The following is a 72,089-nucleotide window of genomic DNA, read 5'->3' as shown; positions in this document are numbered from 1 at the left end:
AGTTCATACTCTCTCTCACAATGTTATATCGTCTCTCACAATGTTCATATCATCTCTTACAATGTTCGTACCCCATTTCACAAAGTTCGTACTCCCTATCACAATGTTCGTACCCCCTCTCACATTGTTCGTACCCTCACTCACAAAGTTTGTACCTCATCTCACAAAGTTCGTACCCTCTCTTACAAAGTTCGTACCCCATCTCATAAAGTTCGTACTCTCTCTCTCACACAGTTTGTACCCTATCTTACAAAGTTTGTACCTCATCTCATAAAGTTTGTACCCTATATGACAGAGTTTGTTTCCTATCTCACAAAGTTTGTACCATCTCTCACAATGTTTATACCCTCTCTCATAATGTTTGTACTCCTTCTCACATTGTTTGTACCATCTCTCACATTGTTCGTACCCCCTTCATAATATTCGTACCCTCTCTCACAATGTTTGTACCATTTTTTACATTACTCATACCCTCTTTTCACATTGTTTGTCACTCATCTCACATTGTTTATACCCTCTTTAACATGACATTTCCACCTACAAAATTTATATTCAAATAAAAAAAAAAAATCAAATTTTACCTTCAACACTTATAATAAATTAGAATCCTTCATAAAATATCTTCCCAAGAGACAAAAATTATTGTTTTTATTCTTCAAGATATATAAAACTTCATCTTCAAATTTAATCTACAAATACACAAAATAATAATATAAAAATATTGATGAAAATTTCATAACAAATGACTAAAGGGTGTCAATTTGATTAATAATAACTCATAAAAAAATTCGAAAATTTAAATGTTATAAATCATTACACATTTAAATGTCATTTAACATGACATTTCTACCTACAACATTTATATTTAAATGAAAAAATATATATCAAATGTTACCTTTTAACACTTGTAATCACTTGACATCATATAATGTCTTCTTCAAGACATATAAAACTTCATATTCAAATTTAATCTATGAATACACAAAAAAATGATATAAAAATATTAATAACAATTTGATAACAAAAGATTAAATTATCTTAATTTGATTAATAATAAACTCATAAAAATTAAATTTTATAAATCATACATATTCGTTATTTAACATAACATTTCTACCTATAAAATTTATATTTAAAATATTAAGTATTACTTTTGACACTTATAATCACTTGAAATCCTTTATTTTCTTCATAGAATACAAATTTTAAATTTTTTCCCTAAAAAAGTTTCAAACTTGATTTTCAAATTTGATTTATCAAAACACATCCTACATATTTTGTAATATGGTAGTTGAAAGTATTCAATTTTCATATTAAATTAGTATCACTTTTTGTATATATATATATATGAATAATGAGAGAATAAGGGTCGTTGGTAGGATTTTAATGACATGCACTTTACACGTATCATTTTATTATTAGGGTCAAAATATGGATAGGTACCCGAAATAAAGAGTGGGTACCAAAGAACAACCCTAAATTTGAATATATATTAACTTTCATAAGTCTTAAATTATTTTTATAACTATCATATCTTTTTAATTAGAAAAAGGTACAAAAATCACAAATTCTTGCAAGTTCCATAATTGACGTGCACAATTTCAATTTTGTCCTTTACGAATGATCTTTTCTAAACTTGAATATGAAAACCTTTATTTTTTTAAATAAAAGAATCAGTTTTTTATTTTTTATTTTTAAAAAATATATATTATTTAATTTTATTTCAACTTTATAATTTACTAGTATTTATCAAATGTGTTTTCTAAATTAGAACAGAAAACTGAATGGTTACCAAACAGACCCCAGTGTTTTCATAAGGAAGATCGAGAGACCCGGCCGCCTCTGGAATGGTAAATGGTTACAGGCTTACAGCGAGTCCGTCTAGGGTTTACATTGTGGTTAACACTTGCTTCTCAAAATTCCAGAAATCTTTAATTGCAAACAGCAACCTTTAATTCCATTTCATGATTTTTAGATCTTTGATAATTCATTGAATTGGTAAGACTTCACAAACTCCTTGTTCAAATCTGTCCTATAATCAAATAAATTCTAATATTTTTTTCCCTAATATCATGTCTACAGCCATTTCACTTCATATTTATCATCCCTGCCATTGCTGATGCTGTTTTGTATATTGTCCCTGGTGTTGATTATCAGTAAATTCTCACATTATAAGTTGATTTCTGTACTAATTATGCTATATAATCATGGTGGTGTTTTGCAAATTTGGTTGTTTGGGTTTTTTTTTTTCTTTCTAATTTCTATCTTTCCTTCTTTTGCCCCCCTTTTGGTGCCGTATATGCGTGAAAGATATGTTGTGGGATGTGATTTTGGAATCTTGGGATCTGATTAAGCGCTTGCCGGCTGAAGGGATTAGAAAACCCAAAGCTTTTGGATATAGTCTGCAGTCATCGAAATGGTGGAATAGAAAAGCAAGAGAAATTTTGTTGGAATTTTCGATGAGTGTGCAAGAATTTCCCCTAAGAGAAAAATGAACTAATAAATTACCATTGCCTTTTTCTATGCAGAAAGGGATTGGCAACTTTCCTGGTTCTTTGTCATGAAAAAATTCTAGACAACAGTTTTGGTTGTCTTCATTCAGGTTGAGATATAACTCAAGTGGAGTTTCTGTTGGAAACATATTATTGTGATTGAATGATCAACTTAGTCATGGCTTTTTTGCTGGCTTTAGTTAATTTATATCTATACTTGACAGAACGACAAAGACTTTTCTGCCACTTCCAACTTCTGGAGGCTTATTGCTAGGTTTGAATGAGCCTATATATATACATATCTACACACACACACACATTTATTGATTTGATGCAAACTAATTCATTAATAAGAGTTTTTAAGTACAAATGATTCAATGAAGGATGAGAAATCCTTTCAAAATATACAAAGTCTTAATTAAAAAGGAGAAAGAGAGTGGACTCCTGAAAAGGAACAAGAGGACAACTATACATTTCAAGAATATCTACATTCCTCAAAGCTGTAAAAAATGCCCTACAAAAGAAGTCTAGTGCTTGGCATCTTGTTTTGCTAAATGATGGCAATGTGATTAGTTGAATAGGGAGACTAAGAGAAAGATCAACCCAAGTCGCTACCAACATTTAGAATTTGGCAAAGCCACTCGTTATAAATCCAAGGCTTTTTCTCCGAATTGGATACCCAAGATATCACAATAGGGAAATCCCTTCCATCCATATGTTAGAAAAATAAAGAGCTTTAGCCTTTTAGCAAACCCTTTAAGAGAGCTAAAATATTTGCATTGATGGTGAAACCCTTTCTAGTCGGTTTTGAAAAAGCCCTTAGCACTATAATAGTATAGCCTTTGATCATACCTCCAATCCCCATGTAACTTGGGTTATCCAAAGCCCATCCATTGAAATTTAACTTAAATGAATCTACTGCGGCAAAATCCATGTAGGGAGCAAATCCCCATCTAACATTTTAGACCTATATACCAAGTTCCAATCAAGTGGTAAAATAGTGAGAAGAGTACCCCTGAAATATGTCATGGTAGAGGCCTAAAAAGAGGGATGAAAATAAATCAAGTCCTAGGTCATCACTAAGGTTTTCCACTTGTTTTAAAAAGTCCTTGCACTTCTCTCTCACCAAACTGTCGAGATCAATGTGAGATAAGTAACAACCAAAGTACTTTGCCTTTGAGAGGACTCCTAACCTTAAAGAAAATAATTATTATGTCACTCACGCTTTTAAGGGAAACCTCAATCTATCCCTACTAGTTTTAATAACCCATACCACATTTCTAATGCCACCAAATATTGGGAAAAAGGTGATCAATCAGTTCACTACTCCCTAAAGACATAGTGAACAGTCAAGACTAAGGGCTTTATAAGGCCTCCTCGCTTGTAGCTATTCATTGGCATTGACCTTTGCTTCACAATCAACTATGCAAACACCTTTAATTTATATGCCACCTTAGATTTCTAAATGGAATTAAAGGAAAAAGGGGTTGGAGACACAAGTTTAGGTAGATCTGAAAAGAATAATTTTATCATAAATAAATCTGAGGATGTCAACGATCAAACTTTCTCATCTATTAAAGCTAGAAATATGTACACATAAATAAGAGAGGATAGAAGAAATTCAAGGTCCTCAATAGGTTACAAGGACATTGAATTTTTGTGATTTTATCTGAATTCCACTGCTCCTCTCTCTCTAACATACACCTTCACAAACACATGAACACACAAACACATGTTTTTTTTTGGTATTATTCAGATTTTAGGAGTTATTCCTCATCAATATTTTTGGTCATGTGTAGTCTTGTATCAGATGAACCAATGGATGCATCAATTACAAATGTTAGAAATGTGGAAATTGGAAAGCACAAAGGTAATACTGACCAAGTTGAGGCTTTCAAATCTTGTGTTGATGACATATTCACAAAGGTTGATAAGGTAGTATTTTTTTTGTAGAAACTATTTCCGATTCCCATATTTACAATTTTAATTTCAACATTTCATTATGCTGTGTGTTTGTTTTTTATTTATTATTTTGATGATTTTTCATTATCCTAGAACTGTCAATAAATTTTTAAAGGTTGTTATTTGAATACTTATTCATGTTAGATAATCATATTTAAAATTTTGGGAATTGCTACCAAATTTCTACCACATAAAAGATGTGTAAACGAAAGTTTTCAATGACAACTAAAAACACTTGTGTTGATATTCCTATAACCATACATAGCTGAAATGTTGGTCATCACTGCATACATCTTCTTTAAACCTAAAGTATTAAAATCATGAACAAATTGTTTAGATTCTTGGCAGCAGCAGCCTTGTATCCCTTTGATCCAAGTTGGTCTAGTAAGGCTCTTGCACATAACAAGCGATTTGAACAATGAAGATTTTTTTGTAATATTTTTTTTAGCTTTCATAGACTCAAATTTTTTTAAGCAAAAGCAATCAATTTTTTTTTTTCTTTTTCAAGCATCTTGTTGTACCGAGCACTATTATTGGTGTATTCCCATTCAGCATTACAGTATTCCTGCCACAGATCCCCTAACATACTATAATATTTGGTCACACTTTGGCCCCCTTGCTTCATCTTGCAAATTGAAGTTCTAATCTCAATTATCTAAGCTAAGTTTTCCACGTCTAAATAGGTCTCAACAACATCCCACATCTCTTTTTCTTGTTGATAAGAAAAGATATGTTTGGCCGATATCAGGTTTGATTGAGTTGACTAGCCATGCCATAACCATGGAGTTCTCTGCTTTCCATCTGTGAAACGACAAGCTTTGTGGATCCAGTGAGATATCTAAACTTCCCTTTCCCATGAACAAACATCTTTAAGGGTTGGGACCATTGTAAATAATTCTACCCATTTAGCTTCTGAGTTGTGATCTAAGTGATGGGGTTTCATGAACAGCTTGTTGAATCAACCATTGAGGCTATTCAGAATTGTTTCTGGACGTCTCTTCTCCAGCAACTCCTGACATGATTAAAAATAAAATAAAAATGAATGATGCATGCCTAAGATCAGAGGCGGCTTTGATACCATGTAAACTAGTTGGGAAAAAACATAATTTTATTCATAAAAAAAAAGGAATACAAGTGATATAGTATATATATATATATATATAGAGAGAGAGAGAGAGAGAGAGAGAGAGAGAAACTTTAAAGAACTATAGGACTAGGATTTGTTTCAGTAATTATCCTAATGTGAACATGAAACTAATTTAAAATAGGAGATAACTATCCCTGATTTGTCGGCCTACCAACCAGACTTATCACAACTAATTCTCCTAGAAATATAGCTCCAAAAACAGAAACATTTTTACATATCCCAAGTAGCTTCCCATGCATAAAAACAAGCCCTCAAAGGTACACAGGTGCCCTAGCTCTTTTGCGTTGTATAAACCTTCACCTTACACCATCCCTCCTATCCTCTCTCGATTTCAGACTATCCTCCCCGCTCCAAGCTAGACTCACAGAATGAATGCACTCCAAGAACTGCCCACCACCCTCCCACTCCTGAAAAGCAGAATATGGTGATTACTAGCCTGTAAAATTCCCCAAAGCAAAAATGCTTTTATGATGGTATCTTTTTTTATATTATTGTCTATTTTTTATTTTTATCCTGAAATGTCATATCATTTAACTCTTTCAAGTTTGTAGTTGTTCATTTACTTATCAAAAAAAAAAAAAGAGAAGAGTCTATAGTTGTTTATTTATTATTATGGAGGATCCTGTGTAAATATGCTAGAATTTTCTAACTACTGGGAATCTCTTGTTTTCTGGCATTCATAAATTGATGATCAGTATTACGTGTTTTCACTTGCAGCTTGAGCAAAGAGTGAATGAGGTTGAGCTATTCTACTTGACCGCTAGCAAAAGGCAACTGAATGGTTATAAAGGTAGCTCAGTCCTTAAAGATAAGGAGAGGCATGTTGCCAGTGCAAAGAAGCAGCAACAAGATGCATCACGCAGAGAAGCAGCTGCTGCGAAGAGAATGCAAGAGCTTATGCGTCAGTTCGGCACAATATTGCGTCAGGTTACCAATGCTTTGCAAGTGTTTGTTGTCATTGGATATTGTTTTATGCTATAGTTGCTTAAGTGTATTCAGTTGATTTAAATCTTGAAATAGCTGAGTTCTCCCTCAGTTCAGTAGATTTCTATGTCTATTTCATTTAGTCTCAAAATCTCGGGGTGAACTTAGGTTTTGTTATCTTACATTCATTTTCTTTTGAAAAGTATACTCAATTATGATAAGTGGCCTCTAATGTGAGGTTTCATACCTGATTGGAAATTAACTACTAAAACACCATAGAGTTTGGTAAGATGTTATATAATTGGAAGATCAAAGTTTCTTTTGGAAGTCATATTCAAGCCTCAGTTCCTGTTCCCTTATGTAAAACGTTACTTCAATATCTCTGTTTAGATGACCAACTAGTTAATATAAAATTATATTGTCAGTTCAATATCTCTAATGTGAGGTTTCATATCTGATTGGAAATTAACTACTAAAACACCATAGAGGTTGGTAAGATGTTATATAATTGGAAGATCAAAGTTTCTTTTGGAAGTCATATTCAAGCCTCAGTTCCTGTTCCCTTATGTAAAATGTTACTTCAATATCTCTGTTTAGATGACCAACTAGTTAATATAAAATTACATTGTCAGTTCCATTTCTTGAACTTCATATTAAATGGGCAAACAGATACATGGCACATCTGTCTCCTATATAAGTATTTTATAAGGACTATTTTTTTTTTTTTTTGATAAATGAGCGCATATATATATAAAATTAGGCAAAAAGCCCCAAAGCATACAGGGAGTATACATAGAAGCTTACGCCAAAACAAAAGCAAATCTCACCATCCCTTAGGGAGTGGCAAGCCATTCCAAAAAGCCTAAAAGCGAAGAGGACTCCTCTTCCATATACACCCTAGCCCAACTCCACAAATTACAAACAAACGAATTTTTTAATTTCTGAATAGCTAGAGATCCCCCCCTAAATGCTAATCTATTTCTCTCCTTCCAAACCGTCCAAAAAATACACAATGGAATGGAAGTCCAAATCCTTTTCCTCTTTTTCCCCACAAAAGGGCCCCTCCAACTTTCTAACATCTCTTTAACTTTCTTTGGGAACACCCAATTAGCCCCAAACAAGGCCAAGGCAATCTCCCAAAGAGCCTTTACAACTGTACAGTGTAAAAGAATATGATTTACAGATTCCTCTTCACAACCACACAAAAAACACCGGTTTGGAAGCTGCCATCCCCGTCTTTGAAGATTATCCAAAGTTAGGACCTTCTCCCAAGAAGCCTCCCAAGCGAAAAAAGCAACTTTGGTTGGAACCTTGTCCACCTAAATACTCTTTTTCGGGAAGGTAATGTCATTAGGCCCTGTCAACAACTTGTAGGCATCTCTAATCCGAAAGCGACCGTGTCCCTCTCCTTTCCATATCACAGCGTCCTCTTCACTAGTGATCCTCAAGTCCCTCAACAAATGCAACATCTCTCCCAAGGCGTCCAATTCCCAATCATTGGAATTTCTTGAGAGTCTTATGTTCCACCCTCCTTGACCTAGGCTCGAGTCCCACATCTCATTTACCGAAGCATACCTGTGAACCGCCAGAGCAAACAACTGGGGAAAAGCTTGGGACAACGCCTCGTTGCCGCACCACAGATCAGTCCAGAACCTTACCTTAGTCCCCTTGCCCACTTTGAATTCTATATTCTCCCAACACCAAGATGACTCCTTTAGAATATCCCTCCATACCCCCACCCCAAAAGTTCCGCGGGCCTCCTTAGTTCTCCACCCAAAGCCCAACTTGCCATACTTCACCCCAATCACCTTCCTCCAGAAGCTATCTCCCTCAAAGGCAAACCGCCAAATCCATTTCCCCAACAGGGCCTTATTCAAGAGATCAATTTTCCGAATGCCAAGACCCCCACTCTCCTTTTGGGTACACACCACCTCCCAATTGATAAGATGGATTTTTCTTTCCGTACTTCCCCCTCCCCAAAGAAAATCCCTCTGGATTTTTTCAAGTCTCTTTACAATTAGCTTAGGCATGCGAAACAGAGACAATTGATATATGGGCATGCTAGCCAAGGTACTTTTGATAAGGGTAATCCTCCCGCCCTTTGACAGATAATGTCTTTTCCACAAGGCAAGCCTTCTTCTCAATCTAGCTTCAACCCCATCCCACATAGCCCTAGCCTTGTACTTGGCTCCCAAAGGCAGCCCCAAATAGACAGAAGGGAGGGTCCCCACTTTGCACCCTAACTCCACCGCCAACATCTCTATATCTTCCACCTCCCCAACCGGGATTACTTCACTTTTATCAAGGTTTATTTTGAGACCAGAGGCTGCCTCAAACCACATCAAAATCCAGCTTAGGTGGGTCATGTGACTTTGTCTTGCTTCACAAAAAATGATCGTGTCATCAGCAAATAGTAGATGGGATACATTTATTTCCATTCCCCCTCTCTCTTGAATATTGCAACCTGAGATGAAGCCCCCATCAACAGCCCTTCTTAACATAGCACTTAGGACTTCCATTCCCAACACAAAGAGGTAGGGGGAGAGTGGATCTCCTTGGCGTAACCCCCTAGAATTGGGGAAATAACCAGCTGGCACCCCATTCACCAGAATTGAGAAGCTTGCCGATGAAATGCACCACCACATCCATTTCATCCAGCGATCCCCAAATCCCATCTTTCGCATGACCTTCATGAGGAAGCTCCAGTTCATGCTATCATAAACTTTTTCAATGTCCAGCTTACATATCAGCCCTTTCTCCTTACTTTTGAGCCAATGGTCAGTCACCTCATTGGCTATGAGTGATGCATCTAAAATCTGTCTACCCTTCACAAAAGCGTTTTGGTCCGGCGAAACCACCTTGTCTAACACCCCCTTGATTCTATTGGCTAGCACTTTGGCCAAAAGCTTGTACAAACCCCAATTAAACTGATTGGTCTGAAATCCCCCAAGTCCTCCGCCCCCCCTTTCTTAGGAATGAGGACTAGGAAGGTAGAATTAAGGCACTTGGCAAAAGATTTTTCTTCAAAAAATTCCTGGAAGAACTCCACAATTTCCTCTTTCACAAACTCCCAACAGGATTGCCAAAATGCCACTGTGAACCCATCCGGGCCTGGCGCCTTATCACCATTCATCCCCATCAAGGCCGCATGAATCTCTGCCTCAGTAAAAGACTGTTCTAGACCATCAGCTTCAGCATGGCTTAATCTTTGCAGCTGCAGCCCTTCAATGTCAGCTCTCCAAGACTATTCCTCCGTCAACAGCTGCTTGAATGCATGCACAACCCCCTCTCTCACCTCCCTCTCCTCCTCCAGCCACCTCCCATTGATTCTGATCTTTTCCATGGAATTATTTCTTCTATGAGCATTAGCCATTCTGTGAAAGAATCCCGTGTTCTTATCGCCTTCCCTCAACCACAATTCCCTAGATAGTTGCCTCCAGTGCGTTTCTTCCAAGATCACCCATTTTTTGAAAGCATCCTTAGCCTCTGTTTTCATCTCTGTCTCCCTTTCAGTTAGAACCCTATCCCTTTCCACCCTATCCCAAAATTCTACTTGTTGCAAGGCAAGGTTTTTGTTAACTTCAACCCTCCCAAAAACCTCTCTATTCCAGATTTTTATCTTCTCCTTCAGAGACTTCAATTTTGTGGCCAATCTGAAGCTGGCCCTCCCCCTCCCCCGGCCTCCTGCCACCAACCCCGAAGGAGCTCCTTAAACCCATCCACTTTGAGCCACATATTCGCAAACCTGAAGGGGGAAGGGCCCTTCCTGACCCCTCCACCATTCAGAAGAATGGGGAAATGGTCAGATGTGGGTCTGGGCAGCCTACACTGACTAACCCCACTGAAACAGTCAATCCAGTCCTGAGACACAAGAAATCGGTCCAGTCTAGCCCAAGCTTGGTTATTCCTTCCCCCACTCCACGAAGCCACCCCCCCTTGCATGGGAATGTCCAGAAGCTCTAATTCATCCACTACCTGAGCAAACCTTCTCATGGCGCCAGTCAACCTCCCCTGATTGCTCCTTTCCTCAAGGGCTAGAGTGACATTGAAGTCTCCCCCTACGCACCAAGGATCATCCCAGATTCCCCTTATAGCCCCAAGCTCCCCCCAAAGGGTCTCCCTATCATCTTTGGTGAATGGACCATACACCCCTGTAAAAGTCCAAACCTTCCCATCTTCTACATTCCTCAGTCTGCACGAGATTGAGAACTGACCCCTTTCCATCTCAATGATTTCCAGAGTCCTTTTATCCCAGCAAATCAGGATCCCTCCTGCAGCTCCCTGAGCATCCAAAGCACCCCAACCAATGAACCTCCCGGAGCCCAAACTCCTCACCAACCCCTCATTCATGGACTGAATTTTCGTTTCCTGTATGCAGAACAAATCAACTTTCTGTTTTCTAATTATAGCTTTAATCATTTTCCTCTTGGAGCTGTCATTAACCCCGCGCACGTTCCAACTCAAGAGCCTTATTTTCATTGGACTTCCAAGATTTGGCACCCTCTTCCTTGCCCAGTACACTTTTTCTTCCTCCCCCCCTCATAGTTGACTGAGCATTCTAGTCTTCTCAACTCTCTTTCAAATTTCGATTTCTCCAACATGTCTTTGTTATGGATTCTTTCTCTCCTTTTCCTGATTTTGCCCATAAACTCCAAAATGTCTTTCTCCAAGCCTTCCGTCGAGAAGCCCAGGAATTGACTGAACCTGGCCAAGTCACTATCCTCCCATCTCGCTTCCACCCATCCACTCTCTTCTTGACATAATGGCCGGGCTAGGCACAGTGCCTTACTGTTATCCTCCCTACAATCTTCACTGATCTCTACCAACTCCCACCGCTTCCCTTCATCCTGCTCTGAAATCCCAATTCCATTGCACGGAGTATCCCCCTTGGTTGAATCATCAAGAGCCCCAGTGCGGTCGAAAGACTTCTTCACAGAAGTCTGACCAAAAGGAGAAAGGAAGGAGGAAGAAGGTTCAAAGGCCACCATTCCAAGGGAAGGAGGGACAAAATCATACCTTGCGTCTTCCTCCAGCAGTGCGCAGTCGGTCCTGGAGATCCCCCCCCACTGATTCTCGTTTCCATGGATCCCCCACTGACCATCCTTCACCCAGAAGGAGGAGATAGCCGCGTCTGGGCCCCTTGACGGCCTTTGATTGCACTCCGCATCAGAGAGGCCCTTCTCCGCCTGGGCCTTAGATGGAGAAGCTGGGCTTTGAGGAGCCAGCCCAACCCCTTTAAGCAGGCTTGAGGGCGATGCCATTTCCATGGGCTTCCCAGGGCCGGATTTAACTAGCCTAGCCAAGTTTGTTTCAGGGGACGGGTCCTTAGTCCACCCAGTTAGCCTTGCTTGGCCCAATAAGTCCAGCCCACCCAAAGCAAGAGACTTATTTGAAGGCCCATCTTCGCTCCGAGATGGGTTCGAATTTTGGCCCGGTCTGCTGCACTGACCACGCGTCCCATCAACAGACAGCAGAACATCCTCGAGCCTCGGGCCCTCCATCACCCCCTTCACGCGCACCCTCGCGCGTGCGCCCTCATCACCCCCTGCCTCCGTTCCCATCGCGACAGCCTTCCCTTTCATTTCAGTCGCTGGAACCTTCATGACTGGCCTGGTTTCCCACCATAGAGTTATCAAAAAACAGGTCCCTTCGACCCAAACCTCCACCTCATTAGGACGAAACTCACCGTTCCGCTTCACCAGGAGACGTGCCCACTGTAATTCTTCCATTTTTTCTGTTTGATTATCCATCGCAAGAAATCCCCCACACGCATCCCCAATCCTCCTCAGAATACCCTGCTCCCACAAGGAAACGGGTAGGCCTACTACCCTCACCCATGCTTCACTACACCTATCCCCTTCCCTCAGACATCCTGTCTCCGGCCTCCACTTCTCTAATCGGAGGATTAGCCCCCCGACCGACACACTTCCGCTCTTTGCAGCTTGCTCTGCCTCTGCCGGGAGCTCAAACTCCATTAAAACCTTACCCTTCTCCATTTTTGCAAGCCCTAAATTTCCTTTGAGCCTCCAGATTCTCGCTAATTTAGTTCCCCACCCTCTGATCTCATCCCCCTTTCCTGCATTAGGGTTCCAAGACCCGACAATGCAATGTTCAAGTTTGGACAGATTCCGACCCACTTCCTCCTTAGACGCCTCTACCCTTGCTACTGATCGTTCCTTCCCATTCGCCATTTTGATCGCTTCCACATATGTCTTCGCCAAAAAATGCTTCGGCCGTGGCTCGTCTTCCTTCTGACTCTTAATGCCTCCTTCTACACAGCCCAGTCTCTGAAGTAATTCCACCATTGAAGCCCAGCCACCCTTTGTTCCTCTGCCTTTGGGAATAAAGACGCTAAATCTCTTTCTCTCCAGGTCCGCGACCCCCAGCCGGAGAAAGCATCCCCCTCTATTAAAATCGCGCGTCAGAGAATACTCTCTCCCGTTCTCCTTCCACTCTCGGACCCACCTCACCATCCTTGCGTTTTCGATACTCAGAGTCAGGCACTCGAATACTATTCCAAGGCTCACCGGACCTAGTCTAACCCACGACGAGATCCCTCCTTTTCTTTCCACAATCGTGGCTTGCAGTCTGTCTCTCCTCTCCTCCACCTCGACCTCGAACATTTTCGATTCCACGCCGAATCTACCCCTTCTAACCTTCTTCTCAGGCCTCGCATGGCGCTCGCCCCCTGCAAGTTCTGTCGCTCCCCCTTCGTCGCCGCTAACTCTCTCTCTCGCGAACTTTCTCTCTCTAACCCTCTCTCTCTCTCTCTCCTCCATACATAATAAGATAGTATTTTATAAGGACTATGGAATCTATCAATTTCTAATTTGATTGATGTGATATATTGACATACATTCTACTGATGCTGATGACTCTATTAGTAAACTGCAGGCTTTAGTGGTGTAAAAAAAGGTGTTGTTTGTTTGTTTTTTAGGGGAAAAATTAGCTGAATCGATATGGTCGGTTTATAGTTGAACCAAAACTAAACCGGCCTTTTAGTGATGAAAAAACTGAACCAAACCAAGCTTGATTAAGGTTGGTTTGGTTCAGTTTAGATGATTGGTTGGATGCAAGTTAATTTAGGCTTAATTTGTTTTTAAGATTAGTTGAAACCAACTTTGATTTGAAATTCAAAATATATTTAAATTTTTTATCCCAAACTATTTTTTTTTTGATAGATAAAAAGGAAAATTTATTAAGAAAAGGCACCCAAACTATAATTAATGCATTTAAAAATTAATCTATCCATAGTCCAAGAACAATGAATTACTTTAATGGAGTACAATATAAAAACTCATCAAACATTGAACAGTTATATATAAGTCTTAGAATGTCTGTTTGGTTAAGCTTTTATTGGTTAGGAGACAATGAAATCGAAAATCAAATTAACAAAGTTAGTTTTCAAAATTCTCAGACTGAACGGACCTTTATAGTTATTGAAAGCCGAATCAATTTGATCAGTTTTGGTTGGTTTGGATCAGTTTTGTTGGTTTTATGTACACCCCTAGCAGGCTTTATATTATTGAATGAGTAACAATTTGAGATAATCCAGATAAACTACATGTTCTTATTATTGTTGCCAATTTTGTTTGAACTTTGACACATAATGTGAGAATCAAATATGGGAATCTGTAAATCAATGTCCAAACCTTCAGTACTTGCACGTAAATTAAGAAGATGCCAAAATGAAATCATTTGAAATATCCTTTCTAATAAGTAATGAAAAAATTTTGTATTGTGCAAAGAGGTCACATGATGAAGGATGGAAAAGGATTTAATCATCCTGGTACAAGGTTGCTTTAGTGACAGAATTTCTTCAGCAAAAAGGTTTTTATGGACTAGCAACCTGTGAGCTATCATCTTAAGGAATACTTTCAAGGCCAAATATTTTCTTGAGCCAAAAATTATGGAGTATGAGATTTCAATTGATGGTGATTTCTTATGCTAGAATAATTTTGCCTGGTGTTTGCTCTCTTTCTAGATAATACTCATCAATTTAACTATGTTTCCCTTTCATATACCTATTTGTTTGAATGTGTGGACATCATTTTCTGATACTTGACTGCAATGCTAAATTTGAACACATTGAGCAGGCTTTTACATCTATCAGAAGCATTTTGATTTGTCTTTTCTTTTTAATTTTTTTTCCAGTGCTGCTTTTTCTTCCATGTGCTAAACTTGAACATGTATGTGGTTTTGCCTTTAAACTGAATCCTTTTGTTGGAATGAATCACTTGGATGTTTAAGGCTAAAAGGAAGATAACAAATCATGGCTCTTTGGCATATTTCCCTGATGTCTCTGAGGTTTTACTGGCAGATCATGCAACACAAGTGGGCTGGGCCCTTTTTGCATCCTGTAGATGTTGAAGGCCTTGGTTTGCATGACTACTATGAGGTATAGTCTTTTGCTTCTTTCTGAGTTTTCTAATTGTTGATCTATATGGCAATCAATGGAATGAATATGTATACTGTTTGTATTAAAGATATTTGCCTAATTGTTAATTGGCATGATATACATTATTGGCTTACTACCTAGGGGCTTCAACTTTTGGGTTGCTTGATGGTTTTACCTTGCATTTGAGCCTCTTTTTTTGGAAGGTCTTTATGATGGAATCTCATCATTTCTTTATTATCCATTACTTCTATGTGCTCCTTTTTGTTTCTCCAGAGGTCTTAGGTTGGAACCTCACTATTTGTTTTATTTCCCCTTCTCTTGATTTAAAAGATGCGAGAGAGAGAGAGCGTGGGCGATCCTGCGAGCGAAGAGGGAGAAGGGGATAGCAGGGCGGAGAATCGAGGGAAGAGGAAGAGAAAAAGCTTCGTGGTGGAATCAAAGGAGTTTGAAATAGTGTCTGAGGAGAAAAATGGTAAGAGCTTTGCCATTATCTCGGAGAGCTAGGGAGGGGTAGTTTCTTGGGTCCGGCTAGGGCCGGCGAGGGTGGGTCTACTCTTAGAAGGGCTGACACAGTGCTTGAAGGACGGAAAAGATGGCAAATGGGAGAAAGGGTGGAAGGAAAAAGGGAGGGTCTACTCTCTGGTAAGAGAGACTAACAGGGCCGGGAGTTTCATCCGCTTGGGGGTGACGGATCAGGAAAAGAGGAGATTTGGATTTGTATACCAAAAGGGAGAGGGGAAAAGGGAGGATGGGTGTCGTTGATGGAGTCCCTCTTGTGGGCTGGATTTCGGCGCGAAGGAAAAGCAGTGGAACAAGGGCCAGGGGAGTCGGGCAGGTCATATGCAGAGGTGGCCAGGGGCTCGGGTTAAGGGATTCCGCAAGGGTTAGAGTAGAGCTAAAGGAGGAGGATATACGGAGCAACGTGAACAGACTGAAGCATTGTCTGATAGGGAAATGGAAACCTAATTCGGCTTGCGAAGAGGACCTATCGAGGCTGGGGTGGACAGCGGCAAGAGCGTGGAGATTGAAAGGAAAGTTAGGGCTGGCCAGACTGGGAAAGGGCTGCGCTTTGATGGAATTTGAGACGGTGGAAGAAGCTAAGTGGGTCCTTGCCGCGGGGGAAAGATCAGTGGGAGGACTCCATTTGGGCTTGGAGATGTGGAGTCCGAGTTTTGGATGCGTTGCAGAGGATGAAGAGAGGAAAGATGCGTGGGTAAGGATCATGGGGCTCCCAATCTCGTTGTGGGTGCCGTCGGTTCTGAGGAAAGTGGGGGATGAGTGTGGCGGTTTCGTAGGAATTGATCCTCAAACAGGAAGGAAAGAGGATTTGGAATGGGCAAGGATTAAGGTTAGGATGAACGGAGGCTTCTTGCCGAGTTCGCTGGAGATTGGGGCGGAAGGGGAGATGTACGTTGTATCCCTGTGGTGGGAGATCCTGCCGGCATTGAGAAGAAACCAGGGGGATGGGCGTGAGGATGCTGGACGGGGTGATCGCTTTCCACGCGCGGGTTGGTGCGTGGGAGAGAAGCTGGGCGCTGGAACCAAGGAGCAGCGCCGGTCAGAGGAAGTGACGGGAGAGCAGGTGGGAGGGGAAGGGGGAGAAGTGTTTGAAAAGTGGGCCCATGTCGGGCGGGTGGCCCGTTAGAACTCTGGTCCAGCGGGTGATGGGTCAAGCTCCTCTGGATCGGGGCTTGGCCTCGTGGGCTTGAAGCGGGATAGCGGGCCAGTGTTCCAAGGCCTAATGGAAGCAGGTGGGTTAGAGTGTGGGCCGGCTGAGGTTCAAGCCCCTGATGGAATGGCGCTCCTGGCCCATGGGCCTGATGTTTCGGCTGGGGGTCTTCTGGGCCAAAGGCAAGCCAAGTTCATGGGCATAGGCCATGAAGAAAATTTGGGCCTAAAAATGGAAGGGGATTTTATAAAGTGTCGCGAGAAGGAGATCTTTGGAACGCAGATGCCGGCTCCCCTGTGCTCCATGGCAGAGAGAGCGATCGTGGAGGAAGCTCTCAGGTACGGGTCCTCTTTAAATCTTAGGGTTGGGGATTCTTCTCCCTCTTCTTCTTCTCTTTTTGGTCGGACTCCGGCGAGGGAGTATTGCGACCTTTCTGGGGATTTAAGGGTGAGCCGCCAGCAAGAAAACAACATAGAAGATGCAGCTTCAGGGGGGAGCCAGCGCGAAGAGAGGGCTGTTGGGATTTAGTTGCGATTAATGGCGATGCTCTTGAGGACCAAAACCCGGACTGGATGCCAGCCGTGTCTGGATCCCAGGCCCAAAGGAGTGTGAAGGAGACAGATTGGGAAGAAAGCAGCTTGGCTAAGTTCAGCAAGCTGTTGGGTTTTTCAATAGAGGGATTGGAGAGGGAGATCTTGGATTTCCTGTCTAAAATAAGGAAAAGACGGGAAAGGATACATAGCAAGGGATTATTGGAGAGAACTAAATTTGAGAGGGAGCTCAAAAGGCTGGAATGCTCAGTCAAGTACAAGGGGAAGGAAAAGAAGAATAATTCCATGAAAGATGGAGGGGGCCAATTGCTGTTGGGTTAATGAACCTCAAACTAATGAGCTGGAATGTGAGGGGTGCAAATGACGTCAACAAAAGAAGGATTATTAAGTCTGTAATTAGAAAACAGAGGGTGGATTTGGTGTGTATCCAGGAGACAAAAATTCAGTTAATGACTGATGGGGTGGCGAAAAGCTTAGGGTAGGGAGATTCTTAGACTGGAGAGCTATTGCAGCCGCTGGTGCAGCTGGAGGTGTTTTGGTTTGTTGGGATAAAAGGTCCTTGGAATTGTTGGAGTGGGAGGAGGGCATTTTTTCAGTTTCTTGCAAATTTAGAACTGTGGAAAATGGGGCAACATGGGTGTTCACGGGTGTGTATGGCCCTTCAACAAAGAGGATAGGGAGTGTTTCTGGAATGAGCTAGGAGCAGTGAGAGGTCTTTGGGTGACCCATGGTGTGTTGGGGGTGACTTAATGCTATTCTCGCGCAAGGAGAAAGAAGCAGGCAAGGGAGGGTGACCTCAGTTATGAGGAGGTTCGCTCAGGTTATGGATGACCTTGAGCTCATTGATCTTCCCCTCCAAGGGGAATTTTCACGTGGAGGGGGGGCTTCATAACCAAGCCTGGGCAAGGCTTGACAGATTTCTGGTCTCGTCCAGATGGCTTGACCAGTTCAGCAATGTGACTCAGAAGAGGCTATCTAGGCCTACATCAGACCACTTTCCAATTACAATTGAAGCGGGTGGCAAAAGAAGAGGCCCCTCACCTTTCAGGTTCGAGAACATGTGGCTAAAAGTGGAAGGCTTTAAAGAGCTATTGAGGAGTTGGTGGCAGGGGATATCGGTTAGTGGTAGGGCTAGCTATAAATTGGCAACAAAACTGAAAGGAATTAAACAAAACCTTAAAATCTGGAACAAGGAGGTGTTTGGGAATTTGGAGAGTAATAAACTGGCTGCCTTGCAGCAAGTGGACTATTGGGACCAAGTGGAAAGTGAGAGGAGGTTGTCTGAGGAGGAATTCTCTAGAAAGAAAGAAGCAAAGAAGGATATGCTAAGTGGGTCATGCTGGAAGAGACTCACTGGCGGCAGCTATCTAGGGAGCTGTGGCTAAGAGAAGGGACAAAAATACGGGGTATTTTCATAGAATGGCAAATGCGCACCGAAGAAGGAATGCCATGGAAAGAGTTAAAATCAGGGGGGCCTGGCTGTCAGAGGAGAATGCAATTAGGACCGGGATAGTAGACGCCTTTCATCGGCTATTAACGGAAGACTCGGAGTGGAAGGCAGATATAGGGGGTTTAAATCTGAACCAGATTACTCAACAAGAGCGGACTTCTTGGAGCGGCCTTTCATGGAAGAGGAAGTCCACTCGGCTCTAATGGACATGAATGGGGACAAGGCTCCAGGCCCGGATGGCTTTACGGGAGCTTTTTGGCAATTCAGCTGGGAGTTTGTGAAGGAGGAGGTGTTGGAGATGTTCAAGGAATTCCATGAACATAACACCTTTCTTAAGAGTCTCAATGCCACGTTCTTGGTGCTGATACCCAAAAAAGGAGGAGCGGAGGAGCTGGAGGACTTCAGGCCGATCAGTCTTTTGAGCGGATTATACAAACTATTGGCTAAGGTGTTGGCCAATAGGTTAAGAAGGTGATGGATAGAGTGATTTCATATGACCAGAACGCGTTTGTAAGGGGAAGGCAGATTTTGGACGCGTCCCTAATCGCAAATGAGGTGATTGACTCATGGAAAAAAGAAGGAAAGAAGGGCCTAATCTGCAAACTAGATATTGAAAAGGCGTACGATAGCGTCAATTGGCAGTTTTTGATGAGGGTAATGGAGAAAATGGTTTTGGGGCCAAGTGGAGGGAGTGGATATGGAGCTGCATATCGACTGCCAAGTTCTCGGTTTTAGTAAACGGGGAGCCAACTGGTTTCTTCCCTAGCTCTAAGGACTCCGGCAAGGCGACCCCTATCTCCATATTTGTTTATCATGGGGATGGAGGTGCTGAGTGTCCTGATTCGAAGGGTTGTGGAAGGGGGCTGCATCACTGGATGTAGAATCCAGAGGGGTAGGGGGCAGGCTGTTAGCATCTCTCACCTCCTCTTTGCGGATGATGCCATAGTATTTTGCGAGGCTAAGAAAGAAGATATGACCTGTTTGAGTTGGACCTTATGCTGGTTTGAAGCTGCTTCGGGGCTGAGGATTAACTTGGCTAAAAGTGAGATTATTCCGGTGGGGGAGGTGGAGGAGATCCGGGAGATGGCTGTGGAATTGGGATGCAAGGTTGGGCAGCTGCCTTCAACCTATCTGGGCTGCCCCTGGGTGCGCCAAATAAAGCTAGCTACGTGTGGATGGGGTGGAGGAACGGATGAGGTGGAAACTAGCCTTGTGGAAGCGGCAATATCTCTCTAAGGGTGGTAGAATCACCCTTATAAAGAGTACATTGGCTAGCATGCCACTATACCAGCTGTCCCTATTCCGTATGCCTAAGACAGTGGCGAGAAGACTAGAAAATTTGCAAAGAGACTTCTTGTGGGGAGGGGGAAGTTGGAGAGGAAAGCTCACCTTGTCAGTTGGGAGAGGGTGTGTGTGAGCAAGGAGAAGGGGGGCTTGGCTTGAGGAAACTAGTATTCTTGAACAAAGCCCTCCTTGGAAAATGGTTTGGAGGTTTGCTCATGCTAAGGAGGAGATGTGGAAACGTGTTCTTGTGGCTAAGTATGGACAAGAGGAATTTGGGTGGAGAACTAAAAAAGCAAATGGGGCTTTTGGTGTTGGGCTTTGGAAGGATATTATGAAAGAAGCAGATTGGTGTTGGAACAATATGGCTTTTAAGGTTGGAAAAGGCACCAAAATCAGTTTTTGGAAGGACACTTGGTGTGGGGATGTGGGGCTGGCCAGGAGATTCCCTAATCTCTTTAATGTGGCTGCACAAAAAAGTGCCACTGTGGGGGAGTTATGGGACCAGTCTGCTGGCCAAGGAGGCTGGAACCTTAGGTTTATTAGAAGGTTCAATGATTGGGAGCTGACCCGGGTTGACGAATTGCTACAAATCTTAAGGAGTCAAAGAATATCCTTGGAGGAAGACTTGGCTGTATGGAAGGGGGAAAAAATGGGAAGTATGAAGTCAAGGATGCGTATGGGCTGGTGACCAGCCATAGCATCCCTATGTTTCCCAAAAAAGAAGTTTGGGTGGAGAATGTTCCTTCCAAGTTAGCGTTTTTTGCTTGGGAAGCGACTTGGGGAAGGGTTCTTACTATTGATAGGCTTCAAAAGAGAGGATGGCAGATGCCTAACAGGTGTTACCTTTGTGGTAGTGAGGAGGAAAATGTGAATCATCTTCTTATTCAGTGTACAGTGGCTGGAGTGTTGTGGGGATGGTTCTTAGCCTGTTTGGAGCCTAGTGGGTTTTTCCACAAACTGTAAAGGAGGTGATTATCAGCTGGAAGGGCTCTTTTGTGGGCAAAAAGAGGAAGAGAATTTGGAGATCCATACCGTTATTTATTTTTTGGACGGTGTGGAAAGAAAGGAATAGACTAGCATTTAGGGGGGGGGAGCTTGCTATACAGAAAATTAAATATTCTTTTGTTTGTAATTTGTGGGGGTGGGCTAAGTTGTATAATGGTGCGGAGTCCCGCTCCCTTATAGGGTTCCTGGAGTGGCTAGCCTCCAGTTGAGGGCTGGTGGGTTTTTTGTTTGTTTTTTGGTCTTTTGTTGTGAGGCCGTCGTCGCCTCGTATACTCCCTGTATACCTTGCGGCGTTTGCCTTTGCTAATATATTTGTGTTTACGTATCAAAAAAAACTATTTGTTTTATTTCCTATTTAATAATTTAGGATTCATTTGTCTCCCATTCTGCCTCTCCATTTGATGATCTCGAACATCTTTGCAACAAGGAACAACAAAAACCGTGGGGTGTCCAGCATGACAACTCCTAAAAACTTTTAACTGTATGGAGCAGTCTTTGACAGTCAAGATGAAAATAGAAGTCATAATAAAGCAATATCCACATAGTTGGGCTTTAGTGGGTCATATTATTTTTATTTCTCTAGAAGTCCTGGGTTGGAACCTCACTATTTGTTTTATTCCCTATTTACTAATTTAGGCTTCATTTGTCTCCATTTTTGCCTCTCCATGTGTTGATCACAAACATCTTCTCAACAACGAACAACAAAAACTGTGGGGTGTCCAGCATGATAAGTCCTAAAACTTTAACTGTATGGAGCAGTCCTTGGCAGTCAAGATGAAAATAGAAGTCATAATATAAGCAATATCCACATGGTTGGGCTTTAGTGGGTCATATTAATAAATTATTGTTGAAAATTTGACTCTATAGTGGTTCTCTATGGTAAAGTGCATGGTGTACACCTTTTACTTGTCATGTTGCATTTGCAGATTAAGGTGACATATGCAAACACCTGTGCTTATGTCAGTCACATCTAGGCTTACTTGTTTGACTAATTAATACTTAACAGTGAGAATTATGCCAACTAGTATTGGTTTCTGCTGATGATGTCCATTTCGGCTCTTTTAGTGAATTCGGTATTGATTTAGTTGTGATAGCTTTTACTTGATTACTGACCATTCATTGTGTTGGATTACTTGAGGGCACACCTTTAATTAATTTGCTGTAGATGGTATTTTAACAGGTAATTGACAAGCCCATGGACTTCAGTACAATAAAGAATCAAATGGAAGCTAAGGATGGTACTGGATATAAGAATGTCAGGGAGATATGTGCGGATGTGAGGTTGGTTTTTAAGAATGCAATGAAATACAATGATGAGAGACATGATGTTCATGTTATGGCCAAAACTTTATTGGGAAAGTTTGAGGAGAAGTGGCTGCAACTTCTGCCTAAAGTTGCAGAAGAGGTAACTATCATTAATCTTTCTCATTATGATTTAATTACTTTTAGGTCATGAAGTCACCAAGGTTTTGGTATTGTGGTTTAGTTTTCCATGGAACGAGGTTAAATTTCTTGCTTCATGTTTTGGATCATTTCTAGAGAAAATAGAAGCAAAAGATTTTTGTGTTATTTGTTAAATTCCAAAGTGATGTACTTGCAGGAAAAAAGACGAGAAGAGGAAGAAGCAGAGGCGCAGTTAGACATGCAGCTTGCTCAGGAGGCTGCTCATGCCAAAATGGCAAGAGAGATAAGTAATGAGGTATGTTAGAATTCGAGAACCTTTTGAAGAAACCAAATTCATAATTAAAAGAAAGCCTTCCTAAAATAACTATAAAATTTCTGAGTATGTTGAAGTTGTTCTTCTTATTTGCATATTCAGTTCAATAAAAGAAAAAATGTTATCTTATATTCTGGGAGAGTGATGTGGAAATTTTTTGAATGTATTATTCTGAAATCTTTCCAGCTTACGATATTGATTTTCATCTGGAAGAAGTCAGAGAAATGGTTATTCGGAAGTGCAGGTTTGTTCTATAACATTATGTCTAATACAGCAAAAATACAATTTCAAAAGTTGTTTTGGTTCTATTTGGTATTTGCCTATCCAAAAGAAAGGATTTGTATAGATTTTTAATTTGTATCTACTTGTCACTGTTGTTTTTTCCTCTGGTTTGATCTATTGAATACTACTAGAAACCATGTTCTTTTACAATGTTAATGATTAGGAAATGGAATGATTTACCCTGTGTTCCATCTATTGGATGCTTAATTGGTTTAATTTAATATATTTTGAAAAAGATTGCTTCATTTTTCTTATTTATCTGGTAGTATATAATACTAACGTCTATAAATATTATCATACCAAGTGTTGTCAATTAAGTAAAACTTTGTTTTCCTGTTGCACTTTAGTATCTGAAGACAAAACTATGGTTCGTAATATACTCATGCCAACTCAAAAAAGAAACAAAGAAAAAAAAAAAGAAGAATTCCTTAGCTCAACTACTTGGGGTTGGCTATCCAAATCTGTCCTCACATGTCGGCCTACATAGAGTCCTTTTTGTTGCCTTGTTGCAAACTTGTATCTTATTAGATAGGATAAAACTAAGGATTTGTGCCAAGCACATTAATTCTGCTTCTTTCTTTTCCTGTCTTGCCACACCTCCTTCTCTATCCTAACATGGTTATGGCTGCCCCCAAGTTAGGGCATTTACCCTACTACTACTGTGATTTGAGCGGTTCAAATTGGTGCACTCTTATTTCTGAATGTGTTTTTTCCCCTTTACTAGGCAATGGTGCTCAGGATGAAGAATTGCTGGCCTTAGTCATCTAACATTTTGTTTTTTTGTTTTTTTTGTTTTTAATTTTAATTTGTTAGTTAATGACCACACAAAGTTCCAAAAGTGCTTCTTCGCTTGGTCCTTGCAATGATTTTATGTTCAATTCTTTCTTCAGGCTCCTTCCTTTTCAGATGATTATTCAAGAAAACTAGTCACTGGTCTGCTTTTTCCTGGACTAGATGTACACCTAAATTTTCCTGTGTCATGATCTGATTATCTGACACATCATCACCTCCTCCCTCCTCTTTTGATTGTAAACCTTTTCATAATTCTGGCCTGAAATTCACCTCTAATGTTGCATTTTCAACTGCTGATAGAGGCTGATAGCAGAACTTTGATGTAAGTTGTACTTGTGCAAGTTTAATTACGATTTAAAATTACTTGTCTCCAATTTTTCTCATTTGCACCTATCAGAAGATCAGCATCCATGTTGCTTCGGTGAACTTGCATAATGGGAACTGAAATTTTCTGCTTTGCCTCAAATTTCATTCAACAACAAAGTACTTAAAATGCTGCCTATTAAAAAAAAAAACACACAAAAAGGACACATGCACATACACGCAAGTACACAGAACAAAGTAATGGATGTGTCACTGCTGATTTATGTAATGAGAGTTCAATTGAGATGCCTTACTGTGAAATTGGTAAAAATCTCAAGTGTTGTAATTTGCATAACTATTTCCAGACATTTTGACTCTCAACACCTACTCCATGTCGATACAGAGGTTGGTGAGGGGGGACACATCAAAACGAACCTAGTTTTGTTAATTAGCTTGGTGGACAATAATTCTGATGTAACATTGTAAATACCTGATTTTTCAGTAGTTGTGTATGCGAACCAGATCTCAGCTCATTATTTGAATGCATCTTTGTTGCATCAAAATAGTGCAGTGGAAGCTGATTCAGTGAATATTATTTCAGAAAAATGTCAACTGAAGAGAAAAGGAAACTTGGAGCAGCCCTCTCTAGATTGTCCGCTGAAGATCTGAGTAAGGCTCTGGAGATTGTTGCACAGAATAACCCGAGCTTTCAAGCCACAGCTGAAGAGGTGGATCTTGACATTGATGCACAGGTTGTCATATGTTTGCTATGAAAAGTGTGCTGAGATGCTTTTGCTTGCTAATGACACTGGTTATTTGAGTGCGTTGTGTTGTTTATGCAGACGGAGTCGACCTTATGGAGGTTAAAGTTTTTTGTGAAGGATGCATTGGAAGTTCAGGGAAAGAGTTCAGCAAGCAAGGGGGACAACACCAACACCACCACCACTGCCACCAACAACAACAAACGGAAAAAAGAGATTTGTGATGCTATTGCCAAGACTGCAAAGAAGAAGAGTAAAAAGCTCCCTCTCGATTAATCTTGGAGAATTGAGAGCGATGCTTTCTGTTTCCCAGATGGGGCCAAGAGCAGATTTCGAAATCCTTTTCTGTGTAAATCCATTCGCTGCTGGTGCTCTGGACCATGATTGTAAAGTCGGATTTTATGGATCAACAATTTGTTCACTTTTTGTTGTCTTCTGATTATCTTGATCTGTTCTGCTTCAATTTTTTTTCCTCGCTTAACATTCTCTTTCATCTGAATCCTCGGCCTGTGCTTAAAAGCTAGCTTAAATTGATGGCTTTCTTTCAAGTCTATGCTTGAAATTTCTGCCTGGCAAGTTTCTATAGGGTAATGGCTACTTCAAAAGATATCTTATGAAAAATTAGGGGTTTGTTTGAAATCATTTTCTAAAATGGTTATGAGAAAATAGTTTTTGAAAATTGCTTTATGCTGATAAAAATGTGTTTGAAAATTGAATTCTTAAAACAACGATTTTGTTATTAAGAAACAAAGAAAATATGTTTGGTTGAATCAATAAAAATGATTTTATATAACAAATCAAACAAAAAAACTTAAAAAATGAGTATGTATTTTTTTTTATGATTAACATAATGTTGTAAAAATTATATTCTATAGATTTATAAAATTTAAATTTTATAATACAAATATATGTTTAATTAAAATACAAAAGATTTCACCTTTAAATAATTTTCATTTTTCTTAAAACAAATCTTTATTGGCTATTTAATGATATTTTGTGTAGGCATGTCCATTTGTAGTTGATTCCATTATTCTTATTCATAAATTGATCAAAATTTTAGTAGCGATTTGTCCATTCATGATTTGACAAACCTTTTTTTATCTATAAAGTTATTTGTATATAATTTAAACTTAAAATAATTATAAAACTAACTCTGCAAACATTAAAACAATTAATGCTTTTGGGTATTATGACACCAATACTACATTTAATATAGTATGGTAAATAAAAGGCGATAGAGAGATATTTGGTTAAATTACCTGAAATAGTTTTACAATTGAAAAAATAACCGTCCTTCATCTTTTTTTAAAAAACTAATCCATTGTTGACATTTTTGTCCTTCTTTATTTAAAAAAAATGACAACCCCTCGTTCCCCATTCATTTCCCTCCCATTTTGACCTAGCTCTCTCTCTTCTCCTTTCTCTCTCAGTTTGCTCCTTCAAGTGATAAAGATTCGCTAAAAAAATTCTTCTATCAAGGGATAAAATCTGTTGTAAAATTCTTTCATCTTTATTTTTTTTTCTTTTTTCAAGATTTTCATTCTCTATTTTTGCCGTAGCTTTTCGTCTGGGGGTTTTGGGTATTGTTTTTTATTGAGATATTTGCAGTTATTTTTAGTCGAGATTTTTTGCATTTATGGTTTGTAGATGTTTTTGTTAGGGTATTTTATTATTATTTTTTTTTGCATTGTTTGGATTTTATTGTTTTTGGTTTTTTTACATTTGTATTGAAACATTTATGATATTTTTTTTGGTTGGGGTTTTTTATAGTTATTTTTTTCCAAAGATTTTTGTTATTTTGTTAGAGTTTTTTTTTTGCAGTTGTTTTTAACTGGGATTGAGTTTTCATTGGGTTTTTAATTAAGATTTGTAGATAAAATGAAAACTTAACCTCAGTTCTTTTTAAATGAAACTTAACCACAGTACAATTTAGGTCATTATCATTAAGTTTTGTATAGATGAAAGGGAAACTTAACATCAATTAAGTTTTTCCCATACAAAACTTAACTATAATATAGTTCATGTTATCATTATGATAGAAACCTTAACCTTATTTAGTTTTTTTTTTTTTTTTTAAACAAAATTTAACTCCCATGCATATAAAGGTGAACACCCTTCATGATATATATATATATCATGAAATGAAAAAGAAAAAAAGTTTGAAGTCACACTTATAGATGAAGCCATGTAGTAAGAGATCGTGTTGTGATCAACGTCAAAGTGAGAAAGAAAAAAGAATTTGAAAGATAAATGAGAGAAAAAAATGAAATGAACAAAATAAGTAAGAAGACATGCTTTTGGAGGGAAACAAATTAAAAAAGTAAAAAACAACTTAAAAGGGTAAAAGAGTCCAAAATGGGTCATCTTTCAGCAAAATTAAGAAGGGAGGTCATTCTTGCAATTTGATGATTGCTTTAGCCTATTTGCCCAAATAACCCTTAGATAAGGTGTTGATAGGGTTCATGATGACAATTTTTAAGATAGTATATACCTTTACTTAGTAATAAAGAAAATAAGACAAAGAAAGATGATAAATAACAAGGAACAAATGATGATACTACTTACAACAACCAATAAACAAAAGTAACTCTAGGGATTTATTATAAGTATTAGGGGTCGTAAGTTGACAACTAGTACTTGAAGTTGCTATGGATCATACTTGTTACCTTAAATAAAGTAGTGTAGATGTTCTTAAAATATGAAATTTATTAAAAAGAATGAAGTATGTTTTGTATATTTCATCAATATCATTTTTTTTTTGAGTTAAATAGATATACCCAAGGATTGAAATATCGGTTTTTACGGATATATCGGTACTTTGATTTTACGGATATATCGGAAATATCGGAGAAATATCGGTGGATATTTTTTCATAAATATCGATAGAGTGAAAATTATTTAAAATTAATAGGAATGCTTGAAAAAACTTCAAAAAATGATAAAATAAGTAAAAATATACATTTTAAAATTATCTTGTAAGTGTAATTGACATATATATAATTAAGAAGAAAAATATCGTAAACAAAGATATATTGGTAGATTCGATATTTAAATTTTAAAAATAATATATATGAATTTTGAAAGTGTATAAAGTTAGAATTGAGTTAAAAAATATTTGATTTTATTAAATAAAAACAATTTATACATAAATATAATACATATGAGATTGCAATAATCATTATACTAAGGAAGAGATCAATATAATTTCATTATATTGTTAGATGAAGAGAACCAAACTTGTTGAAAACAATATTTATTTAAAAAAATTTAAAATACTTTTATTAAAACATGTTTTATTATATTTTAAATGAAAATTAAATTAATTTATATAAAATATTTTATTTGAGATTTAATTTTTAAAATTTTATTAAAAATATATAGTAACAACTTTTTTTTATTAATATTAATTTATTTAATAATCAAAATAAAATTCGATAATTAATAATTATTTATATAGATAGAGGAAAATTGTTATTTTTTTTTACCTCTACTAAATCTAAAAATTAAAAGGCCACCCACTTCTGAAGTTGCCCTCCAGCCGAGAGAATTCCCCTTTCTGAACTGAAGTTGCCCTCCAGCCGAGAGAAGTCCTAAAAAGACCGATTTTCCTCTGCCACTCTCAATCCTCATAGGTACTAATCTAATCACGTTGATATTATTTTTTTTGCAACCCCTGTTTGATTCCCAAGAAAATCCATCCCCATTCGATTTCCAGGAAAATTCATCCTCGTTTGACTACCGAGAAAATCCATTCAAAACCCCCAAAGAAAACCAAAAAATTGCTTTTCTTTTGCTCCCTGTGTTTTCTGGATCTGTTTTAAGGGTCTATTTGCTGTTGTGCCATTGTATTTAAATTTCAGGAACCCTAAATCCACGATTTTTGAGCCAGATTTTGTATCCTGTGTGCGGGCTGGACTGGTAGGAAATGTCGGGAAATTTTCCGAAAAATCGGTAAAAATACCGAAATATCGGCGATATTTTGAAATTCTCCCCCGGTTGCTCCGCGCGTCAGATCCACTCGCGATTTTTTTCGATTTATCGGTGTTTAACCGATATTTCGCCGATATATCGGCGATTTTGCCGATTTTTGGCCGATTTTTCCGTCGATCGATAATCGGTGCCGATTATCGTTTCGGTGCCTCCCGATATCCGATATTTCTCCGAAATATCGGCGACATTTTCCGATTTTTCAATCCATGGATATACCTACATGATATAATGGACAATAATAGAACCAACACCATAGTTCTCTTTTTTAGAAATGAAAGGGTGCCTGCTCTATGGCTACAATAACATAAGAGTCTTTTCTCCATCCTCCTTTTGTAGTGATCAATGCAATTTTAAAATTGTATTTAATTATTATCAATTAAATATACATGACATAATACTAAATATATATATATATATATAACTTGATTGGTTTGATCCTTACAAGTTGTCATAACTGGTACACTCTCAATAGACAAATCAATTAAGTGGACTATGCTACTTGTGATTGACACTTCACCTTGGAAAAGGATGCCTACCTCATATTGCCTAAATAATTGATTATTTAGTGTTGATAGATAAATTCCATTATGAAGTGTATAATATGCAACAACAATTAATGACTGTCTTCTTGGCTTGTAGTAAGGCATCATTGTCAATATTGGAAACCATGATGAGACAGAACCCTTAGGATAGAATCCTTGAAAGCATGACATGTTGCAACATAATAAGAATTAATTAATATATTTATTTATTATGATTTCTTGTTCCCATTTATATCCTTGATTGCTTTAATTAATTGTATGAGCATTTATGCTTGTATCACTTGCATACTTGATTGCATTAATTAATTATCTGAGCATTTATGCTTGTATCACTTGCATTGTACATGACTTAAGTGTATTAGGAGTTGCATAAAAGATCTAAGTCATGAGTTCCTTGCAAGATAATGATAATTTCACAATTGGTTCATGGAATTAGGCAATCCATAAGAGAATGTAGGGCATTACCTCCTAATTGAAGGGATGACTTGTCTTGGTGATTCAGGTGGTTCTCATGGTGAGTACACTATTTTATATGGTTATACATTGAACAAGACATACGTTGAATCATGACATTGGCTATTAGGTAATCATGATTCACCAAGCTATTATGTTGCATGGACTTTGAACTTTGAGAGAATATGAGGATAGTGTTGAGGTCTTCAGTGGCTTTGACCTATGAGTGAGGTCCTAGGGTGGTCATATATTCCATAGGAATTGGGTATAACAATTATTTTTAAGATAGACAACATGATATTTCTTAGAATTAAGACAATGTATTCCCTTGGGTGATTCTAAGGATTTGTGATCATGTAAACTATGACCATAATAATTCTTTCTAGAGTATGTCAGTCGATCACATAATAGGAAGAAATGTGACTCAAGGATTTGAGAGATAATCTTGATGGGTTGATAACACTACCCTATTAGATTATAGACACCAATTCATAGATAGCCTACATAATAATTAGTAGGTCATGGACCCAAGCTTTGTCTCATTGTAATTTCATAGGATATTGGAGTATAGTTAGCTCTTGTTAACGAAATGTTGTTAATTTTGTCATTAGATTATGAGGGATATGATATTTTCCTATGGGTCCTAATTGTCTCTGTTGGAGCTCTTAGTTCATGGTCGTATGTTTTATTTGAGGGATTTAGGTTGTAGTTCATAAGTGTGTGGTTTATCATTGTTCTTTGGTTTTTTAAAAAATTTGAAAATAGTTTTAACCGTGAAGTTTCACTACATTTTTTTAAAAAACTAGATTAGCCATTGAAACTTTTAGTTTTTAAACCAAAAATAAAAAAACTAACAAATGTATAATGGTTAGATTGTCTCTACAAGGAACCTTATATTAACCATGCTAAGAGTAAGAGTTTTGGGGGTATGAGTGTAGGTTGGAACGCAAAATTTTTAATATATATTGACAAATTTGGAGAGAGGAAGGGGACCTAGAAACTAGAAAATAAAAAGTAAAAAGGAAAAAAAAAAAACAACAACAATGACAAGCTCCAAAAGTAGAGGATTACTGAAATTCATTCCTTTAGGTTCAGCCCTCTGACATAATGCTAGTACTATGCTTATGGCTTTAGGGCTAGGCCACGGGTTTACACCAACTGGAGTGCTCCTATTGACATGAGCATCAATTGCCTCAATGAAAGACCAGCGTGGTTTGATTGCTCAGATTTTAATACTCATAATCAAATAATGCTAATGGGTTTTTACTCATGTCGAAAGGGTTGTTTATGCTACAGGGGTCTTCAAGCGATTATTCTTTACAATCAAATAACTTTTGGCTTAGGTCATTATTCCTTATAGTCCTCATAACTACTATCCCAAGAAATGGCCTTTTCAACCACAAATAGTTAAACTAATGGTGAACTAAACTAAAACATGGGACCTTAGATCCCTTTCACTCGTTGGAGCAAGAAACACAAAAAGAAAAACACATAATAAAAATGTAAAGTAGAAATTATAAAAGGAAAATTTCATCAAAAATAAAAATAGACAATTACAAGAAAAAAGAAACACAAGACATAAAACAATCTAACTTATTTCCCTAGTGATCCTCTCTCTCTTCATTTTCTATTTATAGGTTTTGTATTTATAGGAAAAAATTTATTTCCCCCTATTTCTCTGAAGTTGTCCTTAGTTAGCTAAGCCTTTTACCCATCCTGGTGGTCTAGTGTGTCAACGCAGCCATAAATCAAAAGATGTCAGGATGGAGTAAGTGGTTGCACTTCCTATCTTTTCAATGTGACGACATGGTGTGCAAATGGATTTGTCATGTATACCCTCCAATTTGTCCTATTAGCACTTGTCGTCTTATACTAGTCTTCCCTCATTTTATACTCTCTTGTGGTATACACTTAGGATCTTATCTCGTTTAGTTGTTGATCATGCCCTTGGTGGTCCACTATTACTTTTCTTATCACCATATTTTTAAGCCACTTTGGAGACTTTTTTAGAGGGATTATATGGATCCTTAGTGTGATTTTAGTGACTTCTATGTTTAATTTAGGAGTTTTTGTTTTTTTTTTTAGTGAGTCATTCTTTCTTTTTTTTTTAAAAGTTTTTTTTTTTACTTTTAGTGTATGATTGATTTTGATTTTTGTTGCATGATATTAAAATTTTGATTTTTGCTGCATGATATTGAGATTTTGATTTTTAGTGCATGTGATTAATTTTGATTTTTGGTGCATAATATTGAGATTTTGATTTTAGTGCATGATATTGATTTTTAATTTTTAGTGTATGTGATTAATTATTATTTTTAATTTAAAATTTTTAAAGACATGATTGGGTTTTGATTTTCAGAGAAGGGGTTACATCTGAAAGCATTAGGTGGGTTTGGAAGAAGTCTCTAGGACTTGGACTTGGTTTTGGCAAACTTGTCTTTTCCAAATAAGAAGTCACTTTAGGGTTTTATTTCTTATTTTTTGTTCCTTTAGAAGTAAACAAAAATATATGGTGACTTCCCTTTTTTGAATTTCTTTTTTCACTAAGAAATGAGTCTCGCCATTGAGTGGGGATGCACGTGAAAAATGCAAGTCCACAAGTTAAAACTATAAGGGCGATACTTGCCGCACAACCTTGATGAGTGTGCAATGATTGAAAGGTGTGACTTGGGCACTAGGTGAAACGATCAAGGCAATGCGTTGAGATAGAAGCTATCTTGGTGCACTTCATAGTTGGAGGAGAGAACACACTTTATTATTAGGAAGGTGCGTTGCTTATTGAGGAAAATTACGCACCTTAGGTTATTGATGTGTGTTTGGCTTATTGATGAACAATAGATTACTTATGGTCATTGGGATGCGCTTTGTGAGTCTTATGCAAAATGTCGTGGTGTGGTGTACTTTCCTCTCAACGCATTTCAGAAGTACGCAGTTGTTGAAATGCCTAAAGGGTATGCACTACTAGGATTAAGCCCGTAAAAGTAAGACAAGATGTAACAAAGTTAAACTTAACCATTCTTTTGCTATCATTTTGGTGTATTGATATTGATTTTGTTGAGATTGAGACCCTAAAAGTAAGACATGATGTAATAAAGTTAGACTTAAATATTTTATTGCTATCCTTTTGGTGTATTGACATTGATTTGAGCATTCACTCCATATCTCTTACATTGTACATGACTTAGGTGCATTGAGAGTTTCATAAAAGATACAAATCATAGGTTCCTTGTAAGTAGATGAGTTGTCCATAGTTGGTTCATGGATTTGGGCAATTCAGTAGAGACTGTAGTGCACCACCTTCTAATTGGAGGGACGCCTTGTCTTGGTCGTCGGGATGGGTTTCCCATGGTGAGTGCACTAGTTATGTGATGTACACTGGAAAGGACCTACGATGAATCATAACGCAAGACCATCAATTGTTATGATTCACCAAGCTACTATACTACAAGAGGCTTTGACATTTGGGTGAGACACTAAAGTGGTCATATATTATTATGAATTGGTTCACTATTGATGGAGGCTGGTGGCAACATGTATTCTCAATATAGGCACCATAATATCTAATGGGAATAAGACAATGTGTTTTCTTGGGTGATCCAAAGGACTTGTGATCATGCAATCTGTGGCCACAATAATTCCTTTAGTGGAATTTGACATGTGCTTCTTAGAGCTAGAATATGTCAATTAGTCACATAATAAGTGGGATCTGTAACTTAATGATTTGAGAGGTAATCTTGATAGGTGATAGCACTACCTTATTAGATTATAAACACCAATTCATGAAGAGTCTACATGTAGTGAATAGTAAGTCACAAACCCAAGCACTTAGGTGGCGTTTGCTTTTTTGGCTTTTTGCTGAAAACAATTTGCTTTCAGAATTTAGGTTGTTTGTTTTTTTTTTTAATTTTTGATGACTTATTACTGAATTTTTAAAATTTTTGACTAAATAAAAAAAGCTAAAATATTTGGCTTTTTCTATTTAGAAAAAGCCAATTTTTTAAACCTTTACCAAATGCGATTGAACTCGAACCCGACGCCCAAACCTACCCACCCATCCCTTGTAGCTCTCTGCAACCTCGATCCTCAACTCTCACCTCATCCCCAAAGCAATAATTTCTTCATTCTCCTCCGCCATCGCTCTCCTTCCGAACTACACAGTTGGAAAGAAGCTCATCTTTCATTCAACATCGTTGATCTGATCGAAGGTAACTGACCCAAATTTATTTTGGGTTTTAGGATTTCAATAGAGCATTCGAGTCTCATTTTCCAGTACTTCTCTTTCTAAAACTCTCATTTTCAATAGAGCATTCTGGTTCACGTGTTGCAGGTCCGTTTATTTTTTAATGAAGAAAAACTTTGTTTGGTGATATCTTATTATTTAGAGCCTATTTGATATGGTTGTTGTCTCATTGTTGATTTGGGTTTGTTTGATTGTTGTGATTTTTGTGGTTTGTTGGGTAGAGCATTTGTGCTCAAACTGTTTGTTAGAATGCCCATGAGAGTTCTTAAATCATGTGGAATACCCCCTCCAAATGATTGAACGCCATTGAAAGTTGTTGCAGAGATGAAAGGTTTTCCTGAATGTTGGGGGGTTTTTAGGATTTTTTTAGTCCTCTTTGTAAGGTTGCAGGGGTTTGGATCATCCAAAAATGGCTCTTACACTTGCCTACTGCATTGGACTTGTGCATCATCCTGTCCTGATGTGAAATAGTTTAGAAGGATCAGCCCATCCCGAGCAGCATGGGCTTTTCTCTATAGTGAATTTATGATTTTGTCTTTCTCCATCATTTTTTAATCTCTTAAACAAGGCTTACATAGTCACCCTTGTAACCTATTCAATTAAAATCCATCTTTAGAGGCAATTTTGACTGCTAAATGTGAGGGTCATTCTCCATAGGAATCATCATCTCCTTTTCATAAGGAGAAGTTATATATATTTCACATGGACAAGGATTTAGATGCAAGGTACACGGTAGCCATAGCAATATCCCATTTCTCCCCCAGTTTAAACAGAGGCTCATGCTCTTTTGCAATCCCATTCACTCTTATATCATAATCTGTTCCCCACTCAAATGCCAAGCTCCTAGTTATGCTATCAACAGCTGCTTGGTAAAAAGAGAGGATTTAAAGAAATCCAGCAAAGCTTAAGCACAAATTCTAAACATGGTAGCTCATAATCGTAACAAACCTTGGCTGCAGAAACATGGATTTGATACCAAGTTGCTGTGTAATGCAGGGTTGCACCGATGTTTATCGCCAGTAGATGGGCTCTTCCCTGGTGCCCCTTTCTTCAGATACTGAAGTGCTTCATGGCACATTATGAATGTCCCAACAGAGTCTATTATCGATCACTGTAGAGATTGATCGATCATTAACAAACAAAGCCAATTCTAATACTCCAAGAGTCGTTACTAGATGAAAAACATGTGGGTAAAATAAAATGCATGTTAAACTGTCGTAATGCAATCTTGAAACTTCAATCTCCTAGTCTATGTTAAACTGAATTTTATCCTTCATTCTATTATGGTTTAACAAGTTGAACAATTATGGTTTTGCCATCTTTCCCAAGATGAATATTGACATGGTAAAGATTGTACAAACTTAAGCAAATGATTAAATCACCCCAAGGTTGCTGGGTCTTTATCTTTTAGAATTTGTATGGGCTTTAACTTATCATATAAAAAGTAAAAAAAAAAGAAAAAACAAAAAAAAAAAAGAAAAGTCATGCAGAGGTTGAAACAATGACACAGACAATGAACATTAGATCAAATGGTTCAGATGATAAGAAACATTGGCCTATCAGAGTATAACTTATGTGACTGGGGGTTTGTATTGAAAATGAGAAATCATAATTAGGGGCATTGAAATTGTTTGCTGGATATATACTTGCAAAAATTATGGTATTTCTTATCATGTTTAATCTGTTTATGGCCTATACATTTTCAATGATAATGTTTGGTGTGTGTATAAAGTGAAAGGCTTTTACAAGAGCTGGTTTGTGGTGCTCAATCAATAACCCAAACACCAAGATTGTTTGTATAATAATATCATTTTTTTGTGTGTAAGATTTATGTTTTTATCATTCTCAGGAATTTAGATAAACTATTTGTGTTTGGTGACAAATTTCTTTCTGGCTCTTCAATCTATCTAAAGCCACGTCTTTGATTGAGGCATTTATTTTTTCAACTTATTGCATTAATGACTTTATGTCCCTTTCAATCATTTGCTCAAGTTTGTACAATCTTTACCATGTATCTAATAATACATATAAATGCAAGGATGTTGCATACTCCACAAATCTTCTCTGCATCTGAACCACCTCCATGTTTTTGCCTTTGCCTATGCCTCATCTCTACACTCTATACACACAACTCTACCTTGTTAGCTATGACCCTATAAAGCTTTGAAATTTTGAGAGTGCAGATCTTGTGCAATTATTACACAATCAAATGATATAAATGCTCATAAACTTGAAAAGGATATAATGAATTTAATGTGCAGTAGCAAAATCCAAAGTTTTCTTGGGTACAGTCTACTATGAATACATAGTAGACCCTTTTCTCACCTCTTTATATTTGTGCTCTTCTTTCCTACAGAATCACAGCCCCCACCATTTGCTTTCTCTTTCCACCATTTATGAGCTGCTACTTTCCTCAAAAGCACCCCTTCACTTTCTCCCACTTTACATATAATCCTTTTTAATATTTTTGTTAGAAAAAATTATTTTCTTTTTATATTTAGACATACCAAACCAACTGAAGTTTCCATTTAACTACTGACAAGTTAGGAATTTTTGCATATAATATAGTATTTAATACAACAGAGCACATTGAGAATTAATATTATTTTTCTTTTTCTTTCTTTTCTTTCTCCATCCATTGGTGGCCATGAAACAATTGATTGTTGATTTGGGTTTTGGTTGAAATAGGCACATGGGGTTGACGTACAAATGACTTCAGACTATGAAATCCTTAAACATTTTTACGGATAAATTTTAGTTGTAGTTGATGTTAATTCAAAGCCATTTTTACGTTTTAATCCTAGTGAATTAAGAAATAAGAGCCAATTTAAGGTACATTATTTTTTATTTCTAATTATTCATATCATATTTGTATTATTCTCATATAAAAATAATTATTTATATTTTAAAGAATTATTACCATGTAGGATGCTGTTGGTGCAATTGATGGAACTCTTATCCATGCATGTATTCCCACTAATCAACAAGTACCTTATCGAGGTCGTGGGAGAGGAGAATGTTTTCAAAATGTTATGGCAGTTTGTGATTTTGACATGATATTTAGGTTTGTTGTTGTTGGATGGGAAGGACCAACTCATGATTCAAGAGTCTTGACAGAAACTATCCGTAACCCGCAACATAATTTTCCAATGCCCCCATCAGGTAAATATTTTATTTTCATTTTATTTAATATAATTTGTATTTATTCATTATAATAATCAACTCAATATTTTTTTTTCTTTTTTTTTTTCAAAAAAATATTATTTAGTAGATGCAGCATACACACACACTCGAGGTTTTATGGCACCATATCGTAATGTGCGCTATTGGTTGAGTGATTTTCGTAGTGGTGGTAAAGCTGTAGGAAAAGAGGAGATATTCAACCAATGCCATGCAAGATTAAGAAATGTCATTGAACGTGCTTTTGGTGTTGTTAAGGCGCGTTTCCCAATATTGAAGAGAATGGCACCTTATTCGTTTACTACTCAAACAAAAATTGTCATGACATGCTTCTCCATTCAGAATTTTCTTCGACAAATCTCAGTTGCGGATAGATTATTTTCTTAATATGACAATGAAGTGGAATTGGAAAGTGACAATGCAAATCAAAATCAAAACTCAAATACAAGTAGTTTTTTTGCAGCATCTGATCAAGAATTCATGCAATAGTTCCGAGAGCAAATCGCAAATGAACTCTTTCAAGTGTTTAGTTAACTTGTCATTTTTAGCTCTTTACCATTGTAAGAAATGCAATGTTTAGATATTAGCATAAAATGTGATGTCTTCGGATATTTGAAAATATGTACTTGAATTGTTATGTTTTTTCTTTAATTTGATTTAGGTTTTATCAATCCATTATTTTTCATATTATTAAGTTTAAATATTTTATTTTAATTATATAAAAAATAAATATATTAATTATTTTTTGTAAGAATGATAATGATAAATTATTTATTATAACAATTTTATTATTTTGAACTTTTTAAAAATAAGTTAAATTGTATTTTTTTAATAAATTAAAATATTAAGATATTGGTTTTTAGTATATAAAAAAACAAACAGCTTAATACTTAATAGAAATAAAATATTAAAAAAACAAACAACTTAATACTTAATACTATTAAGCATTATTTAGTATTAAGCCAAAAATAAGTTCTATTTAGAATTTAGCCAAAAAAACAAACGCCACCTTAGTGTTTTATTGTTATTTACATAGGATACTAGAGTTCAATTGATTCTCTATAGTGGGATGTTGAATCAACTTCATAATTGGATTATGAGGGAGCCAATACTCCTATGGGTCCTAATGGTCCCCGCTCTAAGCTCATATACTTTGTTGACACAAATTATGAGGGTTGGATTGACTTTAGGTTCACTTTTGTGTATAAGGGTGTTTTGGTAATTATGCAAGATTGCACACGGGTAAGTGAATAAGGTCATTGGATTAGGATAATTAATTAATTAGTAGGCCCTATCAAGTTATTTAACCAATTAAGACCCATTTTGGTCTAGATTAAGTGACCTAAGCCCATATGGGCTCAAGTCACTTAATCCCAGTTAGGATTCCTACAAATACCCCTTAGAGGTTAGGATTTTCATAACTTTTGTTTTCCACCATCCAGAGAGAAAGAGAGTCATAACCTTCACCCTCTTTTCTTTCCCATTGAAAATGTGCCAAGAACAAGGTTGAGTCATTAGGCAAAAGATCGTAGGTTTACGAGACTTCCAACAACTTTGAGATCATCTTTAACATTTGGAATTTAAGGTTTGGGAACATCCAAAAGTAAATGTTAGTACTTCAATCCTAAAAGATCAATTTTAAAAACAATTGGTAGTACTTCTATTACTTAAATCTAAGATGCCAACAATTGGTATTAGAACATAATGTTATAAGCATGCTTAGATATTTATTTAGGGTGTGTTAACATTTTTTTTTAGCATTACTATTATCCCATGGCCAAGGGACGCATGTATGTTCCTTTTTATTATTGCTTGTGATCATTGAATGAGATGATTTGTTTTCTTTCTTTGTTTTTTCATAGATTTGGTTGTTAGCTCCATTAAATGAGCATAAACTTTCTTTTTCTCTTGTAAAGTTTTAATCTTTTCGATAGATTGGATTGTAAGCTTCATTATAGGAGCATATAATTTCTTTTTTGATGTAAAGTCCTGTTTTTTACAATCTTTGGAGGGTTACAAAAGAAGATTTCCTCAATGATGCTAATAAATATTGGATATTTCTTGGAGCATCATCTATGAAGATTCAAGGATTTTAATGGCTGTGAAAGAAAGGTTAAATCATTCATTTGATTGAATAATAAAAAATAAAAAAATAAAAAGAAGGAAAAAAGAGTTTGCCGACCCACGCGATCCAAACACCACTCACACGCCATCAAGTTCATTATGACACGACATCATGCATTGAATCGCGACTCGTCAAGAGGTGCCTCCTGATAAGCGTGCGAGAGTAACGAGTGAAGCCTTCATAGGATCGATATAGGCATGGCAATGATGCATCTACTCTTTTCCAAGACAACAAGCTCGCTCGAGGGCTCTTTGGTAACCTAGGAAGAGGAGGGGCACGGCCGAGTGTGTGGGGAGGACACTTGTTACATGAGGGGGAAAAGGACATTTGCATGCCTTTAAATAGGTAATGTCAGGCGAAAGCCATGGGTGAGCCCCCCGGGTGAGTCACGATGTTGCCCATTGGCACGTTTTATCGAGACAACATTCCTACTCGAGGGCTCGAGGGCTCTTTGGTGAGTCAATTAACCCAATAGGGCCTACTAATTAATCAATTAGCCCAATCCAGAGACCTTGTTCACTTACCCTTATGCAACCTTGTGTAATTACCAAAATGCCCTTATGCACAAAAGTGAACTTATAGCCAATTCGACCTTCATAATCCATGACAATAAGGTATATGAGCTTAGAGTGGGGACCATTGGGACCCATAGGAATACTAGCTCCCTCAGAATCCAATTCTAAAGTTAATTCAATATCCCACTATAGATAATCAACTGAACTTTAATATCATATATAAATAACAACGAGACACCAAGTGATCAGGTTTGTGACCTGTTATCCATTGTGTTCAATCTCCCCATAAACTAGTGTCCGTAGTCTAATAAGGTGAAAACTATCAACCTGCCAAGACTACTTCTACCATCATTGAGTTACAGATCTTCCTATTGTGTGTTCAATTGACATATCTTAGCTCTCAAAGAGCCTATGTCAAGTTCCACTTAAGGAACTACTATGATCATAGTTTCCATGAACACACCTCCTTAGGATCACCTAAAGAGACATAGTGTCTCAATCCTAAGAGATATCATGGTGCTTCTATTGAAAATACTTATTGCTACTAGCCTCCATCAAGAATGACCCAATTCATAGGGAATATGTGATAAGCTTATGATCTCACCCATAGATCAAAGTCATTGCTAACTTTGGCATAAACTTAATATTCTCTCAAGGTTGAGAGACAACATAATGAAGCAGCTTGGTGAAGTTGTGACTACTTGATAGCCTTAAGTCATGACTCACCATAGGTCTTGTCCAATGTGTAACCATACACACTAGTGAACTCACCATGGGAAACCCATTCCAATAGCTAAGACCTGTCATCCCTTCACTTAGGAGGTGGTACACTACAACCTCTAATGGGTTGCCTAGACCCATGAACTAGTTGTGAACAAGTCATCTATTTGCAAGGAACATATAACTTAGATCTTTTGTGTAATTCCTAATGTACATAAGCCACGTACAATGCAAAATATGTAGGTAAGAATGCTCATAAAGTATAATACATGAAATAAGGACAGATAAAAGTGAAATTGGAACATCATTAAATGAATAATGAATTCTAAATTTATTACATCATGTCATGCTTTTAAGGGCTTTATCCTAACATTTGCTCATTGGCATGTTTTTTTGAGACAACATGCCCGCTTGGGGACTCATCAACAAGTTGAGACAGGGTCGAGTGTGTGGGAAAGACACTCGTTGTATGAGGGGGAGGGACATGCACATGCCTTTTGATGGGCAACGTTGGGTGGGAGGCATGGGTGAGCCCCCGGGGTGAGCTATGACATTGCTTACTGGCACATTTTTCCAAGGCAACATGCTCCCTCGAGGGCTTGAGTGCTCCTTGACGAGCTAAGATGGGGCCGAGTGTGTGGGAATGACACTCGTTCCATGGGGAAAGGAACATTAACATGTCTTTTGATGGTCGGGTGGGAGGCATGGGTAAGCCCTCGAGGTGAGCTGCAACGTTGCCTATTGGCATGTTTTTCCAAGGCAACATGTTTGCTACGAGCTAAGGCAACGAGGGACAGGGTCAAGTATGCAAGGAGAACACTCATTGAATAGGGAGGAGGTACGTTTGCATGCTTTTCCATAGGCAACGTGGGGTGAAAGGCATGGGATGCGTTGGGGGAGCAACGTGGATGAGGCACGGGGTGACTGCAGTTGTGTGTGAGAGCTCCAAACGATGTTATGGGTGTGCTCTATTCACATTAGCTTGTCATGGGCTTAAGGGTGGCATATGATGGTGCATGCCTACGGTGGCATGGGCGACTGCACACTAAGGGCGGCAAGCACTACTTGTATGCTTAGGCAGGTGGTGCTGCCAGGCCCATAGAGGCAAACACCCCATTCCTCAATTAAAGAGCATTTTTAGTCATTTTGGAAATGTCTTAAGGAGGCATGACACATGTTTGAGGAAACATAATGGTGTTTTTTTATTTAGAAAAGAGTTTTTAATTCCAATTTTATATTTATTTATTTATTTATTTATTTTTTTTGCAGAATCTCTTTATAATAATTATATGAACCCATGAAAAAAAGAAAAAAAATGGGCCTAGAAAATATTTATTTTAATTTTTTATTTGAAAAATAGGGAAAAATCGTGTAAATATTTTTAAAAATTGTATTTCACATGGGAAAAATACATGAAATAGGAATCCATGAATTAATGCAACATTCTTTTAAAAATTATTATTATTATTTTCAATATTTTTACTTAAAAAATAGTAAAAAATAGGGGAAATTAGTAAAAATTAGTGTAAATATTTTTAAAATTTGTATTTCACTAGGGAAAATTTTTCTGGAATATGAATTCAAGGATTGGTAAAATTCTCTTAGCAAAAAATTATTTATTTTAATTTTTTTTACTTAGAAAAATAGTAAAAAAAGAAGAAGGAAAATTAGTAACAATTACTTTAAATATTTTTACAAATTGTATTTGTGATGGGAAAAAAAAATTCTTAAACATGAATCCAAGGATCGATGCAACTCTCTTTGTCCAACAATATTTATTTTTAATTTTTTTTTTTACTTAAAAAATATATAAAAAATAGGAAAATTTAGATAAAATTGGTTTAAATAATTTTAAAAGTTGGTTACCATTAGGGAAAAACATTTGCAACATGAATCCATGGATTAATAACATTCCATGATTAGGAATAGCCATAATTCGGAACCTTGTCAAGGCATCGGGGTCAAAATCCAAATTAAGGACGAGTGGTGTCAGCAAGTTTCACAACGTGGGTCATGGCACCTATCACGACATCAGCCTTGGCATGCATAATGGTATGCGTCATGTGTCTTGACACAACCTCTACCACCATGTCATGGGTCATTGCAAGTGTTGTGGCACAAGCGATGACACACAAAACGTGTTATGGCTTGGGTCGTGGCATCATGTATGGGGGTGTAGACCCTCAATTTTGTCCTTCTAGCACATATCTTATTATGTGTTCGTTTGGTACTTTACAACAATTCCCTAGTGGTCCATTGCTACTTATACTACTTACATTTTTTTAGTCACTTTAGAAACTTTGGTTGAGAGATTTATCTAACCCCTATTGTGACTCTTAGCAGTCCTAGTTTAGACTTAGACACTGTCCTAAACACCTTATGCCCACTTAAGTACCACCTTAGGCCCATCTAGGATACTTAGGCCCACTTAGGTATTTTTAGACTCACTTTTTATATGACTTGCATGATTGCATGACTTGTATAACTTTCTCTATTATTTTTATTTTATTATAAGTTTTCTAAATCATATTTCTTGGCTTTTTTGGCATGAGGAAATGGGCTGTCATCTATGGACGGAGAATCATCGGAATTTTGGAGAAAGGAAAGTGGCAGTTTTTTTTGCGGGAAAAATGAAAATTTCCTTTTGGAAAAACGGATATAAAAAAAAAAGAAAAAGGGGGGTTTTCAAAAGAGAGGGACTGACAGCACGCATTGAGAAGAGGAGAGAGAAAGGAAGAATTTTTTTTTTTCATTGCTTTGGTGAGAAGAAAAAGAACTCGTGTCCACCGGCCTTTAGAGGGGTTTTGGAGAAAGAGAATCGATCTCACTTGAAGCCGAGGAATACTTCTCAAAGGCAGGTTCTCCCAGGTACGGCTACATGAAATTCACATCTTCTTAACTCCAGATTTTTTTTTTTTTTTTTTTGGCAAATCCCGGTGTTATCTTGATTGATTGTTGTGGACATTTAGAGCTGATCGTTTCTCCTGCTGAATGTGTTTAAATATGTGCTTGGTTATTCACTCTTTTCCTAACTCTACTCTGTTTTCTAGAGTTCTTTTTTCTTTCTTTCTTTTTTTCGGTACCCTTTCTTCGTCAGGCAACAATTTAACAAGGACAATGAACATCCTTGAGGAGGACTCTGTGTTTCATCCAACAGAAATCGATTCAGAAACGTCCTTACAACAACTAGAAATTGATTCTGAAATTGAAGCATGGTGGTGGAGTAGAGTGAGAGAACCGGAGCCAAAGACAACTCTTTTATTCTCTCTCGTGTTCTTGTAATATTGGTTTTCCGGCGCCGGAGTTTGTCGGACTTTCCGTCCGTCTATGGCGATTATATTCTGGCACTGAGATCTTGGTTCCGGCCTGCGCCATCATTGGGATAATCTTTTTTGTGGTTCAGTGGATTCTGGTCTCTCGCGTCAAGCTTTCTCCAAAGCGGCACTCGTTCTCTAACTCTAGCAAGAATGGCACCGCTGAGTATCTGATTGAGGAAGAAGAAGGCACCAATGGTCACAGCGTCGTTCACAAATGCGCTGAGATACAAAATGCTATCTCTGAAGGAGCAACCTTTTTCCTCTTTATCGAATATCTGTATGTTGGAATCTTCATGGTTGCTTTTGCAATCTTGATTTTCGTTTTCCTTGGCTCTGTGGAGGGTTTCAGCACAAAGAGCCAACAGTGCTCATACAACGAATGAGAGATGTGCAAGCCAGAACTTGCCAATGCTATCTTCAGCACAATATCCTTCTTGCTTGCTGGTTTTCCTTCTCTGCTTTCTGGTTTCCTTGGGATGAAAATTGCCACTTATGCAAATGTCAGAACCACTCTAGAGGCAAGGAAGGGTGTTAGGAAGGCTTTTATCACTGCATTTAGATCTGGTGCAGTCATGGGTTTCCTTCTTGCTGCAAATGGTCTTTTGGTCCTCTATATTGCCAACAACCTCTTCAAGATATACTATGGTGATGATTGGGAAGGCCTTTTTGGGGCTATAACTAGTTATGGCCTTGATGGTTCTTCCATGGCTCTCTTTGGCAGAGTAGGTGGAGGAATCTATACAAAAGCTACTGATGTCGGTGCAAATCCTCATGGGCATCTTTGGTTTGGAAATATCAGGAAAACTAGAATGATGAGAAAAACAAGAAAGATTGGTCACCTTTGAACTTGTGTGATTTCCGAATATTAAGGATTCTGGAGGATGGAGTATCCAAGTTGTTTCTGAAAGCAAAATGACTTTTGGCTCTGTTGAAGATACAATAGAATGAAGTCAACCTATTGAAGAGAATTCGCTGATTCGGGAGAACTTAACATGGGAGAGGCATTGGCATAAGGAGCTTTTGATAATTGTATAAAGGTTCCTGCATAGGTCTTTCCCCCAAGCTGCAGTTGGCAGCTCTCGTCATAGAACTTGAATTTGGATGGGATTCCCCTGCTCGACTCTTCCTCTGTTTATGCCTTTTTAATTCGTTTTTGATGTCTTAATTGAAGTTTGTTGGATTCGGTTATGTGATTAAGTTTTATGGTAGAGTACCTACTGGTTCATGGTTCAGGTTTAAAATCTGGTTTTAATTTTAATTGCTTAAAGATATTCGAAAATGACCATTGCAAACAACCTGCTGCTGTAAAGGTTGTGATACTCGAATGTCAGTGTGAAGATGTGATTGGGGTGAAAGTGCTGAAATCAGAGCTCAGAAGAAGGTCATCGGCTGTTGATTCTGATATGGAATACAATTGGAATGCCAACATTGAGATATGCTTGAGAAGGAAGAGGAGAAAAAGCTTGGTCTGCCTTTGGATGACTATGTCGAGCTCATGCTTGATGTCTGTCCTGAATATTTTAATTCCCATGACAGGGAATTCTGTGTAGCTTCCCAACTAGGTTGTGATGACTTGGATGCAATGATAACTGAATGTTGGCTATTGAGGTTCTCAAAGGGAAACAAGACTGACTAGATTATTAAAAAATGAGGCTGACGATGAATTTAATGACAAGCTGGCATCATTTGGTCACTTACTGTTCTCTTCAAGTGGACTATGAATCAGATAATTGAGATATGAATGACTTTGAATGTTGTTGGCCAGAGAGCAGTTTTGAAGCCTGCTCAGTATACTGGAGTTCAGGCAATAGCTGAAAGGCACATACCAGACTTCGAAGGAAATTGAGATTGCTGAGAGAAGGAACAGGAAGCTGAATACCATTGTGATGTTCTGCAGATGGGGGGGGCATCTTGAACTAATTTAGAATAATGAAGGGATTTTGGAGGGTTATGTCAAGTAAAGGGTTACTGATGCTCTGGACGAAGCTGCAACTAGAGAATAATTAAGCCTTACGAGAGGAAGAATTCCCATGATGAGCCTTACTCTCTGAACACTGTCATCGATAATTTTGGTGCACAAACTACTCATGAAAAGGAAGGGTATTTGAGGATGACTTCCAATCGAAAAAGGGGATGATCAACTTGTAGTAGAGTTTGAATTATCTGGTAATGGTTGGGTTTCAGGATTGAGAAGCCTTCCAGTTCTGATCAATTTCCCCTTGGTAGCCCTACCTGCTAACATTTTGAGGCACAAAGATTCATAGCTGAAAAGGAATAGAAAGTTAAAGTCTCACAAGTTTCTAAAATCAAGTCCGAAAAGGTGCCTGGAGTTGAGAGACTTCAGGATGGAAATTAAAGAACTTCCCATGACTGCCAAATTCGATACTTTGTTTTGAACAAAATGGTGTCTCGTGAGTTTTGGTATCATGGCTCTATGATGTATTTCTCGCCAACAAATCCTCAAGTTATATTGAACAAAGTTCAAATGAATCTCGAGTTCTTGAAGCCTGGTGGGACAGCATTGATTCAGAAAACTTCGTAAATTCTCACAAGAATAAGAGAGATGGAATTTAGTTTCATGCCCCGTCTGACTAGTTCTATCGTGCGCCTGAGCACTACAAACCTGTGAGCAAATAATTCATTAAGTAGCCTCAATATAATCCAGAAATTTATGAAGGTTATTTTCCAATAACAGTCTTCTGAATCATCATGGCACAGTGTATGACCCCTTGCCCAATGAACAGAATGCTAACAATCTCTATTACAATTTTTAAACTGGTCCTTTGTGTGAAATGACCAGCCTAGATTCGAGACTTATTATCGAATTGATTTGGTCACGAAAGATGAAGTACTGCACTGCACATAGAAAACTTCTAGATGAAGACAAGTGGCACAATTTTGATGATGGTCATATAACAGCTAAATGAAGAGAACATCAAATCCGCTACTGCTTATGTGCTCTTCTGGGAGGGTGAGATTCAATGATGTTTCTGTAAGCAATGGAGCACAGTCCTATGTAGATTATGAAAATATTTTGTCCCCAGACGTAGATCTTAGGCATGTTTTGTACTTCAGAAAGAGAAGAGTTGTATATTCTGGAATGCATGGCTTGTTTGAATAAAGGAAACTATGCAAGACAATATTCCTGCTTATGCTTTGATCGCTTATAAAATGAGTGATTGCTTAGAACTTGTATCTCCATGATAGAAACTGTCAGTAGGCTCAATGACATTGCTGAATTTGTGGTATTACCTGTTTATGTGGGGCAAATTTCATGGACCAGACGAAGCTTCGTAGCTTGACTTCGAGGGGTGGAAACTGACATGAGAAGTTGCCTTCAAGAATGGTCTGGTTAAGCTTGCTACAAATTCGCAAAAAGCCTCAAGTCACTGTCTCCAGAATCTGCATGTCCAATCCCCATTCGCTGCCAGAACCATAGAGCGATTCACATTGTCGTCGTCATCTTCGATCTTCTTTTTTTGCAGCGAGAGTCTGAAAGCAATCTCAATTGGGCCAACCGCAAACCACTCAAATTGTCGGTGTGCCATCTCATGCCATGTCAATGTATTGGCAAGGATATAATAAAACATCAATCAGTACCTCTCATGCTCCACAACAACCTTCCCCTCAGGCAACATCCACAACGTCATTTCCCTCAGCATTGCCGAATGAGTTGCAGGCTCCTGAAATTCAGGCATCCCTATTTGTGAGCTTGACAAATGCATTGGAACGCATTGCTCCTGCACCTTGACTTATAGCATGTGATCCTACACCTTCACTTGTACCATCTAATTCTATGTCTTCACTTACCCCGTTGAATTCTGCACTTTCAAAATTTTTCATATTCTCTTACTCAGGAACAATTTTCTACTTCTTCTGATACGATGTCCTTGTTTGCAAAGGCAACTCTACCATCATACTCTGTACCTGTAATTCGAATATAATAAACATGCCTTCATTTCCTTCATCTTATCAAGACGTTAACACCATTGAAGCTCCAATTACTGGTAAAATAGTTTTTGATCTGGTATCGGTGCCTCCTATCCATCCCCTGCATCATTCTGCATCCACAATTGGGGGTTCCACCTCTGGCCTCCTTCTGACTCTACCTTCAACTTTATTAACTCCTGATCAATTAGCACAACCCATGTCATCCATGCTTTCTTCCTCACCAAAAGTATACCCTGGTCAGATGGATAAGGTTGCTCCAACATCAACTTCTCCTAATACTTTGAGCACAATGTCTACTCCAGCATTTCAAGCACCATTGTTGCCATTGCCAGCCTCTGCTCAACAGTCTCAGAAGTCTATTGTGTAGTTCACTGAAGAATTCAATTTCATAGTGATGAATGAAAGGTTTAAAAGGGATGAAGTTTGGGGTTATCTTGTAAAGACTCATTTGATTCCATTCGAAATTCCTGCATATGTTAGTGAAAATATTCCTGAGTCAGTTCACCTCAATAATGGCCCTACTAGACAATTTATCACTTCTGAAAGTAAGACAGATGGACGAGTAAAGGTCGATCCTCTTATGGGAAGTTGAGGATTACGATTTTCTCGAATTTGAGTCAACTAATCCGAAAGTTGTTGTATTCGAGGCTAATGCTTTCATCCAGTTGGAAAACTCTAGTGATGAGGGTACCCCTTCTGAAGAATCAAGAAGTTGTTGAATTTGAGGCTTCCAATGGAGGAAATTTGAGCTTCTTCTAATAAGACTTCCAAGGCTGTCATGCTCATTACATTGCAGTTCAGAATTCTACTTTGAAGTCCTTTCAAAACTCACTTTCCAAAAGGCTCAGATGCAATGTCACAACTTATCAAAATTGCTAGCATTCATGTTCTTGAAAGACAGTCTCCTAAGTCTGATCCCAAGGAGCCTTTGAGGGTTTATTGCTCCGTTCTAGAATATGGAGAAAACGATATTGAGTGAGGACGCTGCCATAGCTGGGATTGAGATTAGTTTTCATTACAATCCACCCCATGAAATGAATGTTCCAATACAGGCTGCAAATTGAGAAGGCCAGTTTCGGATTTTGATTTTGATGATGGGTAACCACAAGGGAGTAGTTAGGCTATCATTATCGCATAAGCAGTAGAGAAGCATTTCATATCTCAATTACGCAGTATTGCTCCAGCAAACACTCATGCTGAAAGGCAAACCCAGAGTTCAGGACTTCAGCATAATCAACAATCGGATGCTCCCATGTCTAATGATAGCCAACCGGCAGAAGGGGGCGATAATACTGGAAGCAAAGAGGTGAAGGGCAGCCCGAAGAAAACAGTAATGAAATAGTCAAGATGATCTACTGACCCAAGATGTCTTGGTACTTGATACAAGTGCTGAAGTTTTTATTGGTCAGGTTGCTGACCTCAAAGAACAACAGAATGCTTTTGAAATCAGCCAGGAACACATCGAAATCGCTGCACCACTGGAGGACTACATTGCCCTGAATCCAGCCAAGCATTTCACATTTGTTTCCCATAGTGCTGGAGGTGCTCTGCCAAGAGGTTCTGGAACGCTCAAATATTTTAATTGGAGGATTTCTAATGCTTCAATAGCACTCACCCTATGATGAAGACTCAGTTTGTGATGAAAGAGTGGGGTTTCTGGCATCCACCCATACACCAAACGCGGAACCAATATTTGCTCATCTTATAGAAACAAGCGGTTTTCACTGCAAACCAAGTGATCAAGATGATGTAGGCTGTAAGAATTTCCCGGAAGCAGTGCAAATGGCCGGGCCAGATGATGAAGCTTTTCTCCAAAAGCTGAGGCAAATGTTATTGGAAATGGGAAAATCGAAACAGAAGTTATAATGCTCTCCTTCTCTCATGTTCAAAATTAAAAAGGATTTAGGCAGTCGATGAAACGAAACTCATTTGATAGAAAGGATTTTATTTGAATCAGAATGTATAGTGAGTAGTTCGACAATGGCTGGTTCTAGTAATTATGCACTAAAGTTGGATCAAAGCCTTGCATCTCTTGGTGAATCTGTTTCACTTCTTAAAACAAAATCTGCGATTCGAAGACTCTGCAGTCTGATTAGAAATTGACTCCCTTCAAAGCCACCTTGCCATCCAAATCGTAAGGGTTCAGAAATTCCAGCTATTTGAGGTGAAGTTAAGAGGCAGTCTTGTCCATCTTCCAGCATAGACATAGCTTAGAATAATTCTGCAGGTGCTTCGATCCTAGAATTTGAGGAGGCAGATCGTGATGAAAGATCAAGTGATACATTCAATGACGATTTTTTCCTGTGCGAACAGAATATAATGGGCTTGATCTAAAATAACAGAAACCATAGAAGAGTCTAAACCAACATCCGAAATAGCAAGACCTCCACAAGGACCATTGCGAACTTCATCACTACCAGCATGGCAATCCATACATGTTTCAGGAGAGGGGCCACGAGCATTGACAAGCATACGTGAACCAATTGATCTTGGTTCTTACTTCATGCGATTTCTTAGCACATTACGCAATATTCCTTCATTTTTACTCTTTCAGACATTGAGCAATGAGGATGAGAAGGCATTCACTAAATTGCAAGCTATGGAAAGTAGGCTTTGTAGAGAGGAAAGAAACCGTCTTCAGAAAAGAAACTTTAGGCTCAACGCAACAGCAAATAAACTGCATGCTCTCAAGTACTTGCTCATCTAGTTGCTGCTGCAAGCACTCCTTAGACCTGGGGAATTCTCTGAAGCTATTGGCAGTCAAAAGGGGTAGTGGAATTAGGTCAGGTTTGTAGCAGAAAGCTTATGGTTTTTTTTAAATGAGTCTTTAAATGGTGGGTTTATTGGGAACAACATGCAACTGGTCTTCTGATGGCTATCTGTCTGGTGCACTGTATGGTCTGAATTTGTAGAGGCATCTTGTACTTCGTCTCGTAAAGATTTGAATGTTATGCTTCTGGCTATGAATTGTGGAAAAAGTTTGAAGGAAGTTTCAATGGTGGAACCAGAATTGGATGGAACGTCCTGTGACCATATTAAACCTGGTACTGAATTTTCAAATGCTGTTGACAATGAGACTGATCTGGGTGGCAAATTATCTGATGCAAGCCATCTCGAGAATGATGACTTCTTCAGAGTGTCTGTACAAGCACAAAGCCATCCTGTGGATGAGTCATATGGTGGCAATCCGAATTTCCTTTTTGATGTTCTGCAACTCATGTCAAATGCTCCTGACCTGGCTCTTGAAAAGGAAATTAGTGACAATTTTGTGAATGGGGTTCTACAAACAGAATGTGGAAATGATTATTACATTGAAACGTTGAGCCATGGAAAGATTGATTCACCAAAACCTATTATGTTATCTGCAGAAGATCAGCTTCTTGGCTCAACCTTGTCAGGATCACTGCATAACTGTTCACCTACCTCAAGTACTGCTGATGGTCAGAAAAACGCCAAGTCAAGGAGAGGGCCAGACTGGAATCCAAACTTAAAATTCAGGAGTACAGGCAACCTACTAGGTTGTCCCTGCAGGCTTTAACCACCCTAACTACGTTGTATCAAGTAAGACTGTTATTAACTGACCAAGAATCAAAGTTTGGAGTTGGAAATATGTTCCGAAATCAAATTGCAGGCATACACTAAATGGGAAGAACATCCTGATCTCTAGAAAATCTTGGATGTTATAGAAATGCTACTAGCTATCCCTTCAAGCACCCCTTTTGCTAAGGCTCTTTCAGGGTTGCAATTCTTGCTTGGCAGAGTCTGGATATTATAAGAAAATGGCTCAAAATTCGCTATTTCCGATCAATTGGAACCTATTATTCTCTTGACATACTCATAGAAAATATTTAGTTTGATTCTTGGCCTGCCTTGCTTCATGAAGCTCAGGATCAGTATGAGATTAATGGTGGGAAGTTGTGATTTCCTTTATACTCAGTTGTTTGGCATAGGCAATCTGTTGGTATCACTGCATATAATCATTCAGTTGATGTTTTTGCTTCTCCAAGTCAAAAGGATGGGAACTTTAGGCCTGCTATTTTGATAGATGGAGATTGTGAATGGCTCTTGATGTAGCCAAGGGGATGAATTACTAGCACACAAACCATCCTACTACTGTACATAGAAATCTGAAGTCTCCAAATCTCCTTCTTGATAAAAACTCGGTTGTCAAAGCTTGTGATTTTAAGCTGTTACATCTAAAACATCATACTTTTCTACCTTCGAAGTCTTTTTTACTGAAGTGTCTCTCTTTTAATCCTCAAAGCAAGGCAATTGCTTGTAGTCAGAGGACTTTCCCCCATGGTTGCTGATCCCAGACATCCTGCTGAATCTACGAGTGCAACAAATGAGTCAGTTCTGAAGGTTGCACTTGACCATGGGAAAACATCATCAAGCAGCACCATCAACACCAGCATTGCAGTCTCAATCACATCTCTAGGCTCCCCTCAGACAGTTGCCACCTTGGTGCACATCATCCTTCCCTTATTACTTCTTTTCTTTCTTGTGAATTTTCACTTTTTTTTTTTTTAATCTGGATTTCAAAACCATTTTTCGTCAAAATAACTCTAGTTTTCTTTAAAATTCTTAGGAGTTTCTAGGCATAAAATCCAAATTTTAACGTACTATTTGCTGTCATTTTCCTTTCGGAACGTGTTTTCATTATTTTTAACTAATTTTCTTGATTTTTTTTTAATAAGCATGAACAAGCTTTATGATTCCAAATAATGGAATTCACTGAACCAATTCATGCAAAAGCAATTAGGGCCTTGGTGGGGGCCCAACATCCATGATATTTTGTTCAATATTTTTTTTTTGTTCGATATTTAATTGATTGTGCTTCCTCTTTGTGGAACATGAGATTATTTTGAATTTGTTATTGGGCTAACCTTGTTTCCCATAGAGGCATATTAGCTTGCTATCCAAGTACGCCCCCCACACTTACTTTCAAGAGTTCCATGGACACGTATGCTATTGATGACTATATCCATGCTTGATGTGATTCTTGGATGCTTAGATGTATGCTTGGATAAAACAAATGTTGTGTGCTGTATTTCTATACTAACTTTGATGTTTTATGATAGCACTTGAGAAGTAGTTCAGGTACACACTTTGACTTTCTTTTATGATCATGATTGAACTTTTAGCTTGAAATGTTAATTCTAAAATCACCTTAGCCTACCTGGGTATCTATAACCAACTAATTAATTGCCTCATTTCCCTCAACTTAGTCAGTAGAGACCTTTGTAGGGCTTAGAGGGGTGCTATCTTCTAGAGGTACCTTCTCAATAAGTAACCTGATTCTTAGACCTAGACTTGGGTTTTTCAAAGACACGTTTTTCCAAAAACTATGGAGTTATTTTTTGGGGTTTTCTTTCTTATTTTATTTTTCCTTTTAAAATAAAATAAAATAAGTGGTGACTAACTTTTCCAAAACCAATTTTTCACTAATAAAAGTGAGTCTCACCGATGAGTGGGAATGCGTGTGAAAAATGCGGGTCCACAAGGGGTTATGGCACACATCGTGGCATGGGTCATGTGTTCTAGAATAGCCTCTAGCACCATGCCATAGGTCATTACAAGTGTTGTGGCATGAGTGGTGTCACGCGTCATGTGTCTAGGCTCGGGCCATGCCACCATGGCATGGGGCTCATGGCACAAACGATGACACACATCACATGTCTTGGCACAGACTATGGCACTAAGCTAAGGGTTGTGGCAAGGGGCGATGGCATGTGTCACACGTCTTGGCATGGGTCATGGCACATGTCATGACACGGGCAATGACATGCATCATGGCACGAGTGGTGGAACGTGTCATATGTCTTGGCTTGGGTCATGGCACGTTGGCAGGGGTCGTGGCGCACTTCATGGCATGAGCAATGGCTCATGACGTGTCTTGGCACGAGCAGGGACACCATGCCAAGGCTCATGGCACGGGTAGTGGAAATCATCACATGTCTTGGCTCGAGCTATGGCACCATGCCAGGGGCCTTGGCAAACATCATGGCACGGGCGGTAGCATGCGTTACATGTCCTAGCACGGGTTGTGGCACCATGGTAGGGGCTTTGGAACACATCATGGCATGTGTCATGTGTCATGTGTCATGTGTCATGTGTCTTGGCTTAGGTTTCCACACCATGGTAGGGGTCTTGACACGCGTCATGGCATGGCTAGTGACACGGGTCTCGTGTCTTGGTATGAACCGTGGCACTATGCTAAGAATCGTAACACTCGTTATAGCACGACGGTGACATGCGTCATGTGTTTTGGCTTGGGTCGTGGCACCTTGGCAAGAGTTATGACACACATCATGGCACGAGCAGTGGCGTGTGTCACGTGTCTTAACATGGGTCGGGGCATCATGCCAAGGGTTGTGGCACGCGTCATCGCATGGGTGATGACACACATCACATGTCCTAGCATGAGTTGTGGAACCATGGTAGGGGCCTTGGTACACATCATGGTACGGGCAGTGGCACCTGTCACGTGTCTCGACACACATCACCTGTCTTTGCACACATCATGTGTTATGACACCATGCTAAGGGTTGTGGCACGTGTCATGGCACGAGCCGTGGCACACGTCACGTGTGTTGGCACGGGTTGTGGCACCATGGCAGGGCCATGGCATGCGTCATGTCACGGGTAGTGGCACACGTCATGGCACGGGTGGTGACATGCATCATGGCACGGGTGGTGACACGCGTCATGGCACGGGCGATGACACTCTTCATGGCATGGGCGATGGCACGCATTATGTTTCTTTGCTCGGGCTATAGCACCATGCAAAGGGTTGTGGCACACGTTATGGCATGGGCAGTGGCACACGTTATGGCATGGGCAGTGGCACACATCATATGCCTTGGCACGAGCTGTGACACCATGACATGAGTCGTTCATGTGTCTTGGCACGGGCTATGGTACCATGGCATAGGCGATGACACCTGTCACGTGCCTTGGCTCGAGTCATGACACCATGGTAGGGGCGTGACGTGTGTCTTGGCAAGGGTAGCGGCATGAGTCACATGTCTTTACACAAGTTATGGCATGCATCATGTCATGGGCGGTGGCATGTGTCACATGTCTTGTCAACAAGCCACAACACCATAATTTATGACTCATGTTGCTTTGTTTTTCACTTTATTCTAGACTCTAATGCTTTGTATTTCAAGCATAGTTGACGACTTGATACACTAGTCAAAGAAGATGATCCCCTCAAGGTAATATCCTACCACTTTACCTTGTTAAATTTTAATCTAGTTGAGCACATTGGGGACAATGTGTAAATTAGGTTGAGGGGTTTCGTTGGTATCTAGGCCGAGGAGGTGGTGGTGGAAACACAGATCGGAGGTAAGCCATCATGTCCTCATGCCGACTCTCCTGACTATCAAGCCTCTGGAGGATATGCTCAAATGTAGCCTGCTGTTGATCCATGCGATCCTCAATACTCTGAAATCTCTGCTGCATACACTGGAATTGCTCGGTGAAGCCTGTCTGATAATGATCCATGCAATCCTCCATAGAGTAGAATCGTGTATCGTTGACAACTGCAAGCTCTTCCATTCGAGTGCCAAGTGAGCTGATCTGACTAAATCCATCTAAGGCGTCTGACTAGGGCCGTATGGAGCTTGATGAGGTGATGTATGTGCGTGAGGTGGCTTAGTGAATGATGGCTGCGAAGATGGTACCGTTGTGTGCACTAGCTCAGACATCATCCCCTCTGATAAAGTTGCCCCCAACTGGCAACCCTCGAATTGCTGTGGATGGATATCAAACTTAGTCTGTGTATGCTTATAATCTCTTTGAGGGGCGACCCCACCCTCCATTTCCCGAATCTCGGCCTCCTCCTCAACGACAGGATGCACCTCTCCCTGTCCCTCAGGATGTGCTATTGGTCACTCCACTTTCCTAATCCATGATCCATCGGGGCCCTTCTCAAACTTCATACGGCCCAACGATTGCTCATCATATGTATCATAACTACTCGGGGCCTCAAAGTCCTGCTCCCTGCTCAAATCAACCCCTGCATTCTTGAATACTCGTGTCAGAAAGCGGTTATAGGGGAGAACGCGTGTAAAGCTCTCGCAGCATGCCATCATGTGCATCATCATCACATATCCAATGTCAATCCGTTTCTCCGTCATAATCGAATCAATGAGGAATGCCTCAAGATAGGAGACCTCATCTCGGTGGCTGCCTCGTGGCAAGAGAATGTATAGGATCATGTGGTGAAGGATGCGACATCTCACTGTCAGGTTATGTGCCAATGGTTTGCCCATCCCCTGCGCATCAGCAAGGCCACACATCCTCTATATCACCTCTCTAGGCTCGAAACCCGCCAGAGTGGGCCAAGCCTTAGACTCATAGACCCTGAGTCCTACTGGAGCGATGTCTAAAATGCGGCATATGCTCTCCGGGTCAAGCTTGATCTGCACACCTCTAATGGTCAAAATAATTTGACCTCCATGTCCATATGTCACTCGTAAATAGAATGCCCACACTAATGTCGGAAATATCGACTCTGAAATAGTCACTAAGGGTAGCCACCCCATACGTGCGAATGGTCCCTCAAAGCCGAAATGCTGTAGTTGGGAGAAATTAATATTTCTCCCTGGAACAACCTTCCTCTGGGCAAACTTCTACTTGTACCTTTGATATTCCTCCATGGAAGTGAAAAGGCCGGTGTCAAACTTCGCCTTTCAGCGAGCCTCCGCCTCACCAGGCTGAGATCGCTCAGCAGGGTGCTTGCCCTATGCCCTAGAGGTAGCTATATCTCTCCTAAGCACCATCAAAGAGTCAAAATGAAGGGGACGAGGGTGGTAGAGAAATAAACGAGCAGATCAAAGTGATAACAAACCCATGCTAAGCAAATTGTCGCACGGTAACAGGTGAGAAATCACCTATGACGCGCGCTGAATGAGGAGGCCTTCCAATACATAAGGCCGACGTCCCAAATATTAGTCTGCACCCTTCAAAACCCACTTCGAAGCCATGAAATAGCTGCAATGCCGTTGAAAGTAGGTTTCCCAAGTTGAATACCCAAAACCCTTGAAGCTTGAGATTGTCAAAATGCCGCGCGGGGGGTATTTCAAAAGACAACCCCACCAATAGCTTGACCGGTCCACCAGCGGTTGACCACTTCTGTAAGTCACAAGTCGAACAATCGCTTTGGCTTGAAAATTGTGAGAGTTGATTTGTCTATTGGAATTCATATAATCTATAAAAATTAAATGAAAATGAATTTAACTTTCATTTGTAATCGATTTGTTTTCAATTGATGGTAACATTTTATTTTCAATTAAAATTATGATTTGCCACTTGTAAAAATGGTGAGTTTAATTTTATTTAATTAATTTTTTTTTAGGTATAGAAACTTAATATTTTAGCAAATATTGTCATCTCAAGACATAATCAAACAAGTTTAATTAAATTAATTTATTTGGACAAATAATTTTAAATTATTTGATAAAATATGTTATTATAAAAAATAGAAAAGAAAAAAACAAAGAAGATATTAATACAACAAATCATAGAAAATATGTTTTTATTCTTATTAAAAGTAAGGGGGAAAATGGTATCTTCCACTAAAACCATCAACTAAAGAAACTGAGATACAATTTAATATTATTTATATACATAATTTTAAAATTGTATAGACTTCATTATGACCATTAATTTAAAAAATAAATTTGTTAAGAATTTATTAAAAGTAAGAAAACTCTAATATTCAAAGAAAATCAACAAAAACATTAGCATAACAAAATAGATTTTTTTTTTTAAAATTGGAAGCTATGAGAACGATGAAAAAAATCAGTATAAAAAAGTGAGTAATTTTCAAACAAGATATTCTAAAGTTTTGTTTTTTAGTTTGACTTTTAAACTTTTAGTGTAATAAAATAAAATTTTAGGTATGAATTGAAACACCTTGATAAGTGTTGTATTTAATCATGCTTCATATACAAAAATGAACAGCATGGTAAGCAGCACCATTTGGAGGGGAAGAAAGTGGGGTTCCTTTGGATGAAATGAACAGTTTTAATAATATATACGAATTACTATTATTTTCTAATTTTTAAAAATAAATAATAAAAATTGGAAAAAAAAAATATTCAACTAAACAATTCACTTTGAAAATTTATATATTTTGTGATTATTTAATCTTTACATTCAAAATTAACATAATTTTGTGAATAATTTATTAAATTTAAAAATAATATATATATATATATATATATATATATATATATATATATATATATATATATATATATATATATATTTATAGAGGTAAAATAGCAAAAAAAAGTAAATAAAACAAATTAAATTTAATAAATTATTTAGATGATACTTAAATAATTTAAATATATATCAAATTTAAATTAATTTTAATTATATTTTTTTTACCACAATTTTATATTACAAAACTAAACTTGTGAAAATGATTTTACCTTATTAGATTTTTTAAAATTGTATACTTATATAATTAATTCTTTAAATAATAAAAACAAGTCCATTATCAAAGAGAATATGTGATTTGGACAAATTAGATCAACCGGTCGAAGGTTCGCGTGACCGGTTGGTTAACCGGTCGACCAGATAACTTCGACTGGTTGACCATCGGTCGAAGATCGCTCAACATACTCTCTCTCTCCCAGTGGCTGTTTGTTCCCAGTCGAGGACGTAGGTCTACCAGTCGTGTGCCGGTCAAATACTGGTCGAGAGAGTGTTTTTACACTCTTTCTCCCCCAGTGGCTATTCGTTCCTGGTCGAGGACGTAGCCTGACCGGTCGTGTGCCTGTTGAATACCGGTCGAATGCTGGTCGAGAGAGTGTTTTTACACTCTCTCATCCAGTGGTTGTTTGTTCCCAGTCGAGTGCATTGATTACTACTCAAAAAGTGCTATTTTGTAGCTTGTAATTAATCCTTTTAAACACTTTTGAGTAGTAGTTATTGCATTTTAACCCAATTGACATGTTAAGGACCCTTGCAATCGTTTCTAATCAAATTGTGTAAGTTTTGGTGTTTTTGTTAGTAATTTGATCACCAAAGCAATATGAGATTAAGGAGAGTTATTTGGAATCCTTGGCAAAGAAATGGAAAGAGCAGAAGCATGAAGAATCAAAGCTTTGAAGCCCTTTGCAATAAGCAAAGTTGAAATGCAAGGAGGGGAAGCAAAGAGAAATCTGTCATGAAGCATTCTTGATGATAGTCATTTCAGCCACTTTTGGAGCACCTCCTGAAGTCCAAATTATGCATGCTATATGTCATTTGAAAGCTTAGGAAGTCAACAATCCAATGCTTCAAATCGTGTTCGATTTGGAGCTGAAATGAGGAAGTTACAACCTTTGGAAGACAATTGCTCCAAGCTGAAGTAAGGATTCAGCAAAGTGCTGCGAAATCACCCTTTTGTTGCGAAATGATTTCGCAGCCTTTTTGCACAGTGCTATGGATTTCCCCTGAAGCTTCACGACGCAATGGAAGCCAAACACCACAAGATGTAAGCCAACTTCGCAGCGCTGCGGAACCAGTCTTTTGCTGCGAAGTAATTTCGCAGCCCTTGGTGTTTGTCTGCGAAATTTCGCAGACCTCTTTTTCACCTGCGAAATGGTCCTTAGTGCTTCCCGATATTTGTAACCGACACTATGAGATATTTTTCATTAGATTTTTGTTGTTTAAATCCCCAAACTCTCCTTATAACCCACCAATTATAGGATTCCTTAGTTATTAAGTTTGGAAAAGGGGTGAATAACCTCAGATATTTTGTTTTGTAATTTTCTTTATATATATCTATCGGGAGCTTGAAGGGTGGTGAAGGACCATTTTTTGTACAGTTTTGGGAAGGAAGTAAAATACAGAGCACTTGCTCTGTTTCTTCTTTATATTCTTGTTTTCTCGTCATTTTTCTTTCTAGCCAATCAAACTCTGAGGATTTTTCCTCAGAGGATGAGAGGCTAGGCTCTTTGTCTCTTGGAGCTAAGGTAACCGGGTAAGTTTCTTCATGCATAAATTGGAAGTTTTGTTGTTTTAGTTTTTAATGAAGAGAAAGTGTGACCCGTTAATGGTTTTTATCTTTTTAGTTAACTTAAAACGCCTTTAAATCACTTAGGCCAACACTTGGTAAGGCAAGTGATCTTTGTCCATGGAGATGCACTAGTTTACCCCTTGCGAGCCTCTGGGAGGTGACTTGAAGGTAGGATTTTCTAGAATTGCCAACACTTGGTAAGCTTTTGGACTCCAAGGAGACATCCATTAGTTATCTCTTGCGAGCTTGTGAAGAGAAATCCAAGGTTAAAGATCACCTTGAATGGCAAGTGCTAGGTGAGAGGCACGAGCCATTGCAAGTTGCATCAGTGAGAGGGATTTATTGTTTGAACCCATTAAAGGGAAGCATCTGTACAACACCGATTGGAGAAGGAACTATATGTTAATTCTCTAATGCGAGGAAAAGAAACAAGTGACCGGAACTCCCTTTTTGTATGAGGAATCTGAGCCTAGTGATCTGAAACTCCAAGAAACACTTTTCTTTGTAATTAAAATCAGTTACTATTATTTTTGATTAGCTTAAAACCAATCCTTTTTCATTCAAACATCTTTATGTTTTCTTTTAAAGCTAACCTTGAAATGAAAAGACACCAATTCATCTTTGAAATAATATCATTTGTGAAGTGAAAACCCATCCCAGTGAACGATCCTAGAGCCACTATGCTATAGTAGCTTTGTCTTTGCTACCCTAGTATATGGTGTAATAGGTTATAAATTTTGTTGATTACTCCCTCAATTAAGGAGCACCAGCTAGACACGAATCAGCTGAGACACCAATTAGGCATGAATCATGCACCCCTTGATCGGTAATGTTCCGGTCGATAACCGGTTGAATACCGGTCGAGTGAATGTTCTGTAACATCGGTCGATCGGGAGATGGTTTATGAACCGATCGACCGGGTACGCTTTCCCGGTCGTGCCTTGGTTGATCTCCAGTCGACATCCGCACCTTTAACATAAAATAGCAAACTGAGTCTTCTATGGCCGCTCGATGTACCATGCAGACCAGTGAAGGAATATGGAGGATGTGTTCGAAATAAGATATGATTTAAGTAAAAAATGTAAACTGAAGTAGCAATGTTTGATCCATGCAATGACTAATCAAAGTATGACTCCTATTCCTACTCAATTTTGTATAATGTATACATTTGAAGTATCAATCCCAATTTCATTTGTGAATACTTTTGAAGCCAATGGCTTTTCAACGCTTAACTTGTTTGGTTTAAACATGAATCATAATGTTGTTAACCTTAGCTGTGAATTCATCACTAACTTCTATATGCAATACATTGAAAATAGTTAGGTTTGACGAAATAATGTACAATCAATTGAAAATATCCTTGGCACAGCCAATTTAATAGTGTCCCTCAATCCACGAGAAAGTGATGTCGATGTGCATTATGTGATGAAAGCAACAATCTCCCCAATATCTTCAATCTATACTTCTTAATCTTGCCTTGCATTCATTAATGTTTAAAAGACATATTAGGAAATGTTAAATATTTTGGCCATGGAATGCAACTTTGATATAATCATGGTATATTAAAATTGTGTAGGGACATAGCACATCGATGGATTTCGAGAGTCCTCCATTTGACCAGTTGCCCATGAATTTCATAACAAATACTCCGCAGTCATTGCTAACACACAAAGTAACAGGTAATTATTTATTAGGCGTGACATGACAATTATAATATACATAAATTGCCTTGCAATCAAATTTAAATTTAGTTACGGACTGCAAAGTAAACACTAACTCATTTGGTTGACGTGGTACGTCTGGCATGATAAAACGAAACATCTTCAAGTCTACATCCACCATTTGTTTCTTGTAGGCAACAAGCCATAGAATAACCTTGGCCTTAAATAATGAATGTAGATGCATTCAAACTTCCCATCTTAGGTACAATGGAAGCAACAAAGATTACGAAACTAACACCTACTTTACCAAATTTTGTTGTGTCCCACTCATACAACTCCTTCTCCTTCATGGTCGAGAATCCAAGAGCGGGATTCGTTTGTTATGCAAGTCATAAACATAAAGCGTCCAATGGTTTTTGAGAAGAACCGATAAGTAGACCTGCATGATGCCACTCAGAATGGATTACAACATATATTGGGTGAAGGAGATGACAAGTGTAGAAACCTCGAACAATGCATTTAAGCTGACCTCATTAACATTCTGATATGAAACATCTAAGAGATACAAATATGGCTCAAAACGGCTAATTACTGTGTCGTGCATTAAAAGTTTAGCGTTGGAACGCATGACCATTTCCTATATATGATATGAAAAAAGTTTAAGCTTTAAAGGGTAGGGAAACTTCTTGACATGTTATAACAACAAATCATTGAATTGTAGTGTCCATCAAAGCCCTCTATTACAACTATGTATGGCGAAAGAAAGAGTTTGGTCCTTGATACATCGTCGAATTGCAACATTCTACAATTCGTATCCACAACCTAAGACAAGAAGTGATTAATATGTAAGCAATATTTAGAGCCACTAATGACAAGATGCTACATGAATATTAAATTAAAAATATTGCAAAGTAATGGAGAAATTGATATATTAACATGATTGCCAATCCAGCTGTCTCCTTGGAAAGAGGCGAGGTTGCCTCTGCTTAAACTCGTGTCATGCATTGAAACAAGTTCCTCACTGTCAACAAAACCATAAATGTTAGGGTAATACCAAATATGTGGAGGTGAATACATTTGAAAGTGGAGTATTATATGCTATGTCAAACCTCGGGTCCAAGTCCCCATAAAAAACAATTACAGCTGCTTGTTTGAGGTCCATCTTGATGGCAGACTGGCGGGTTTGTGGTTGCGCTATGAATGGCGACAATAGATTGGGAGCCAGATGCACTCTTCATCGCCTCCCACTCCTATCAGATGGGGCCACAACCATAGAATGCAAAGGCAACTGTTCATAGACGACTACTTCTTCATCGACTGTTAGTTTGGAGTAACAACAGTTAATTCATAATGAAGAGTAATATAATATGAGTTATTATGTACACATTCATGCAGTAATGAATGTCCCCCATACTGTTACCAATAACTGATGGATACCAAATTGGTGTGTCAGGTACGTCTTTAGTGCCATGGAATGCCATGTCATCTCCGCCATAGTCTGAATGCGGTTCGGCCTCCGAAAATTCATGGGCTGCATAACTTAAGTGACCAGCAGCAGGAGAAGGTCGACTTTGTTCTTTTCAGCCATCCAATGTATGCATCAGACCAAGCATGATGCCAAGTTGCTGCTGAATGCCCTTTTGATATGCATTTATTGCGTGCTTTGCTGCATAGTATTTCTTCAATAGTTCCTATGACATGTTAACGAATAGCTTGCAGATAAATTACAATAAAAATATTGAAGAAAATATTTATAACCAATTATTTAAAACAATGCAGTCAGTAAACCTAATTGTAATGGCATTCAGACGGAGTTAATTCGTAAAGTAACAAACAGTATCCATACATGACTACTTGTCGGGTCACTCTCAGACTCCACATGTGTACGAGGCGGTGACGAATTATCAAACCCCTACAATTGATTTCATGACGCAAATTAAGAACGTATAAACCTTCAAGGTATTCAATTTCCATGTCATCAAATTACATAACAAAATGAATGTAGAGTAAATGGCTACCTCGCCATGTCCGAAACTACCAAACTGACTAATCTTAGCAGCTAAGTGCTCCTTTATCAACTCATCTGACCATGCGGATATGAGGGGCATTATCCCGGGAACATGAACCGAAGGAATCTTGAATTTAATTACGTAGTGGAGCTGCACAATGGAAATAAACATATGTGGATTCGTTACTTGATGGTAGTGATGTGAACAATTTAAAAATGACCAAGTTATCAATGTAAAAGAAGGGCAATACATGGAGGAAGAGGATGCAACCATGTACCCAAACACTGTTCCGTTGTTTAAATCGTCCAATACCCTCAACCAGCTGGCCAACAGCAAATTAGCCCCAGTTGACATCATTTTGAAAACCATCTTCATGGATGGTATGCCATAAGTTTCGGCATCCATCTATCATTGACGTTGGCACCAATATCGTCGCACATGCGTAGTAAAGGAAGCATCTACGGAACTCCTCCTCGACAGGTAAGTTGAGGAGTCTCTCCTCACAAGTGTTGAGTGTACCGAACAGATGCTCAGACGGGGTTGATGCAATTTGTAGAATCCGTCCGCTTGTCGGGAGGCCAAATACAAGGCCAACATTTGCAACAGTCAGATCATAACTTTTGTTGGATGATATGTCTATGCGTCTGAAGTCAACGTTAAAATGGTCGATCAAACATAAACATATATTATGTCGTATCTCCTTGCAATTTAAGTTGAGAAGACCTCCAAACTGAAGGTCTCGAACAACTTCCAATTTATCAACTGACAACCTGTTGCATAGTTTTAAGAATCTCGAAGATGAACAACGTGTGAACAATCTTGTGGGCTGCATTAAAAGTGTAAGACATAATTCGTATCTTACACATGCATTTTAGTAATCAACATAAAAATAAAAAAGACAATATGAATACATAAATGTGGTGGAAAAAGAAATACAATTGAATGGACTAACAAACAAAATAATGTGGATGAATAATTTACAACTGGATGTTTATGTGATAATGAATATGTAAGACCCATAACAAGTAATTGTGTTAAGTAGATTAAAATATCAAGTATCTAAAATAAGTTATGAAAAATAAAAACGAAGAAATAATGCAATACCTCCGCAGTGGCCATTGAAGAATGAATTTATTGTTGGAGGTTTGAACCTTAGAAAAACAGGTAACTTCCAAAGGGTGCTATAGTAGTTATCGATGACTTGGAGAGACTAATAATAAAGGGAAAGGTCATTTCACTATTCATACCATTAATCAGTTGGATAAATTTGGTAAGTCTATACCATATCCATATGTATAAGGTAAAAATAAATAAAAAAAAATAAAAAAAACCAATTGAGGAAAGCACTAATAGTTTGGGTGCAAACATGTGTGTGAAGTACTATGCTACTGCCAACAGATCATATAAATTACAAGATAATAACTACAATGCTTACAACATGCGTAACAAGTATATCTCATTGAAGACAAATAGAAAGACAATTTTTAGTAGGTGGAACCACAAATGCTTGATAATGTAGACACACTAATGGAATTAAATAACAACTTAAAAGAAACCACATTCAAATTGCACTTTCAATTAAGTAGGTTAAGCAAAACAACTATAAATCATGAAAATAACAAGATAGTGCATCGTGCCTATAACCAAGCCAATACATAGGAACGAAAAACAACAATACCGTACCATATACCCTACAATAGAATGTATGGGCTGATACAAAGTATGAGAATCGTACAAGCACAAAAAAGGCACATGTCACGGCAACGGATTATTACATTTAGAGCGGTTGTGACCTATGCCATTGCATCGAGAGCAATGAATTGCTCTCTTATGACTAAACTGTGACTCAATGCATCTTTGGCGGGGTCTTCTTGGAGGACGTCTCACATGAGGGGGTTGGAGAGCAGAAAAGAAGTTGCCGACGCAATCTTGCAAACTCCCATCCTCACAAACTTTCGGCATATTGTGTGTTGGTAATGGTTGAAACTGACTTGAGTAAATCAAATGTTGGGTGGAGACATTAAAACATGGGTCAATATAGTCAAACACGTCGTGTTTGAGTGTGCGGATGACAGCACATACGTGTGAACATGGCAAGCCGGACATTTGCTATGTCATGCAAGTACACGTACATTGATTGATATCGATAACCAACTAAACCTCCTCGGTAAACACCTTAAACGTCCCCCCAAATATGGAAACACACTAATTGGACCAGACCTCATGATATTTGACATTAGCTTCTCTTCAGTTTTTGGTCCAACCACGCTCTTCCACTTTTGTGTACCACGCATATGGGTGTCCAACATGGCTACAAGCTTATCCATGTGCATTAACAATAACGTATAAATTGTTTGGTGATGCTCATCTCTTAACCACACATTGAAGGACTCTGCAATGTTACTTGTCATTTTATCCCGTCATTTTTTTAGAAACTTTGACATTGCCCAATGTTCCTAATTGTTTTCCGCAACCCATTTACCGAGGTTGTCATTGAAGCGCACAAGTTTTTCAAATGCCTCGTTGTAGTCTATCTCCAACCTAGCATATGCAATGTTGTCTAGAAGTAACCAAGCATCTTATTTCCCTTTCTTTCTTCTAATGTTTTGCTTATTCAAGAAGCTAAAAAAATTTTCCTTAACATGTCGATAACAATATGCATGATTTCCTATCCCGAACAACTCGGAAACACTACGCAAGATTCCCTGACGTCTATCAGATATAATAACAACTTCTTTACCATCTAAGACCCCCTTTAATTTCTCCAAAAACCAATACCAATCCTCATAATTTTTTGAACTGACCACACTAAGGACAAGAGGGAACATTCCATCATCTACATCATATGTAATGGCGGACAAAAGAGCTCCCTTATATGGTCCACTTAGATGGCAAGAATCAATAGCCAATACTGGTCGACACCCCTTGATGAACCCTTGAATTGAAAATGCATGGGCAATGAACAATTGCATGAAGTGACCTTTGTCGGAAGTGTACTCCGTAATTGTGCCGGGGTTGATTTCCCTTAGCCTATGGCATAACCAAGGGACAAACGTGTAGGACTCACGTGGAGTTCCATATATGCGTTCTTTTGCCTTCTCTTTAAGGTGCCATGCTTGGTTATATGTCAATTGAACTCCATGACCACGTTCAAAATCCTTACAAAATTTGACGGGGAAGATAGTCTGGAGTGATTCTAAACACATCTTCAACAACAACCGCGCCTCTCTTTGAAGAAACCTTGACCTTAGATGAACACTCATCCTGAGCTATATGATTATGATTCACTTGGTAAGTATGAACTCGCAAGATGACATTTCCCTCTACAGCATGAGTTGTTATCTTCCAAGGACAACCCTCAACCGAACACTTTACAGACATATGCGTAGGGGAATTTTTCTTGTACTTGTATTCAAACCTTCCACCTAATGACATCTGGTAAATTGCGTTGCGAAAATCCTCAACATTTTTAAATGTATGTCCCGACCCTAACATTGCCTCACGAAAATGAATCAATTCCAAAAGGGTGTACTCACTATCTGCACAACGCGACACAAAACCTCTTAATAACATCATAGTATTAGGAATTGCATCGCATGATGCATTAGAGGAAGGAAACGACGCAGGTGGACCTCTGCATTTACATACATTAACATAATTAAACTACGTGATGTGTAAAGTGATATTCACAATATTGTAAATAGACATTCATGTTAAAGTCCATTACCCAATTGCCAATTTTGTGTTCGGTATATTTGCTTAAATGGTTTCCACATAAGGTAAGTCTACTAGGTATACATTTGCAAAGTCATCACTGTGGGAAACCACGTTATCCAAGTCATCCTCATCTTCTAAATCTTGGATGACTCTGGGGTTGAACTTGAGGGTGTAGTGCATCTTCATCGCATCAAAGGAGATGTCGAATTCTTCAAATGGCATTCCTTTATATATGTGAATACCTTTGCTTCTTCCACCTACGTATTCCCATTGCCTATCATTTTTTTGGACAAGTTTGCCTCCCATAAAAATGTAACAATATATCCTATTAGTTGCGTCCATCAACCTATACAAACATAGCACAAATTTCATATTATAGAACAAACAATTATGCATATTATAGAAAATGGGGTTGATCTTCTCTCCCACGTGGCCTTTGGCTTTGAAGTTGACATTATTATTAGTCACCATGTCAAGTATATAACAAATCATTTATACATATACTTTTCCTTTTGTTACTTCACTTATTATTATTTTTTTCACAATTTGGTTGACTCTTTCTCTGTTTTTGCATACTGCTATCACCCTCTGGATCCCAATGGGAGCATAACAGTTACTTTTGACACTCATAAATGGACATATGATGGCTATGTGTTTAGTGTTTCGAATCAATTCAACTGGTTTGTTTCTTTATTTGCCATTTATATTCATGTTACCTACAGATTTCATGAAGTTGGAAATGATAATCTATCTACACATACGAAGTAGCCCACAATATCTCATACTATAGGGTCACCATAACTTGGGTTTTATCGAAGAAAGTTAACATACGAACTATCGTACTTAACTAGACTGCCACACGATGAAGTCAATATAATGCTAAAAGATTTGATTTCAACCAATGGAGGAAAAATATGTCTGCACTAATGCAAGGGGAAAAAAATAGAAAAAATATAACCAGTAAATATATGTTGCCTTTTGACCTCTTATTGGGCAAAGACAAGGAGACGGTGGTGAGAAAAACAATCATACTTATGATTTCTCACTAGCGCTTCTAGTCTAATAGGACTCTTTACTTTTATCTTTCTTTTATAGGCAGTCCAATATGACTTGTATAACAGCATCAACGACTTCACAATTTCTCATTTTTCTCTATTTCAATGGAGCTTGAAGAAGGTGGTTGGGCAGGGAAGGAAGGAGAAGTAACATAAACCTCTAGTACCCACTGCTTAGTGTCCTCTATCCATGGCAAATGGCTTCCACTCTTTACAGGCTGCTGCTCAGGGGTCATTTTGTCAGCAGAGCGATAACTTGGATCATCTCCCTTTTTGCTATAACTACTTGATTAGCCCCAGTTACACAACTATGCCAAGCTCCAACTGGTTGGTTTATTTTGTTTATCAACAGAGTTGAGAATATAATTGTCAATACCCAGTTTCTATATCCTATTTTCTTCAGTTTTTATTAGGTTAATTGAATTTGTTGGGTTCTGTCACATACACATGCTAGGCTAGTATATTTGTGTCTATATTCTAGTAGATAAAGCTTTTAAGAAAGTAGCTTAACATCATATCGTGGGTGACCCTCATAGGGGAGTATACCTTATAGGTTTTGATCCTAATTTGGTTTGAAATAACGCTAAATATATATATATATATATATATATATATATATATATATATATATATATATATATATATATATATATCAAAACGTTTTACCTGATGCTAAGAGAACCCCACTCCTCAATTCAGACAGCAATGCTACCTCTACAAAGTCCCACCTAACATCAAATATCCAATAATGCTCACCACAGAGGGCACTGCCGGTGGGGATCAATCAGGGCACAATATATGGCAAACTGAAATGGTGAGATAAATTGGGGCAATGTATTTGGGTTGAAATCAAATGGTCCAGATAGCCGAAATGAAGCATAAAATGAAATTGATCAACTTACTAACCTCACCTATCAACTACTTCGCCATGGAGCCCAAATCCAATTGTGATCATCGACGCCAATGGATCGATAGAGATGAAAAACTCCACTGCCTACACCTAAAATCAGAAGGCTGGGAAACACGAGCTCGAGAGATAACGAGATTGGGACTGAGGATTAGGGCATTCTTTGGGCGAAAGTGAGGGACGAAGTCGGGAATGTGAAAACAACTCCAATTTGGGGAAAACAAAGGGAAATCCAACATGGATTTCAAGTTTTTTTTTTTTTTTTTTTTTTTTTTTTATTTTAAATACCCAGCAAATGGCATTTTCGGTATATTATAAATGGGATATCCTTATTATCAATTTTGAGACTTTGCTTGGGTGGTGGGCTTAATTTTGTTAGATATATGGACCATTTGTTAATTTTTGGGCCCAGCTGGGCCCAAAACACAATTCTCCCAAAAAAAAATTAGTTGGTGAAAAATTAGTTTGCTTCAACAACTAAGATAAACTATGCCAAATTCAATTTCGATAAAATAATAAATTTCATTCTTTCAAATAATCAGATGGAGCAATTCGAATTATAAAGATATTTTATTGTAAAATCGTTATGTTCCTTAAAAATCATCACAAACAAGCGTCATATGATAAAAAGTAAGTTTTCTATCGAATCTTAACTAGACTATGTTATATTAAAATTTGAGAAAGTGGTCAATTTCTATATAGCAATAAATTAAATTCATTCAAATGGTCCAAGGATTGCAAAGAAATTTTCTTAGATAGTAATCATGTTCTTGAATATTATTATAAACAAGTGTCATGCTAAAAAAAATTAGTTTACTTTACCAACTGAGCTAAACTATGTCAGATTTAATTTTTATAGATAAAACAATAAATTTCAGTCTTTCAAATAGTTAGGTGGAGTAACTCGCATCACAAAGATATTTAATTGTAAAACAGTTATGTTCCTCAAAAATCATAACAAAACAAGTGTCATGTGATAAAAAATTGGTTTGCTTCCAAATCTTATCTTGACTTGCTATATTACCATCTAAGTTAGTGGCTAGTTTGTATATAACAATAAATTTAATTCATTCAAATGGTCTAGTTTAGCAATTTGGACTACAAAGAAATTTCCTTGGGTAGTAGTTATGTTCTTGAAAAGCATTATAAACAAGTGTCGTGCTAAACAAAATCAATGTTCTTCACCAATTAAGCTAAATTATGCTTGATTAAATTTCTGTAAGTTGTTAATTTTGATACAACAGTAAATTTGATTATTTCAAATGATCACGTGGAACAATTTGGATTACAAAGATATTTGATTATAAAATAGTTATATTTGACGAAAATAATTACAAACAAGTGTCGTGTGATAAAAAAAAAAAATCAATTTGCTTATGATTCTTAGCTAGATTATGCTACATTAAAATCCGAGTCAATGATCAAAATCTATATAACAAGAAATTTAGATAATTCAAATGGCGAGGTTAAACAATTCGGAATGCAAAGAATTTTTCTTGGGTGGTAGTCATGTTCATGAAAATCATTATAAACAAGTATTGTGCTAAAAAAACTAGTTTGTTTCACCAACTAAGTTAAACTATGCTAGATTCAATTTTTGTAAGCCGTTAATTTCAATAAAACAATAAATTTGATTCTTTTAAATGGTTAGGTGGAGCAATATAGATTACAAAGATATTTAATTGTAAAATAATTATGTTCATAAAAAAAATCTTCATAAACAAATGCTATGTCATAAAAAAAATCAAATTGCTTATGAATCTTAACTAGATTATTAAAATTTGAGTCAATGGTCAATTTCTATATAGCAAGAAATTTAAATCATTTAAATGGTTAGGTTGAGCAATTATAATTGCGAAGAAAATTTCTTAGATAATAGTTATATTTCTTAAAAGCATTATAAACAAATGTCATGTCAGGGTCTAAGGTCTAGGATTTGCTATATTCCCCAAAATAATCATAATAAATTTTTGGATGGAAAATAAAACAATTTGCTTTCATATCTAAGATAGATCATGCTACATTCACTTTATGTCAATGACCAATTTTTTTTTATAGTAATAAATTTGGTTCTTTCAAATGATGTGGTCAAGCAATTCTTACTGCCAAAAAAATAAATAAAAATAAAAATAAAATATTATTATTATTAAGAAAGTAGATATATTCATCATCATTATAATTGAATTTCATGTGGAAAAAAAAAGAATGAATTTGATATTAAATGAGTATTGAACGATACTGTATCAAAGAACTTTTAACAATCATTTTTTACATAGCCAAATAATAATTTTTGTTATTTTGAATGATAAGGTTGCTTGATTTTGATTACAATTTAAATTAATAATGATGCAGTTATAACCCCAAAATCATCATAGTAAATTTTGTATTGAAAAGAAAATAATTTTGCTTCCAAATCTCAACTAGACTATAATACATTGAATTTCTATCATTGTTTAACTTTTATATAACAATTAATTTGATTCTTTCATATCATTTGATAGAGTAATTCTTATTGCAAAGAAATTTTAAAGTAAATATGTTCATCCAAATAAACATAATGAAGTGTTATATGAAAAAAAAAAAAATCAATTTGCTTTCAAATATGAGCTAAACTAAACTACATTAAATTTCTATTATTGGTCAATTTTTATATAACAATAAATTTAATTCTTTCAAATGATCAGGTAAAGCAATTTTGAATGCAAAGGAATTTTATAAGTAGTTATCTTAGCTAAAATCATCCTAATGAAGTTGTAGACCCCCTCAACTGGGGACATTTTCCTTTTTTCTTTATTCTTCTTTTTTTCTTCTCTATCAACCTGAGAATGAGCTATTGTTGAGCAGCCAAGATGACGACGACTGGAAGTGAAAGATGATGGGTGAGCTATTCTTGGGCAGCCAAAAGAGACCGGAAGTGAAAGAAAAGTGGTTGGTGAGTGAGCTGTTCC

The 72,089-nt window shown here is 37.9% G+C and overlaps 1 protein-coding gene and 1 long non-coding RNA gene across 2 annotated transcripts; both read left to right on the top strand.

Annotated features, from left to right (window-relative positions):
* The first annotated feature begins 1,773 nt into the window (after positions 1-1,773).
* On the top strand, positions 1,774-25,285 carry LOC117923552 (transcription factor GTE6-like). Its single transcript, XM_034841894.1, has 9 exons — positions 1,774-1,850; positions 4,292-4,427; positions 6,319-6,528; positions 14,846-14,923; positions 22,063-22,287; positions 22,483-22,585; positions 22,786-22,843; positions 24,578-24,728; positions 24,819-25,285. Exons 2-9 carry the CDS (start codon positions 4,311-4,313, stop codon positions 25,011-25,013), a joined length of 1,137 nt encoding a protein of 378 aa, XP_034697785.1. The 5' UTR covers positions 1,774-1,850; positions 4,292-4,310; the 3' UTR covers positions 25,014-25,285.
* Positions 25,286-43,236: 17,951 nt separating this feature from the next.
* Positions 43,237-49,790, top strand: LOC117922976. The gene is made up of 2 exons (XR_004652596.1): positions 43,237-43,370; positions 43,553-49,790. It is a non-coding gene; the product is annotated as an uncharacterized LOC117922976 (long non-coding RNA).
* Positions 49,791-72,089: the final 22,299 nt, after the last annotated feature.

Source organism: Vitis riparia, chromosome 10, assembly GCF_004353265.1.
Source record: "Vitis riparia cultivar Riparia Gloire de Montpellier isolate 1030 chromosome 10, EGFV_Vit.rip_1.0, whole genome shotgun sequence".
Classification (NCBI taxonomy): domain Eukaryota; kingdom Viridiplantae; phylum Streptophyta; class Magnoliopsida; order Vitales; family Vitaceae; genus Vitis; species Vitis riparia.
This window is presented reverse-complemented; position numbering and strand designations above follow the sequence as displayed.

Coding starts and splice junctions, on each gene's coding strand:
- LOC117923552 (XM_034841894.1), top strand. CDS start 4,311: ATGGATGCATCAATTACAAATGTTAGAAATGTGGAAATTGGAAAGCAC. Junction 6,529..14,845: donor TCGGCACAATATTGCGTCAG/GTTACCAATGCT, acceptor TTTTACTGGCAG/ATCATGCAACACAAGTGGGC. Junction 22,288..22,482: donor TGCCTAAAGTTGCAGAAGAG/GTAACTATCATT, acceptor ATGTACTTGCAG/GAAAAAAGACGAGAAGAGGA.